The sequence below is a fragment of the Juglans regia genome, chromosome 5 (genome assembly GCF_001411555.2).
Source record: "Juglans regia cultivar Chandler chromosome 5, Walnut 2.0, whole genome shotgun sequence".
NCBI classification, from domain to species: domain Eukaryota; kingdom Viridiplantae; phylum Streptophyta; class Magnoliopsida; order Fagales; family Juglandaceae; genus Juglans; species Juglans regia.
In genome coordinates, this window is record NC_049905.1 from 13390067 (window position 1) to 13462155 (window position 72089).

A 72089-nucleotide genomic window follows, 5' to 3' on the forward strand; every position below is an offset into this window, starting at 1 on the left:
ATGTCATAAACGAAAATGAATTAAGAAGTATGGTTTGCACAGACCAAATTACTAGATTCCTCTACTTTATATTTAAAAGAGTAATGTAGATATAATTTTAAAGTGTTTAAGTCCTGCATACTCTTTAAAAAAAAATGGGATCCATTATTAAAAAACTATTTGTATGTATAACATCCCGGATGTATCCATTTCTTTCAAAAGTAGTACCATGCGGGACTTATACACCAGGCAGGACTACAAATATCATTAAATAGATGAAAAATAAGTAGTGTTACTCTCATCATGATGGTCGGACCTTAATCGAAGGTGCTAAATATCACGATAGTCTGATAAGAAGTGTCACTCTCAAATAAGCAGTGTTACTCTCATCATGATGGTCGGATCTTACTCTCATCGCGATAGTTTGAGAGTGTAATGTGTTGGTTTCAATAATTTGAAGTACATGAATTGTATAAAACCTCTTACACTTTGAGAATATAAAGTCTACTTATTCCTTAACGAAAAAAATTATCAAAAGCAAGAAAACTAAAGTGATTACAAATTAAGTTGCCTGAGTGATAAGAAAAAGAAGTGATCAAAGGTTGAAACATATATGAGATATTAGACTGGCCACAACAAACTCTAAAGAGACCAATTATATTTATTATTCAATGCATAAAGTCACACTTATAGCTGGCCTTCTCTTCAATCTTGCTAAAGATATTGGTAGAGTTACATAGACTCTATCTTTTAAGTCGTTAACAAATCGAAAATATGCAATTCTCCAATTAGGGCTAAAAGACAACGGGCCACAAACCTCCCAAAATCCAAGTAGTATATACCCCTCAATGGTTTGAGAGTTTTATATGGGGATGTGCTCCATATCTCAGGATGCATCCTTTCACACCAAGACAGTACGCGGTGTTCAGCTCGAGGTATTGGTAAATGTCATCGTCGAGCTTCTAGGGATCCGTCGCGTAGCTAAGATATCGACTACAAGAGATGCTCAGCCTAGGGATGGATCTCGAGTAGATGCATATGTAGGCACTTCTACATCATCTACTAGCCTAGTTGACCAGTCGGAGACTGAGGATACTGATGAAGATGATGACAACCGAGATGAGGATTTCTACATCATCACTGGGAGAGAGCGAGAGCAGATCGATAGGAAGAACTCCTTCAGCCAGGTACAACTCCTCCCTTTTTTCCACATGGTATCTTATTATTGCAACAAATGTGGATCATGTGGCACATAAGGTCACATTTAGCCGGACTCGCTCAGAGCTCCTTATACGAGTGGCATGTGGAGAGCCCATCAACTTGCCACATCATGTTTTTGAGAATATTCATTACGAGGCGAGTGTCGTCTCCAAAGTGTGACACCTCGGACGAAGGAGTGGCTGACAAAGCAGACTGGCCCCATCGATATGACCACACACCGTTAAAGCATTGGACAAGGGGGGGCATGCTCTACGTCAGCTTGTCCCTATACCAGATCTTGTTCCTCCGACTTAGTCTGGCCCCAGTGTTGCTCCTCATATTGGGAGAACCAGTCAGTCATCGACGGGTACATCAACGGGGAATGCCTGACCTGCTTGGCTCAATGTGCACCCTGCTTGAGTTGATGCGATTGTCTCAGATATCGACTGATAAATCGCGTCAGTAGAACAAAATGTCACAAAGGTTGGCCATCGGTTAGATATCCTAAACGAAAAGGTCAACATTGACTGATGAATTTAATACATTTGTAAACAGCTCGTTCTGAATATTTTCACTTTTATTGTGTTGTTTACATTAGTGTTGCAATTAATTTTTATTATATGTAATAAACAATCTTATATAATATATCTACTATTTTTGAATTTCAATTCTCAATTTTTTTTAATATTAACTTATCCAACTTTAATATTAAAATACTACACTTCAATTCTCCCTCTTTTTTAATTTGAAATATCCAACTTTAATATTAAACCATTTAACGTTTGAACGTGAATCACTAACGTTCAATGATTCACGTTCAAACGTTAGCGCCAAGAATTTACACGTTCACACTTAACTAGCAACAACATTCGAATGTCTAGGGAACTTTCGAACGTGAATATATATACGTTTTTCTCGACTACCTTTAGTGACGATTTCTACAAACCGTCAAAGAAAATACTTTTTGGTGATGGTTTGGAGACTATCACAAATTCTAAATAGCCACAAAAACTTATTTATGTTGTAGTGTACATAATATCAGAGCAGAAGTCTTGGTTGAAATCTTGACTTTACACTTTATCTCACAAAGGTGATAGCTTGTCAATAATGCCACAAACAATTAGATTGTTTCCAATCTTGATGTCTTCAGATCTAACTTCTGCTACAAGTATTTGAAAATCTTGTGCTTGCTTCAAGACGGATTTTGCATGTACCATTTGATATCAAAAGAAGCAACTTGCCACATATTTCTTTGATTTGTCTTCTTCCGTATCATATTTATTCTGTAAAGCTTTCCATAAAATTGATCCACAAGACAATTTAAAATATAACATCAACAGTTATACTCATCTTTAGTATATTTTGTAATATTTTATTCGTGAGCTTTCACTTATGCTTTAGTCATGTTCTCGGTAGTGATCTTGCTAGGATTCTTTGCAATGACATGAACATAAGAAACGTTTGAGAAGGCTTACATAGAAGAGCACATTGCACTTCCATCTCTTGAAATGAACTCCTTTAAAACGGAAGGGCTTGTTGAGATTTCCAATACTTTCCGTGGATTTTTCAGTTGTAGGCTTCATGTCTGAATCTCCTTAAAATTGTTGGGGAAGTACACAATAATATAATAAAAATTATAGCTAAATTAAAATTAAAACGAAGCCAGTTTAAACTGAGGCACGAAATCTTACTCTCTTTAAGGAGATTCAAACCCTTTGCGGTATACAAATTCTCAAATTAATCAGTACATCAGAACTCCTCTTGACTTGACTCATCTAGATCACAACAGCCCAACTGATTGTTGTATAGTCCGAACTAACGCTGTACAAGTGGTTGAGCCCAAAACTCCACTCAAAGAACAACTTTTTTTATCTGAAAACACTCTAAAAAAATATATTGACACTTCGTCTTTCTCTTTTATTCAAAGAAAACACACTACAACAAATTTGAGATTTTGGGACGAAATTATTTAGGGACGAAATTTTTTTCATCCCTAAAAGTCATTTATTGGGACAAAATTTAAATTTTGTCTCAAAAAATTGATGACTTTAGAAAATCGTTCGAACGTTAAAATAACCGTTCGAACAGTATTTTCTGTGACGAATTAAATCATCTCAAAAAATTTTTTCCGTTCGAACATAAAAAAATACGTTCGAACAGCAAAATTTGGCGGATAATTACTTTATTATGGAAGGGAAAGTTCAAAAACGTTCGAACGATAATTTGTTGTGTTCGAACGGAAAATATTTTGTGGCAAATCCTGGCGGGAAGGTTTCTAAACCGTTCGAAGGGAATATATTTAGTTAGAACATATTCAAGCACTACATTTATACATTCGAAGGTATAATATTAATCTCGGTACGAAACTCAAAATATAAAAAATATCTATCATATATACAAATTCATTAATTAATTTTATGTAATTAATTTTAAAATATTTTAATGATTTCTTTTACATTAAATAAGATTTTTAGTTAAATAAATATTATCACAACCAAATAAAGCAAATTATCAAAATGTCATATATATTGTTCATAATTATAACAAAAGAAAATATAAATAAAAGATAAAAACTACTGTGATGCGAGGTCTCAACACACATCCTCGACTGCAGCTAATTGTGTCTCTACCTGTGTTAGTCGAGTACTAAGTGTGACCTGAGTTGCATTATTGGCATTAATCGATGTACGTAACTCATTAACCTCTATACGTAACCCAGAGACGGTAGTCATAATCTATGTACGCAACTCAGACATGGCAGTATGCAATGCATCAATTACTGCTGATGTGTGTACGCCGATCTTAGCACGCAATATGTCAGCCATCTCCTCGAGAATATATGTGCGTGATGCCTCAGCCTGTGTAGATGTCTTACCAGCCGATACTCCAGTATCTCCTGGCTGCGCATCTCTCTGAATCTCAGCCCTGTCAAGAACAGCCCCAAGAAAACAAAATCTAGAGTGTCACGTGCTCCGTGATAGGGTGGTGCTGTTGATCGGTGCCATCGGAAATCGGGAACGCTCAGCAGGTTCGGACACAACCCCGGCATGTAGCAAAAATCGAGTGATGAGGATCCCAAACGGCAGTATATCTGTCATAATGAACCGTGCCTCTGATCGGATCCTCTCAAATATATAACCAACGAGGTCGATCGGGATGCCACGAGCCACCTGTATCATAAATCTCGCTAAATCCATGCCGACCTCGGTCTTGTACTGCCGTGGGTCAATATTGTTGGCAATGATCAAATTCATGATCTTGAAGAAAGAAGATAAATATGCCTGCCTAATACTCTTCATCCCATCGTACACTGGAGCATCTTGACCAACAATCAAGTCTCTGACCTCATGATCTGCAAGTGTATCGATCTCATCTGTGTAATCTGGTGCCTCGTCCTGAGACATAGCTGCATCACCTGAAGGATCAGACTCTCTAGGCGGCAGGTTTGGATAGGCATCAAGAAGCCTAGGAATACCCAGATATGCAGCGAGTCCGTCCGCTGAAAATATAACAGGAGCTCCTCGGACACAGATCTTATATGCCCCTCCATCGTCTGGGCTGGCAGCACCGAGCTCTTTATAGAACTCAGTAACGATCTCAATGAACGAAACGAGCTCCATTCCTTCTTCTCGCACTACAAGGTTCAACACTTTTACCAGCGATTATGTATCGTTGACTATACACAACAAATCGCTGGCATATATCTACCCCAGGGATTTTTAAATCGCTGGAAAATCGCCGGTATTAACACCCCACTTTAGATCTACTGCAACGGAAACCAAAACTCGCCGCCATATATTAATATCCCGGCGAATTTTTTTTCGCTACTGACTACAAATTAATCACCGCTAATTCAATATAGGATTCTGTCGTTAAACACTACGATAGATTATTCGCAGCGTTTACTTTTCGCCGCTAAAAATGAAAATATCGCTGCCAAATATATTTGCCAGCCACTCCACAAGATCGCCGCAATAAAAAAAATCGCCGTATAGTTGCATATGGCAGCGATTAATTATCGCCGATTTTTATTATTCATAGTATTTGGCAGCGATATAATATTCGCCGCTAAATACTATTATGCGGCGAGGTTTCACTCGCTACAAATTGGTTTTCAAATCGGTAATTATATGGCGGCGATTTAAAATATCGCGGCTATATAATTAGAGGCAGCGAGTTTCCAAGATCGCTGTAATGTACATTCTGCTATAAAAATTTATTTGCGGCGAATATTTAGTCGCCGGTATTGATATGTAATAGCAATTTGTACATCGCTGGTTTAGGAGAATTTAAGTGTTAGTTTATAGCGGCGAGTAAAAATTCGCCGGAAAATGCACTTAATTCGCCGCTAAACCTGAATTCGTGTTTAAATTTCCTGGGCTTTATTTTCTTTCTAGGCCTGGTTTTTAGTTGTTCCTAAATGCACCATTCATAATCCAAACTCATTCATTCAAGTTGCTAATCAATATAACATGCAAAATAAATACATAAAGTTCCATCCAAGCCCATCAACAAAATCCAAACTCATATGTATTACAATGGGGTGGTGTATTAATGTATTCTCATATACAAACTGAGCTTTTATCCTTAATAATAAATAAGCATCACAATCATCCAAAGGATTAGTACCAAATCATTGGTTGCAGGAAGAATTACACTTGATCAATCAGGCCGTTACAGGGGCACCAGACACAGCACAACAGTTCTCATAACCCGATGGATTCTCATAAGGCAATCCCATGTATTTCTCAGTGTAAAATGTATCGTACCCATCCCAGGCCGTTACAGGGGCACCAGACACAGCACAACAGAAGACATCAGGAAACCTGGCCAAGGTCATAGCTGAAAGATATCCACCATAACTCCACCCATACAACCCAATATGGCCAACTTTAGCAAGCCCTAGTTTAATAAGCCATTCGGCTCCAGTCAACTAATCATCAGCATCAATCTGGCCAGCCTTGTATTTTAAAGAGCCTTCAAACTTAAGCCCACGTCGAGCAGTTCCTCTATTGTCCATCTGTACAAATGGTAAGAATATATAAAAAATCATGAGCCTTACGCCTATCAATTTTTCAAAATAAGTAGTATGATGTTGGATAAGACCTGCTCGAGAAGCAGGCAGAAGATAGCTTTTATCAATATGTTCGACAAAATGAGTGGAGTATCCACTATCCACTCCAGACTTATGTTTGACACCTCAAAACATGTGGAGGATCAGGATTCCAGACTTGACCAAAAAAGGGGCTGGATTGGAGTATTTTTTTTATAAGTGGGTTAGATTTACAATATCTAAGCAACACATCCAGTTTTGGACAGGAAAAGAAACCAGGAACAAAAAAACCTAGTTAGATGAAAATTCATTCTTCTTAGTCTGCCTCTGCATTTTGTATGTAGATGTAGCTACCATGTCTAACAAGTTACCATGAACCCTAGTATGCAAATCTTGTGAGGAAATGAGGCTACCACATCAGTTTAGCACTGCCATGAATCCTGGTTACCAACTTGTAAGAAAAAATTAAGTAGCCGCAATTATATTGTCATTATGCCAATGGCATATGTGAAACTAGACAAGAAATGTTGCCAAGACGAAGTAAACACCTTGAGAATCTTTAGTTGAAGGAAAAGATACATGTGCAGACACCTACTTAAGCCTAAAAGTTCAAGTATATAGAAGGGACCTGATCATGTATCAACCCTTTTACTTTAAAATTGTGCAACTCAACACTCACATATGTACCATAACAAGGTCAATAGACCTGGAAAGAAAAACAACTTAAAACAGAAAATCTATGGAAAATCTAGCTAATACTACCACTCTTTATTATATGATAGATAAAGCCGAAGGAAACTTTTAGAATTGAGCATTACAACAAAAATCTTAAAATTGACTGAAAAAACTAAAATCAAATATCAATCGACAAAAGCTAAATTCATCACGTCGATTCAACATATTTTCTAATGGAACATCTGAATCAAATTCCGAATTCTTCCAATGAACTAAAAGTAAAAGTCACTTTTTTTTTCCCTGAAAACACCCATATATCTTCTAATATCACTCTCGCACAAAGCATATAGATATAGATTTACATTTCGTGCGAGACAGAGTTGCTGCCAAGACGATACAAGTTCAATTCTGCAGCAGCAAGACCAAATAGCTTATGTTTTTACTAAACCACTAGTGGCTGATCGTTTTTTCATTCTCAGATCGAGTCTAATGGGATCTTACTGTGCTTGACACCCCATTAGACTCGGGGTGTCGTATTAACCTATATCAAAATGATGCCCACTCAAAGAATAAGGAGCTGCAACAAATCCGCCTCAGTAGCTCTAGAAGTTTCAAGAGCTCTACTCTCTTACTCTCTTGTTTATGTTATAACAAACTTTTATTCCTTTTTAGTCATTACCTGCTATATCATATGCCTATAGAAGATTTCTAAGGCATTATGTAATCATTGCATTCAATGAAATGAATATTTGGAAAACATTGTATCCCTTTCTATTAGTACGTACGTAGCCTCACACATACACACACACTTATATATTAAGTACTATAGGGGTGTATATGGATATAGAAAAGACCATATTATAGACATGCATGTTCAAGTAAGATAAATATTGAAGTGGATCAAGAGATCAGAAGTACTACATACAATAATTTGGGAGGTGAATTGAGGGACTCCATATGGCTTAAGAATGTAATGGGAGGCATGCGTGATTGCAAAAATAATCATCATCTGCAGCTCAAGCTGTGGCAATGAAAACATATTCCCAGAACGAAGGTAGTTCCATAGGCCTGGCGAATGGACCCTATAGGGAAGATCAACACATTCGCTTATGGTGATGATGCTTGAATTATGAAATGAAGTTGCAAGATCTAGCGACAGTATCATGCTGGTGTCTTAGTCGTCTTTACTTTCTTCACACAGAGAAAATGGGGTAGAAAGAAAGAAATGTAAAAGGTGGATTGACAATTTACTTCAGGCCGATTCTTTTCTTGATTCTTTCTTTCTTTCTAATTTTTTTCCCAGAAAGTCTGTGTTTTCTAACGCACAAACTAAGAACAAACCAGATTCTAGCTATTGCCTATTTAGGGGAAAGTACTTGCAGTTATATATGAAACTAAATTCACATTCATCTCATGGCTTTGCATACGATTCACATTCACTATCCAGTAACAGAATTGTTCTTGTTGTACCAAATTCAGATGTTGTTTGGGGTAATCAAACGGTACGATACTCTCGAACCGCTAGCCATAAAAACGAGATGATCATATATAGGAAACGGAAATATTGATGATGTTCGTATATATAATTATCCTGAAATGGGTAGTTTTAGTTCTCAGCATGACACATACATGCATACATGAAGAAAAGATTTTAAAAACCTCCTAGTCCTAACCCCAAAATGCATCAATAAAATAACAGCATTATGGCATCTATCTATTTATGACACATTATTTATTTTCGTCATGTTAAATAACTATAAATTTTTTTATGGAAAGAAACGAAAGTTATCATGCATGCATGTACTCAATAAAAATTTCAAAAGTTTGGAACACTTCATGTATCTTGATCTATTGATCTCTATAATTCTTCGACATTCTTTATTTTAATAAGCGAAGAAGGACGTTATATAATATGTTAAGAAAATAAAACTATTACCTATTTAGGAGTTTATAAATTTTTACCTGCGCATGAATTGAATGGTGCCGCACGAAAATGGAAATCATTTGTTGCTAATTACCACGTGATACTAATTCCTCGAAAAACACTTCAAATCGTGATCTTCTGATCCTGCGTACAGAAAGCCATGCATGCATGCCTGTTATGAACTGATAGAACTGATCTCATTTGTCTCTTCTATGTCACTTCTATGTCAAACATTTGCAGTAGTTTTCCAGCCTAACTTTCTGCATCCGATGCTAAGCATGCAGAACACAATAATATATCACAACAAGAAAGGAAGTAGAACCCAACATACCTCATCAAATTCCATCTGAAAGAACAATCGTGCCCTGCTGCAGCAATGCCTCCAATCTTTCTTTTTTGAAATCTGAAAGTCCAGCTCCTATGCTGTTGCTAAATAAAGAACCAGAAGTATACTTCATAGGCTCAACTGATCCATTCCCTACGACCTCCTCACATTTTCTTCCAAAATAGTTGGATGTTTGGGAAGCAGAAGGGAGAAAATCATCATCAGACGATAAAAGCTCCATTACTTGTTGTGTATAGAAACCAAAGTAATCAGGTCCTGCATGGTGTTCAGCTCTAGCAACCATCCCCTTTGAAGCTTTTGACATAACAAGGAAAGCCACTGCTACACATGACAACTGATTATTAATGAGAAACTAGATGATAATTTGTCAAGGAAGAGGCCCAATGGCACCCCCTTCCTCTTAAAAATGAAAAATAGTAGAATATGCATTAATGTGAGAAATATTAAAGGGAAATTGCAACGCCTTACAAATTACGTCACAGTAACACTCCTACTTAGCAAACCATAACAAATTGTACATAAAATTATAGATTACCATGATAAGTATTCCAATCAATTTTATTATAATCCAATAATTCTCTATACACCCAAACCATAGCATCAATACACCACAATATGGTCCAACCCTCAAAGCCTTTTAAGCTATACAGATTCCATTATGTTATTACACAAATGGTCAGCTCAATGAGAGAGAGAGAGAGAGATCAGTGCAAAAGTAGTCATATTTACTAGAATTTCCAAAGCGACAAAGCTAGTTAAACTACATACATAACTGTAGAGGATCAATGTCATTTTACACGGGAAAAAAATAAAACACAAGTTGTAAGTAAACTTTTACAGAGCAGGGAAAAGGTGTCGGAACTTACTCTCTCTCTAGCCTTAAGCTTCTCTTCCAACACAAGTAATTCCTTCTCCTTCATCTCAAGGAAGCTTCTCAGAGAGTCAGCCTTCTGTGATTCAAATTAACAAAAAAAAAAAAAGGAATTATGTATAAAACCATCAATGAATTATTCATCGGGTTTGGGAAACCAAGTTGCTAGAAATATATTTAACACTTCACTTGTACAAGTACATTTTATGGTGGATAACTCCAAATGATACTAACCTCATTTGAGACCATGAGAGATCCAAGAGATCCCCGGTGTAGACATAGATCCAAGATTTATATAAATATATATAATACTATATATATATTTATATATATAGCCCAGTGTCGTATAGAGTAAGTACAAAAACCACCCAAAGGCACAACACGTCGACACCCTTGACTCCTCATGCCTCCCCGGTGTCACAAAAAACCACCCAAAAAATGTGCCCTTCTATGAGAAGCCCCTTATGGGCCGGGGAAATCGTTACACTGAGTCTGTCGAACTGACTCAGTGAACGACGGGAAAGCCCTAAAGAAAGACTACATCACTTTGTCATTTTGTATCTGATGCTCCCTCAGCTCCCGCATCTCTGTCCTCATTTCATCCAGCTGACTCTTGTAAGCTTCAGCATCCTTCTTATATTGCTCAGCATCCTTCTTATATTGTTCAGCATCTTTCTTGTGCTTTTCAGCCTCAGACATGTATTGTTGCATTTGAACTTTGTCACGTTGTCTACTAGACTCGGGGATGACCATTTCCCCAAGTCCCCGTGCATATCCAGGTCGATGCCCAAGAACCTCCCTAAAGACAGTCGCTGCTGCCTCATCACTACGTTGCTCTGGTCCTAGGCCATCCAACCTACCTTGCATCTCCTCCTGCACATTGAGAAAGCAACGATTATTAACAAATAATCAGCTAGTGCTATATTAATGATTTTACTACCGTATAGAAAGAAACATAGATCCCAACGCCTTACAAATTATTTAGGGACGAAATTTTTTTCATCCCTAAAAATCATTTCTTGGGACGAAATTTAAATTTCGTCCCAAAAAATTGATGACTTTAGAAAATCGTTCAAACGTTAAAATAACCGTTCGAACAGTATTTTCTGTGACGAATTAAATCGTCTCAAAAAAAATTTTCCATTCGAACATCAAAGAATACGTTCGAACAGCAAAATTTGGCGGATAATTATTTTATTATGGAGGGAAAAGTTCAAAACCGTTCGAACGATAATTTGTTGTGTTCGAACGGAAAATATTTTGTGGCAAATCCTGGCGGGAAGGTTTCTAAACCGTTCGAACGGAATATATTTAGTTAGAACATATTCAAGCACCACATTTATACATTCGAAGGTATAATATTAATCTCGGTACGAAACTCAAAATATAAAAAATATCTATCATATATACAAATTCATTAATTAATTTTATGTAATTAATTTTAAAATATTTTAATGATTTCTTTTACATTAAATAAGATTTTTAGTTAAATAAATATTATCACAACCAAATAAAGCAAATTATCAAAATGCCATATATATTGTTCATAATTATAACAAAAGAAAATATAAATAAAAGATAAAAATTACTGTGATGCGAGGTCTCTACACACATCCTCGACTGCAGCTAATTGTGTCTCTACATGTGTCAGTCGAGTACTAAGTGTGACCTGAGTTGCATTATTGGCATTAATAGATGTACGTAACTCATTAACCTCTTTACGTAACCTAGAGACGGTAGTCATAATCTATGTACGCAACTCAGACATGGCAGTATGCAATGCATCAATCACTGCTGATGTGTGTACGCCGATCTTAGCACGCAATATGTCAGCCATCTCCTTGCGAATATATGTGCGTGATGCCTCAGCCTGTGTAGATGTCTTACCAGCCGATACTCCAGTATCTCCCGGCTGCGCATCTCTCTGAATCTCAGCCCTGTCAGGAACAGCCCCACAAAAACAAAATCTAGAATGTCACGTGCTCCGTGATAGGGTGGTGCTGTTGATCGGTGCCATCGGAAATCGGGAACGCTCAGCAGGTTCGGACACAACCCCGGCATGTTGCAAAAATCGAGTGATGAGGATCCCAAACGGCAGTATATCTGTCGTAATGAACCGTGCCTCTGATCGGATCCTCTCAAATATATAACCAACGAGGTCGATCGGGATGCCACGAGCGACCCGTATCATAAATCTCGCTAAATCCATGCCGACCTCGGTCTTGTGCTGCCTTGGGTCAATATTGTTGGCAATGATCAAATTCATGATCTTGAAGAAAGAAGATAAATATGCCTGCCTAATACTCTTCATCCCATCGTACACTGGAGCATCTGGACCAACAATCAAGTCTCCGACCTCATGATCAGCAAGTGTATCGATCTCATCTGTGTAATCTGGTGCCTCGTCCTGAGACATAGCTGCATCACCTAAAGGATCAGACTCTCTAGGCGGCAGGTTTGGATAGGCATCAAGAAGCCTAGGAATACTCAGATATGCAGCGAGTCCGTCCGCTGAAAATATAACAGGAGCTCCTCGGACACAGATCCTATATGCCCCTTCATCGTCTGGGCTGGCAGCACCGAGCTCTTTATAAAACTCAGTAACGATCTCAATGAACGAAACGAGCTCCATTCCTTCTTCTCGATCGCTGATCTAAGAATGGTGCCCAACCACGATCATTGAATACTGATGGGAGGGAATGACCCTCCCATATAAGAGCTACAAAATCAGACAGTTTTACCTGTCGCTCAAGTAAAACGGTCCGCTCTCGAACTGTTTGGATGGAAGGTTCTCCTGATCTACCATGTTTACAGCCCCGATAAGACATTATTATGATCCTGAAATTTTAAAAATAAAATATACATTCAAGATTAGTGATAAAATCTAATTACGACTAAAAGATTTACAAAATGGTTTTCTAATAGCAATTTAATAAATTAATTGATAGAACATATAATCAATTAAACGATGAAAACAATTTAATAAGCTAATAAAATGTAAATGGATTGAATTTAATAATTAGCGTTCGAACGTATAAATATATGGTCGAACAGACAATTAGTAATGTTCGAACGTTTTAAACCTGTTCGAACATACAGGTTTACTCGTTCGAACGGACTGGTTAAATAGTTCGAACGGAAAACAGATCTAACTCGGCCATGGCTGAGTCAACTCAGCGGCCATGAAAACACCCAAAAAATAATCGATTCCGTGGTTTCTTCGACTAAAAACAAAGTACTCTTCATTTCTAAACATCTTATGATAGATTTATGATGTTCTACGATAATTATTGATGAAAAAATCTAATTTAAAAAAAAAAACAAATAAAACCATAAAATTATAAAATAAACGGTAAAATGAGTTAGAAAATACATACCTTTACTTGGGAGGAAAAGTGATTGACGTATGTGCTGATCACGACGGCAGACGGCGGTGAATGTAGTGCGTTCAAACGTTTTCTCGCTTTTTCAAACGGTGGGGACGGCGGCGTGAGAGAAATCGCTGCCCGCGATAACTTATACGTGCATAACCGTTCGAACGTTAATATTTAACGTTCGAACGTTAATATAAAAAAGTTCGACCGTTACTATTTGACTTTCGAACGGAAGTTTTGTAAGTTTATTAAAAATTATATTAAATGTATACTATATTTATATTCCTATAAATTATTATAATATATATACTATTATAGTAGATTATATATACTGTAATATATAATGTAATATTATAATATATTATAATATATATTATGATAGTAGAATACTTTAAATGAAAACATAATAACTTATATGTATTTTTTTATAGTATAATAGTAATATATCATAATACTTTACTATCAAAGTGTTATATATGAGATTGTAATATACATATAGTACCATATGATAGCATATGGTACTATATGGTATGAGTTTATACTTAACTAATATATGTCATATTATATATTCCATTATACTTTACCTACTAAAGTTATATATGATATTATACAGCATATATATATAGAGTATAGCTTACTAATATACTATCATCTTATAAATTTCTCTATACTTTATTATGTGACCTTAGTATATTTGAGGCTATATATATGTGAGTATATATTACTAATACATATGATCTTAATAATATATATGATAGTATAGGTCACTATATATATGATAATATATATTACTATATATACTATATATTTAGTATAGATTACTATATATATGATAGTATATATTACTATATATATGATAGTAGTACAAAACTAATACATATGATCTTATAGTACTTTTCATTTAATGATGAAAAAAATTATATTTAAACATAAAGGATATGTGTTCGAACGGTACTCGTAAACCGTTCGAACACATATGTTGCGTTTGAACGTATAAAAAACCATTCGAACGGATTATTGCAATGGCGGGAAAACATCCCGCCAATTAAAGACAGCTGGATTACCGTTTGAACATAATTTGTTATAGTTCGAACGGATTATTGCAGTGGTGGAAAAATATCCCGCCAATTAAATTATAGTATCATCTAATATGTCTATATATATTAATGTTGTTCTTTTATTCAAAGGTATAATGAAAAAAAAATACAAATAAACATTTACAACACCGTTTGAACAGTTAGAAATAAAAGTTCGAACGGTTAATTTTCGAGCGGGAATAAATCAATAACGTTCGAACATACTATTTATACGTTCGAACGTGAAAATTAGGAGGGAATTTTCTCCCGTTTAATATTTTCACGTTTGAACAGTTAGTAAATAACCGTTCGAACATGAAATGTTCTGCAAAAACACGACAGAACCTCACAATATTGTTTCTCTCCTCCCGTGCGCCGTCTCAGTGTCGTCGCCCGAAGTCCCGAAGTTTACCCCCTTCACATATCAGAGGTATTCTTTCTCAAACTAGCCCCTAAACTCAAAAACATTTTCATCTCACTCCATTATTCTCGGATTACTACTTGTAGGAAAGTTTGTGATTATTCTTGGATTATTCTCGGATTATTCCCTTTTCATCTTCAAAAATTCAGGTATTCCTTTTAAAATAGAAATGTATGGTTTCAACTTAATATTTTGCAATGGTAGAAAGTTGTATGCTTTGAGATTGTTGTTTGTGTTTGTTAGAGTTTGTTATTAATGGAGTTTTCGGCGTTGTTGAAGACGACTGGAATCTGGAATGAATACGTTCGAACGGATAATGACATTACATCAATAACGTATACAGAATACAAATAGTTTGGGATAGTTGTAAATTATATGTATTACTAAATCACAAATAATTAGGACCAACTACCATTTAAATAGTTAATTCTAAATAAATAAAATTAATATTCAAATTAAAATACTACTAAATCTTTAAATTAAAATATAAATAGTTAAGATTTAATAATACTTAAATACTTAATTATAAATAAATAAATTGAAGTTTGTAAATTAAAATACTACTAAATCTTTAAATTAAAATAGAAAAAGTTAAGATTTAATAATACTTAAATACTTAATTATAAGTTAATAAAATGAAGTTTGTAAATTAAAATACTTCTAAATCTTTAAATTAAAATAGAAATAGTTAAGATTTAATAATACTTAAATACTTAATTATAAATTAAAAAAACTAATATTTAAATTAAAATCTGGAATAAATCTTGAAATAATACCTACTAATTATGTTTTTGTTGTATTGTTGTATAAATAATATGTTTTATTGTTTGACATATATTAGCATATTTTACATTGTTTGTTCATCAAAATAAACCTTAGACCTGTTCGAGAGTTATCAATCCGGATGAATGCTTGATTGATAACTCTTGAATTGTCCAGAGTGGACAGTTTGGGATTGTAAGATCATTCTCGCAAACTATAGAATTATATCTGTTGTCGTCCAACATTATGATTTTGGTAGATTCATCCATTGTTCTCTGGATATGCAGTTTCGGTGATGGTGCAACGACGTGTTAATCGTCAGTGCACACAACCAAACGAGCATATTTGGAGAACTATGGGGAGATGCTGCAGAAATTTTGTTGGACGTGACAGATAATAGATCATAGGTTGGCGACTATGATCTTACAATCTCGAACGGGATAGGACCAACTACCTGGTGAAAGGTGGCATACTCATTAATTGATACATGCTACATGGTTGTTTGCTGATGCACACATGATTGTTTGTAATGAATATGGTCGGCATGGATAAGAGTTGGATGAGAGTTAGCGATCGATTGGATCAGAATTACAATGTATATGCTGAAGGTGTTAAGAAATTCTTGGAGTTTGCATTGGGTACATGTGATAGTGATGAGCGTATCAGATGCCCATGCAGAGAATACAGGAATTTGCGTTCTCATAAGATAGACTTGGTGAGAGAGCATCTGTTTGTCAAAGGTATTGATAAGGGTTATACTGATTGGGTCTTACACGGCGAACCATATCCAACTTCATTTGAGGCTCCACATGAAGAAGAAGAGATCGATGAAGATGTACAACTAGAGATTGTTGGAGATGATTACGATGAGGATATGGAGGAAATGTTAGGTGACATCGGTGCGGGAATGTTTATGGATGAAGGTGACACGGACACACCAAGCTCAAATGATGGGGGCCATAACACTTTTGCACGCTTGTGGAATGATTCACATCGTGAGCTATATCCAGGATGTAGAAGACACGGTAAGTTGTCGTTTACCGTAAGATTGCTTCACATAAAATCAATGTGTCGATTATCTATTAAGGCAGTCAATATGTTACTTGAGCTGTTTAAAAAGGCACTGCCGACAGACAATACTTTACCTCGTAACTTCTATGAAGCAAAAAAGTTGAAACGAGGACTCGAATTTGATTACAACGTAATACATGCATGTAAGAATGACTGCATATTATTTTGGCGAGAAAATGAGCAGTTGAACGAGTGTCCTATATGCCAAGAGTCAAGATGGACATCGGACAAGGCAAATGTTCCGCAAAAGGTCGTACGCCACTTTCCATTGATACCTAGATTACAACGATTATTTATGTCATGCGCAACGGCTGTAGATATGACATGGCACTCATCAGACAGAGTAAGGAACGATAATATTTTGTCACATCCTGCTGACTCCCAGGTGTGGAAGGAATTTGATCAGGAACACCCATGGTTTGCTGAAGAACCGCATAATGTAAGACTTGGGTTGGCAACAGATGGATTTAATCCTTTTGGGAACATGAGTACTAGTCATAGTACTTGCCCAGTTGTACTTATGCCGTATAATCTACCACCGTGGAAGTGTATGAAATATCCATATTTCATGATGAGTTTGCTCATCCCAGGTCCGAGATCACCGGGAAATAATATAGACATACACTTACAGCCATTGATTGCAGAATTGAAAGATTTGTGGGAGAATGGGGTTGTCACATTTGATTCGTCAACAGGCAAGTCGTTCAAGATGCATGCTGCGGTGTTGTGGACAATAAATGATTTTCTAGCTTATGGGAATTTGTCAGGTTGGAGTACTAAAGGGAAAATGGCATGTCCAACTTGTAACAAATATACTAAATCTGAATGGCTAACGTACGGGAGGAAATTATGTTTCATGGGTCATCGTCGATTTTTACCTGGTGACCATAGATGGCGTGGAAATTCTAGAATGTTTGGTGGAACTGTTGAATGGGGCCAACCTCCACCATATTTGTCTGGCGAAGATGTACTTGCACAATTTATAGATGTTGGTTGTAATGAATTTGGTAAAAAATAACGAAAGAGAAAACGAGCTACGAATGAGTTGAATTGGACAAAGAAGAGTATATTTTTCGAACTCCCGTACTAGTCGAAGTTAAGTTTGCGACATAGCCTTGATGTTATGCATATTGAAAAAAATATTTACGAATCCGTATTGGGAACATTGATGTCAGTTGAAGGAAAAACAAAGGATACAATAAACTCAAGGAAGGATTTGAAGCTGTTGGGAATAAGACGGGAAATGCAGTTGCAAGAAAATGGTTCATCTGTCTACATGCCGATTGGGTGGTATACATTGTCAAGGAATGAAAGGGTTACATTTTGTGAGTGGCTAATGAAGATCAAATTATCGGACGGTTATGCCTCGAATCTAACAAGGTGTGTGAGAACAAATGATTGGAAAATAACTGGATTAAAAAGTCATGATTGTCATGTTTTCTTACAGTCTATCTTGCCTATTGGTATCCGTGGGTACTTGACCAGAGATGTGCGCGTGGCTTTGACTGAGTTGGGTGCATTTTTTAAAGACTTATGTGCTAGGACGTTGAATGTAGAAGCTTTGGATCGAATGGAACGAGAAATTGTCATAATATTGTGTAAGCTAGAAAGTATTTACCCACCGTCATTCTTCAATGTCATGATTCACCTAGCCGTTCATTTGTCATGTGAGCCTCGGCTTGCAGGACCAGTTCAATATAGATGGATGTATCCCATTGAACGATTTCTTGGAAAGTTGAAACGTACAGTGGGTAACAAGGCCCGTCCAGAAGGATCAATTGCAGAAGCATATATTGACGTAAGTGGCATACCTTCTGTTCCAAATATTTCCACGGAGTTGACACTCGGTTTGATCGGCCAGAAAGAAACTTTGATGTTGACCGAGCAAGACAACGGAATATATTTTCTGTGTTTTTCCAACAAGTTTGTCCAATTGGTGCAGTGCGTGGTTATGACTTGTGTGGAAGAGAGTTCGAGAAAACTCAGTGGTACGTGCTGAACAATTGTCCTGAGATAAAGAACTACTTGAAGTAAGTTTTAACTTTTTCTTAATTTAAATTGCCTCATTACTTTTAAAAAAATATAAATATAAAATATTTGTGGTAATCATCAATTTCAGTGATCATATTAACGTGCTCAAGGAACTAGGAGAAAATGATATAAACCAAAAACATGAAGAGGAGTTCCTGAGATAGTTTGAAGAACGGGTAATGAAATTACATATGCATTACTCAATAACAAATGAAAAAATATTAATTTCAATTTTGATATAGTATATGCTTTACTCAATATGAAGGTTGTACAAATGCATGTGAATAATCCAAATGATATATTTGATGAACTGTATGCATTGGCGCGTGGCCCATCGCGACGCGCTGCTCGATATTCTGCATGTATTTCTCGGAGAAATAGGTATCACACACTGGATCGAGATTGTTATAGGAAAATCTAAAATAGTGGTGTCCTAGTCGAAGGAAGTCATGATGGAGAAAATATTGATTTATATGGGGTTATTGCCGATATAATTGGAATGAAATATTTGGGAGAGCTTGCGGTGTATCTGTTTAAGTGTGATTGGTGGGATTTAAGCAATCCTCGTACTGGAGTCCGTGATGATGAATATTTTTTGAGTGTTAATACATCAAAAAAATAGTATGAAGATGATCCTTTTATTTTGGCTTCTCAAGCATCTCAAGTGTTCTACTTAGATGATCCGAAGTTAGGAAATCAATGAAGAGTAGTACAAAAATATTCTCCAAGAAATATATATGATGTTATCCCTCAGGCGGAAGGATAAGATGAAGAAGAAGATGACTCTTCTACTCAATAAGCATACCAAGAGAGTCAACCCGCCTTAAATTTGTTTGTGGATTTAAGCCAGTATGAGATGATTCCATTAAATAGAGAAGATATTGAGGCTGAAATTGTTGATGCGACAGTTGAGGAAAATGTTGAATCATCTGAAGTATCTACAGATGATGAGAGCAAATTGTCAAATGAAACTGATACAGATTCTGATTGACCAATTATGTGTTAACATTACACTTGATGACAAATATTTTACTTATTGAATCATGTATCAGTAGTTTGAAATTATGCCGCCAAAGAGGAAGGAAGTTCGCAACCCATCTCCACCTGTTCCTAGCTCTCCTTCAGACTCACCATTGGAGATTGATTCTACAGAACAAGGTAAAAATCTAATACACATAAAAGTTATTAATTAAGGTCCTATAATAGACATATAAATGAAATTGATTACAATGTTATATTTTATAGAATCTACAGTACAATCTCATCAAGGTCGAGGCACCACTAGTGGGGTGACGTTGGAAAAATATCGGAAGGTGGGTAAGATCAAGGTTAACATTCCTGACGAACATACCGGGGGTGAAGGACAACCAGCAGCTTGGCTTGCATCGCATGTGGGTGCTCTTACACGAACTTACGCACCTTTGGCAACGACTTCATGGAAGAAAGTCTCCCAAGATGTTAAAGAGCTTATCAAGAAGCGTTGTTTGGTAATGTTTAAAACATTGATTTAGTAGAATAAATTTCTATATTTTACTTAAATTTAGAATATTATAAATGATAATGTGTTTATGACTATTTTTTTAAGGATGATTTCGAATTAAATTTTGGTCGGAGAGAGGAGCGTAAGACTGTGGAAGAGCTTATGGGAAATGCATTCCGCAAATATAAGGCGAGGTGTCATGAGCATTATAATAAGTTTGAGAAGAAGGAAGATGCATGCCAACATCCTTTCCAGGATGTCCGACCTTCTGAGTGGGAAAAACTTTGTGACATGTTTGAGGATCCATCATATCAGGTATAATGAAATTTAATTATTTTACTTGTCCTATATGTCATTTCGCTTCATAATATTTTCAATTTCTTTGCAGGAGCGAAGTTCTATAAACAAAACAAATAGATCAAAATTGAAGATTAATCATCATGCAAGCTCAAGATCTTTCCAACGCCTTTCTAAGAAATTGGTATTGCTATTTTTTTTATTGGATACAGTTAATTATTTGGATGAATCATAATGACTTTATATCTTAACACATTTATTGTAGCAAGATTCAGATACTAATTATGATCTGACAAAATTATGTGTTGCATCGCACACTGATCGTAATGGAGAGTGAACTCATCCTAATGCCCGTGAAAATTATGTAAGTATTATAGCCTGTTTTAATTAAATATATTAGAATATTTATGACGATATTAATTCTTTATCTTATATATGTCTAGGATAAAATGGTTGCCCTACGTGCTGAATCTGAGTCAGATCAAAATTCCTCAACAAGTGATATTGAGATTTTTACACAAGTCCTAGGTCAACGTTCAGGATATTTGAGGGGTTTGGGTCGTTGTGTAAAGCCTGGTCCCTCTTCCTCTTTTTCTGGGAATGCATCTATGACTTCTATAGCGCTAGAGAATGCGAATTCTAGAATCGAAGAATTGACTGCAAGGCAGCATGAGTTAGAGGCTCAATTGGTAAAACAAGCAGATATGGAGATGCGCCTCAAACAACATGAAGAACAACAAGAAGAATTCAGAAGACAGATGCAACTCCAAATGCAGCAGCTTATGCAACAGTACAGGCCTCCAAGCAACTGATGGCTTTTTACGTACAGATTTTGGGATTATCTATTAATTATGTACGAACAATGCCCGTCTCGACTGTTATTCATTTAGTTTGCGCTTATTATAACACTTTTATTAGTGTTAAACAGTTTCTAATGTATTTTTTCAAATAGTATGAATGTCTATTTAGTTTTCTATTATTGATTTAAATTAAAGAGATTTCGTTCGAACGAACATAAAACGTTCGAACTCTATGTAACGACAATAGCGTTCGAACGTAAGCATAATGTTCGAACGAAATTTATGTTCGTAGAGTTCGAACGATCACACAACGTTCGAACGTAAATAATTTCAGTCCTGTTCGAACATAGCCTATACCGTTCGAACCCATATACCGTTCGACCTGACCATTTAATGTTCGAACACAAAGACAATTCACAACGTTCGAAAGAATTCATGTTTGTTCGAACATATTTCGAAATCGTTCAAACACGTCATTACTGTTCGAACTTAAAATTTTTTCCGTTCGAACTATTTTCTGGGAAGAATTTTAACCCTGACAAAAAAAAATTTCGTTCGAACAGTTTCCGTCAATTTTGTCCCAAAAGAAATTTTTTGGGACGAAATGGTGATTGTCGTCCCAAAATACCTTTTGGCACAGTGATATTGGAACGACTTTGGGACGAATTTTTTTTGTCTCAAAAAATTTTTTGGGACGAAATTGGGATATTTTGGGATAAAAATTTTTGTCCCAAAATACCCTTTCTGTTGTAGTGACATAATGTTTCAGCCAATAAAGAAAAATAACATCACTCTGCAATCAACAACCCCTGTGTACGCCAACCTCAATTCAATTTAAAAAAGATGGTAGCCGTTAAACAAGAGATTCGGAACTGGGCAATCAAAAGAATAAAGACACCGAAATTAATATAAATAAAACGGCTTCCAAGAGCTATTAACACACGAGCCCAGAACTAGTAAGACATAAAGTGACAAAACTAATGATAAAAAACTTTCAACCCCACAATGGTCAAACATAATTTTTTCTTTAAAAATACGTAGCTAACTCTATAACGTACAGTAACTCTTGAACCATTAAAGCTATTAATGAATTAAGAATAAAACCACGTTAATGACCCTTCTCAATTCAAATGCCACCGTAATAGCACTAAAAAAAAGTTACAAAACAAACTCTATTTATTCAAAAAAGACCAACTGACAGTGAGCCGCGAGTTGGATTTGGAGGCTAGGCTTCGAGAGAACTGAAAAGGTAAGAACAAATCTATATTCGGTCGGTTTAACACCCGAAGAACAAACCCGATACTAGCCAGATTGAGGAACCGACTTTATAAGAATCAGACACATGCCGCTTCGGATCGATTACACTGGCTCACTCAAGGTCACAGAACATATCCACATAATGTTCCTCATCTTTTTTTTCCCGAAGAACATAGAATGTTACAATGCCTCCTTCTTTTTCATATAGCCGACAAATTGCCGATGGAAATCTGAATTAGAAGATCCCGAATGGCCAAAAGGAGTAATGCAATTAAAGAACTTTGAATTAGCATCATCTGGACATATTAAATGCAATCCGCATTCTTTCACTTCTACTTTTTCAAGACTCTTGGAAAAATACGGATGCCAGCCAGTTTCAAATGAAATCCTATTGACCTTCCGTATGTCCAATAACTGCAAAACCGCCGGTATATACACCCAGAATCCAACTCGCTTACCAAAAGAGACGTTCAAGGGAGGAGTTATTAATCTGCAATCCAAACAATCATATTCCTCACAATATTCTTCCGTCTCAAACTCTAATTTAAGCCTCACCTCTGACCTGCTTGTAATCCATCCCTTGTATAAAGAAGAAATTGAAGCATCTTCCCAATGAAGGGAAAAGAATTGATCAGAATCACAAACAATAAAAAAAGCACACCCCATCTTCGGATTCGTATTAGCATCCAAATCTATCTTTACAGATGAGCCATTACTTTTATGCTGGACCCACTCTGGAATATGGAATCCTAACGACCATCCTCTTATCATCTTCTGTAAAAACAACCCCAAAAAGAGATATAAATTGCAGCAAAAATAGAGCATTTCTCTATTTGTAAAATGAAATCCTTTTTTATTAAAGCCTTTTTCTGACGTATTTTATTTGTTTCTATAGAAAAGAACGAGAGAGACACACTGACTCACCAAATCGTCGTCTAAAGCCGAAACAACTCCACCTGCCATGTCTAAAATATTTTCTCCTTTGCTGTCAAAATCAATGTACGCTGCTTCTACGTAATCATATATTCCTTCCTTCTGATATTCTACAAGTGATCCGATATCAAAGATGGGATCTCTTGATTTAAGTCGCATCGACTTGCATCCTTGAAGATGGAACCTACGGATGCTCTTGGGCATTAGATTGACAGATGGTATTTGTGTTATAGCAGTTTCCTCTGCCCAAAGATCAGTCAGGCATTCCAAATTACTCAGGTCTGGTAACTTCTCAAGGCTTGTACATTTGTCAAGTTGCAATTCATTTAATTGTTTTAGACTTCCGATGGATGGGTGGACCTCACACAAGCTTCTACAACCTTCCAGGTATACTCTCTCAAGATTTGGGACTCCAGTCAAATCTGGTATTTCAATCAAGTTCTCAGAATAACTCAGATCAAATACCTTCAAATTGTCTAAAACCTGTTATAAACAAGTAGTTAATTGGATCAAAATATAAATATATTAATTTGTTTGGAAAATTAACGGGGGACTATTAAGAAGAAGACGTATTTATACGAGTGAGGAACTTACCATCGACCCCTTCCATAGTTGTTTGATACGGCTGCCAGGCATCCTTAGTACAGTAAGATTTTCAGGTTGGAAACTGCTTGGCAAGGATTTCGAATGATATCCAGGCCACTCTAGGTATCGCAACTCATTGGTTGGCATGTATTTTAAGGGTTTTCCATGCCATTTTAAAGTTCGAGATTGATGAAATTTAAAACATCTCAATTTTCTCATCTTTGACAATGCTTTGCCGTTGAGTCTCCGAAATTTCGTTTCAGGACAAAAATCCACGACTATGGCTTTAGTTGCATCAGTTCCCTGGTAACCAAGAACAACAGGTTAACAAGAATTAGGATGAAAATATACCTTTCTATATTAATATCTACACTAATCAACTTACAGTATCATTCTTCAGTACGTGATAGAGATCCTCTACACGAAACAGTCTACTACGTCGTCCAGGTTCTTCAGGGCATTCGCGGCGAACTATTTCCCTGCCCAGTTCTTTTAGCAAATCATGCATGATCAACGTTCCCTTATATGCTTTGCTTAGGAGGGACTTCTCGACGAGAACATCAAGGTCGATGCGATAATGACCAAATCTTTCTAATAACATCTCAGAAAATATGTGCTCATGTCCTCCGTAGAAACACGCCATATCCAAAAATAACTCTTTTTGCAAATCCTGCAGCCCATCAAAACTTATTTGAAGTACATCCATAATTTCTGGATTTGGAATTGCTTTTAGTTTATCTCTCTCACTTGTCCAGGCATCTATTGTTCTCCCAAATAAGAAGGAACCTAAAACTTTTAGAGCTAAAGGAAGGCCTTGAGCATAATTCACAAAGTCCATAGATAGATCCTTGTAATTGTCCCTTGGATGGGTTTGCTCGAAGGCTGACAAACTGAAGAGTTGCAAAGCTTCAGTAGTTTCAAGCTGCTCAACCTTATAGATATCATTCACTCCATGTGTTTTCAACAGATGACTATCTCTGCATGTTATAATCACCCTACTCCCTGGACCAAACCAATCATGACTCCATAGTGCCATTAATTGTTTTTCACTATCCACATCATCAAGGACGATAAAAACCTTCTTATTACGCAGCATGTTTCTTATCACCTTGATTCCCTGGTGATGATCCCATACATGTATTTTTTCTTGCATGATTGTAGAAAGGAGTTCTTTTTGTAAAGAAGCTAGATCACGAGCAGTAGTAGATTTTTCTCTAATACAAGAAATAAAGCTGCTTCCTTCAAATCGACAATTAGAATTAGAAACTCGATCATAAATTATTCGGGCCAGCGTTGTCTTACCAACACCACCCATCCCATGAATTCCTACAAAGCGAACATCGTTCGATTCCATATCCAATAACTTCATCATTTCTGTAACACCCCGTATTTTAGTATATTTTTTGTGTATTTTTAATTGAAAGATTTTTTTGTTATTAATTTAAAATTTATTTTCTTGTTTTAAAATTGTTAGATTTTTAGTTGTGTTATTTTTATGATTTTTTTTTTAGTTTACAAAAATTATTTTTGAAGTGCTTTCTCTAAATTAATTTTTTTCATGTTAATCACTGTGTTTGAAATATTTTATTTCACTAGCTGTTTTAAAATCGTTTCTGTTGGACCATTTTTGTGATCCAAGATATGAGGATTGGATCTCATTTCTTTCCCTACATTTTTCTCTTTCCTCTTTTCTTTTTCTTCCTTTTTCTTTTTTTTTCTTCTCCTGGCTGGTTCCCGCGCGCCGCAAACCCCCCTCCCTCTCTCCGTCTGATTCTTCCTTCGCCCCTAGCGCCGCCGTGCGCCGGCAGTGGTCGTCACCGCCAGGCTTCCCAGCACCCCCACCCACCGGCGACCTCCCCCTCCGATTTCCAGCCCCAGCCGCGCCACCGTTAGCCTCCACGCACCACACGAAGCCGCGGCATTCCTTGCGCCGCTGCGCCACCGTCGCGCCACCTCCGGCCACCATCTTCTCACCACATCATCCTCGACCTCCTAGCAACCCATTGGACCCAACCCCACCTCCGATCTGTCACCGGTGAAGCCCCACCATCAACATTTCCGTTTTGGGTGTTTTTGCACTTCAACTGCCTTTTTCGCCGCCACCCACGGCCAACCACCACCACCACTAGCCTCACCGCCATTCCTAAGCCCTACCCTATCAATCTCGGGTCTTCGTTTGCACCCGTTCAAAAGTGGGTTTTTGTGACCCACGGCCACAGTGCTTTTGGCACTGTTTTGTTGCTGCGTTGCCGCTTCTAGCACCTCCGTGATCTTTCAAAAATTATATTATAGCATTGTAAGTATTTTTTTCCAAAGAACTTTTGAGATTTAAATGTATTTATGCGCTAATTCATATTTACTGTGAAGTTGTTGGTTGTGCCGGACTGAGTCCGAGGAGTAAGGGGGGTCGATTGGATTGATGGTTGAGAGAATATTTAGAGGGGAATTAAATTTCTTTGTCGAGTGCAGTTTAATTTTTGGAGGTATTAGTTTATATTTTTCTGTTATGGAGTTGTGAATGGGAAGAAGTGTGCTTTGTTTAGTGTTGGTTAAATTGTTAGTAATTGTTTGGGACTGTGAACTGTTGGAATAAGTGTGAGTTATTGAAATTTGAATTGGCATTGGTCTTTATGCTTGTATTGGACAATACTGAGATTGGTATAGAATATTTTGGGTCAAAGTGAGGGCTGTCCGGATTGTTATTTGGCTGTTGGAGTTTGATTAAACTTGCTGAATTATGATCTAGAGTTTGGGTCTTGAGTTATCTAAGATCAATTTTGTGTTGTTGGACTTTAATATTTAGTTTATATTATTTTTATGAATAGGTAACGAGATGGATAGAGACTGTATTCAAGTTATAGATAATGCGCTGCAGGAGTCAGGTAAGCGGGGTTCCTATGCTGGGTTTTATACAAGCTAATAAGACTGAGGTTGATTTTATGAAAACTTGCATAATTTGTGTTGTGTTGGGAACTTATGAAAACAAAGATCAACCTCCGTCACTTATCTGCATTATTCATGAAATCTGTGTGAAAAAGGAAAATTATATTCTGACATGCATTGTGTAGACATGAGCTAAATTTTGTCATGTGGTTTCTGAAATATGGAAAAAGAGCGATATTGGGAATATGAAAAGTTGTGCATTTATTTGTTCTGGCTTTTGTGTTCAGCGTGTGTAAACTGTTTTGATTCTGTTTTGGTACTTTGTAAATTTTTGATATAATATCTGAAAACCTTTGGCATGGTGTACTGGTTTTCGTATCTGACTCTGTCTCTGCTTTGCTCTGCTCTGCTCTGTTATGCTCTGCTCTGTTTGGGTTGGTACCAACTTCTCTGTCTCTGAGTGCACCCACTTTGGAAACAAAGTGGTTTTATTGTGGTCTTTCCTGTGTGCACACTCGGGGCTCCGAGAAGAATAAAGGAAAGATTTCACCTCTGTCTCTGCCTGGTTTGGCCACCGGGGTTAGCACAACCCTACCACGGGGGTGAAACATGGTCTCTGCTCTGTTTGATGCTCTGTTTTGATCTGATGATGATACTCAGTTTATGTTATGCCAAAGTATTATGGGTTGTACGTGTCTTAAAACCATCGCTCTGTTACTTTTGAAAATATGTTCTGTTCTGCATGATAAGTCTGAAAAATATTTTGTTCTGCATGCTATACTTTGTAAATGCTCATGTTTGCACGCTAGCATATGATTTCTGCTTACTGAGTTGTTGATAACTCACCCCCTATCATTATAATATTTTTCAGATGATGTGGAGAGTCCAAATGAGGACCTGGATTAGATTGCTGTTGTGTTTAAGCTGAGGAGATGTTGGTAGAAGAAGGACTTCTGGTGTTCTTAGTTTTAATCTCTTTGAGTTTTAGTAATATCTTGGGTTTCAGTGAGATTTATGAAATTATTGGTTGGGTTGTTATGACTACCGGGAGGTTATAGACCCATTTGATTTATTATTATTGCATTAAAGATTGTGTGGAGTTTGTAATGAGATTATTGAGAAGATTTGAGATTGATTTCATTTATGAAGTTTTTGGAGATTATTCTTCGAATGTGTTGGGAGACATAATTATGAGTGACAAGTAGTAATTCTCCAAGCCAGCCGGGTTTGGGGCGTTACAATTTCATCTACATGGGAGTCTATTGCTACAAGTTTATCGTAATCATGACGTGAGAATCTAGAATTCAACTCATTAGATATACGTCCACAGACTTTTTGTATAATTGTTGATTCGCACCTGTAAATTGATAGAACAATTAATATGACTAGATCACACGATCAAAAAAAAAAAAAAAACGCTTTAGCTGATAATTAGCACTGTTTATTAGAGGAAGCGAAACACTTTAATTCGTACATCAATATTTTCCCTCTTGCAACACTCGAGCTGTCAGACAGACCCAGATCACAATTTAAACATTTTAAAAAATTATAAATGTCATAATTTAAGTAAATAGATAGATGTTAATTGCTTGCTATTTGTCAATGGAAGAAGAAAAGAGGAAATGTTACCTATCGTGTATGTGCTCTCCGGTAATATTACCCACTTTACTGAAAGCTTTTTTCCACATCTCAATCTCCGGTAATATTACCTTGGGAGCTTTTTCATGTGCGGCAAAAGCTTTTGCAAAAGTCCCACGTTGATTTCTTACGTCTGAAGGATCCACATGGTAGAAAATAGGAATAATTGTGATCAGCTTCGTCTTTTCCTCCCATTCAACGATCTCGGCAAGTTCCATGAGGCACCATTTGGAAGAAGCATAATTTGCAGAAAGAATGACGATGACGTATTGTGATTTTTGAATAGCTTTCTGAAGCGCTTCAGAAATGTATTCTCCTTGCTTGAGTGTTTCGTCATCCTTAAAGACGAGAATGCCTTTCCGTTTTAAAGCATCATGTAGATGACTCGTAAAACCCTTGCGAGTGTCTTTGCCATAGAAACTGAGGAAAACTTCATGTTTCCAATCAGGCGAAGATGAATGATCTCTTTTTCTTTTCTTACTAACTTTAGAAGTAGATGAAGAGGGTCTTTGAGTGGCCATGAATGCAATGCGAGAAATTTAGAAGCTTAATTGTGGAAGGGAATATTGGTAATTTGCGGGCTTAGACATTGAGAAGAACATTGAAGATATCATGAGGTAATCTGTATGGGAAGGCATACGAAGGTTCTGCGCAACTTCTCTCATCTTTTACTTAATAAGGTGATGGCAAAAATGTAAATTAGTTTGATAAAGCTGTTGGCTGACTCGGCAAAAATGTAAATTAATTAATTAATTTAATTAAGGATGAGTTTGGATTTTAAATTCATTTCAACTCATCTCAATTTATCATTATAATTTTTTTAAATCTCAATACAAAATATAATAAATAATTTAACTTTTTCAAATTCTAAAATAATAATAAATTAATAATATTAAAAAATAATATTCTAATAATATTTTATTATTTTAATTCAATTCAATTCAACTTACTTTAATATTTCAACATATTCTAATAATACAAAAAACTCTGCCTCGTAAATTGTGGAAGGAAATATTCGTAATGAATAATTTATAGTCAAAGGTCGACGTTGGTCAGCGTTCCTTTCGTAGTCATCAACATAAATAATACTACTCAATAATAATACAACTATTAATAATGCTTGCAAAAAGACAAAAATTTAAAATGCGTAGGGCCAATGAATTATTTGCATACCAAAGTTCTACGTAACTTCACTTCTCCTTGACCCAAAGGAGGATAATGATAGTCCAGGAGGCCATTTGGATTCGCAAAATGTTTATCGTATGTTATAATTTATTTTAAAGTTTTTATATAAAATATAATAAATAATTTAATTTTTTAAATTTTTAAATAAAAAAAATATTAAAAACTAATATTATAATAATATTATTTTTAATTTTAATCTTTCATCTAAAACCATCTTATCTCATTTTTTAATCCAATTAAGCTATTATTACTCTTTTACTATATTTTTACTATTATATAGTGCTGTATTTGAAAATTTAATTTTTTAATTATTTTTTTTAACATTTTAAGAAAAATTAAAAAAAATATATAACTCTATAACATGCATCAACTTTCGTTTTATTTTAACCCATCTGCACGGAAGGCATACGAAGGTTCTGCGCAACTTCTCCGATCTTGTACTTAATAGCGTGATGGCAAAAATGTAAATTAATTTTGTAAAGCTGTTGACTGACTTGGACAAAATGTAAATTAATTAATTAATTTAATTAAGAATACAAAAAAGTTTGCCTCGTAAAGCAAGAGTTCTATCATTGCTTGCTTAAAATTAACTATAAGAATTGAAATATCATGCATCGACATAGCGTGCGGTCTACCCAATAGTCGACGTGTACGTTGGTTAGCTTTCTCCTTTCGTAGTCATGACTCATCAACATTAATAATGCATGCAAAGAAAGATAATGTATTTACAATTTTTATTATTTTATAGTGTATTTAAATTTTTTTTTAATTTTTTAAATATTTTTAAACATTCTTAATTATTAAAAAAAAATTAAAAAAATATAAAATTTTGTTAATAAATAAATAAAAATTATAAGTAGTGATAGTACTGGTAACCTGAGATGGAAAGTTCATAATAGATGTAGCATCAACTATCCGTTGCAAGCGTGTATGTACATAATTTCTAGGGTGGTTTCCACCCACTTTAAAATTTTTTAACTAAAACACAAATAATCATGTACATTGATAGACCCGTCGAGCGTGTCTATATCCAAATAGAGCCTTAAACTCGTTTGGATAATGAGATGACATGATATGAGACGAGATGAGATAAGGTGAGATAATTTTAGATGAATTGAATAAACTATTATTTTTAATATTATTATTATTTTAATATTTGAAAAAATTAAATTGTTTATAATATTTTATATGAGAGTTTTAATAAATTATAATGATGAGATGAGATGAAATGAGAGTGTAACACCCCGTATTTTAGTATAATTTTACTGAAAAATTATTTTTATTAATTCAAAAATTTATTCTCTTATTTTAAAATTGTTGGATTTTTAGTGAGTTTATTTCTATGATTTTTAATTTTGTGAAAATTATTTTGAAGTACTTTCTTAATATTAATTATTGTTATGCATTTAAATTGCTTTTCATATTTAATTAACTTATTGTTGGATTTAATTATTTTAATTTCACTTTATCATTACGTTTACATTATTTTATTTAACTTGTTGTTTTGAAATCGTTTTCGTTTAATCATTTTTGTGACCCAAAATGTAAGGATTGGATCTCATTTATTTCCTTCAATTTTATTTCCTCTCCTTTTTCTTTTCTTCTTTCTCTTTTTTCTTTCTTTTCTTTCTCTTCCTCTGCTTCTCCGCGGGACGTTACCCCTCCCCCTCTCTCTCGCTCGCTTCTTCTTCTCCTCCTAGCCACCGCCGCACGCCACCGTGCGTGCCACCGCCCAGCCTACTGCCTCTCCCACCGGCCGGCGATGACCACCCTCTGATCTCAGCCCTAACTCGCTGCCGATAACCCCCACGCGCAACACCAAGCAGTGGCACCTCTTGTGCTTGCGCACCACCGTCGCACCACCACCGGTCACCACATCATCCTCAACCTCCTAGCAACCCAATAGACCCAACCCCAGCTTCGATCCGTCACCGGTGAAGCACATCCAACCTCATTTTCGATTTGGGTATTTTTGGTCTTCAACCACCCTTTGCGCCGCCACCCACGGCCAATCACCACCACCACTAACTTCAACGACATCCCTAAGCCCAACCCTATCAATCTCGGGTCTTCGTTTGTCCCCGTTTAAAAGTGAATTTTTGAGACTCACGGCCACAGTGCATTTTGCACTGTTACGTTGCTGAGCTGCCGCTTCTTGCACTTCCGTGATTCTCCGAAAATTATTATATAGCGCTGTAAGTATTTTTCTAAAGAACTGTCGTGATTTAAATATATTTTTGCAGTAACTCATTTCATTGTGATCTGGTTGATTTTGCCAGACTAAGTCCGAGGAGTATGGGGGTCGGATGGATTAGTGGAAGAAGTTTGTTTGTGTTATTTGGGCTGTGTTGAATTGTTGGTTGGGTTTTGTGTAGTACATGTACATTGCATAATTACACGCATGATTATGTTTGTAAAGAAAACTAGGTTTTCATGTACTGCATTCATGTTCATGTGTTTATTGAAAACTGGGTTTTCATGTGAAAAGATTTTTGGGTGCGTGTGTATTACAACCCCAAGTCGAGATAGGGCATTATCTCGGTAGAGCTCCTCTGGTCACTCAGAAACGGAATATACTGAGTGACATCCCCTGGATTGTGGTTGGGTGACAAAGGGATCGGACGAGATGGTCTCGTGCCGACTCCGTAACCCCTTAGCTGGCGGGGGCTAGAGGATGCTTGGCCATGAACGCACTGGGTATGGAACTGGGCATCGCTTGTTACGTAGTGGGTGCTTGGCCACGAACGCGCTGGGCGCGGAACTGGGCATCATTACGAAGTCAGGACGTGCGGATGGTCCCTATGGGATATTATGGTGCATATGGTAATAATGGATTAATGAACTATTTTCTGAGAAAATAACGTGTGTTGAATAAAAAGATTTTATGTGAATCATTTTCTGGAAAAATGTTTTACGGATATTTTGGGGCAAATGAGATTTTGGTGTGTGTTGAAAAATACTCATTTTCGGAGAAAATGATATTTTGAGAATAAAGTATATTTCATCATGTGGATGCTTGTTGGTTACATTAATGCATTTTTATTCCTGAAGGTTGTTTGGGTTATACTTACCTGCGGTACCGTTTTGTGATAACGCAGATTTTGATGCAGATAAAGATGAGGGTGAGCCTGAGGATTCGGCTCCACCCGAGGAGTGATTTGGTATCACTCATTTTATTGAGACTTGTAAATAATTATTTTGGATGACTGTATAATTTTTTTAACCTTTTTATAGATTGTTTAAATTGTGTTTAAACTCTGGTACTTAGTTGATTAAATTATCCGCTGTGTTTTTATTGTTCACTGTTGCATGTACACACACTTGGCACTATCGTTGGGATGCGTGACCGTGTTGTCATCATTCTAGCACCTCGATTCTCGTGTTTCCTTACATGGAGGTCGGGGGTGCCACTGATAGTACTTCTATATCCAAACCGAGCCTTCAAGTTAACATGAAGTCATTTGAGTGTTTTTTTTCTAAGTATTTTTTTAAAGTTTCTTAAATAATTATTATCATACACGTCTATCAATCTAACATAATATTAATATATGAGTAGTGTTACAATGCATTTCTCAATTTGTCCACATAGTGCCGCACCCTAAGTGCAAATTGTACTTTTTTTTATTTGCTCTTTATTTCAAATAATTTTAAAACATGTTTAAACATTTTTAAAAAAATAAAAAAATATTAATATAGTAATAGTCACTTTCGAAAAAATAAATCAATATATGGACAGTCAAAATGAAGGTACAAATCGAGGAGGCATAGTAACATTATTCTTAATATATATATATAGAGTGTGTCTATGTTCCAAGGAAATCATGGGGATAATCACGCCATTTCAGCTGCACATTCTAATTGATAAAATGGAGCCAGCCATTATCTTGATATAGAGAGGATGGCAGCTTCCCTCATTACTTATTGAAATGAAGTTGTGACATAGCAAGAATACCATATCATGATCTATATATGCCATGTTATTAAAAATTAGTTCTTACAGAAAATAATTTTACTAGTATGCAGTTTATGATAAGATGATAAGATCACATTATGCGTACTCTGGGATTATGTTACAAATAGTCTTTTCACCTACTTATTTCAAGATTACGACGAAATATATATTTTGTTTCAATTTTTGGTTTTTGTTATATTTTTGTTTTATGCTATATATATTAATATAATAGTTATACTTTCGTTGAAAAGCAATATCAATAGGAAGGCAAAATCTTCTAATTGGCGATTCCGACGATGCCCAAAAAATAGCCTATAATGAAATACTGTCACGTAGACCTCTTAGAGGACTTCTCTTGAACCGCAAAACATAGGATGCCCAAACCCTTTCTCTTCCAACCCCACGAACGCCCAAGCCATTTCTCTTCCCTCACCGAGACCCAGACCACCTCCCACAATTTGTGCAAACACATGTTCAGATTTTCCAAAATCAACAAACACGACGTGATATTTGAGAAACTTATCAAAATCTAGCCAGCCATGTCTCACAATTTGTGCAAATATATTGATTATTATACATTATCAGTATATGTTATTATATATTAGTATTAAATGTTATTATAAATTTATATATTTGTGTTTATACATAATACATTAATATTAAATGTTATTATACATTAGTTATTATATAATTAGTATTATATGTTATTATACATTAGTGTTACATGATAGTAATAGTTAATAGTATGGTGTTTACATATACTAAATAATTATTGGTGAATTTAATCTATTTATATTATAGTATAAACATATTATTTTATAATAATTTGTTCATACTAGTATATTATTGAATTTAATTAACTATATAAGTTATAGTTATATAAAAAATATATATATTTTTATAAAATATGTACAATATCAGAGTCAGAGTCGGTATATCTCATCAAGGACGATAAAATCCTTTTTATTATATACGCAGCATGCTCCTTATGATCACCTGATTCACCTTGATTCCCTCGCGGTGATCCCATATATGTATTTCTTCTTGCATGATCGTAGAAAGAAGTTTTTGTAAAGAAGCTAGACTACTAGCTTTAGATTATTCTCCAATACAATAAATAATACTGCTTCCTACAAACTGATAAGAAGCTCGATCATAAATTATTTCGGCCAGCATTAATGTCTTACCAGCGCCACCCATCCCATGATCAATTCCTACAAAGCGAACATCGTTCGATTCCATAGCCAATAAGTTCATCATTTCCTCTACACGGGGAGTTTATTGCAACAAGTTTCTAGTAATCATGACGCAGTGAGAATTTAAAATGGGAACTGCTATAGGTCCCGAATTCGGGACCCATTTTGTGTCCCGAATAGGCTTTTTATTTTTTTTCTTTTATTTTTTATGTATTTTTTTAATCATCACAATATTTTTTAAAAAAATAAAAAAATCACAATATTATTAAAAAATATTTTTTTAATCACTCAATAAAAAAAAAAAATTACATTCGGGACACAAATTCGGGACCCAAAGCATTTCCCATCTAAAATTCAACTCAATAGATACAATACCACTGATTTCTTCTATAATTGTTGCTTCGTACCTCTAAATTTATAGACCGATTAATATTGACGAGACTTGAATTGATAGAATATTTATCTTTGTTTATTAGAGAAATCTAAGCTCTTTAATTCATACTTTACTATTTTCCCTCTTAGCAACACTTGAGCTGTCGAACCAAAACCAAACAATGTAAACATTTTAAAAATTATAATTGTCATAAGTAGAATATATATAGATAGATAGATGTTAATAACAGCCCTAATGACAACAGTAGTGTTAAGTACTAGATTATTAAGGCTTCATTTGGATGTTAAGATGAGATATTGAAATGAGATGAGAAATTTGTAAATAATAATAAAATGATTTGAGTGATCGAAGATCGATGTTTTATACGATTTTGAGAAAAGAGATAAAAAAAACTTGAATTCAAATATTATAAAATCAAAATATTGTTAGATTATAATTTTTTAATATTATACACTACAAGAAAAATAGCATTTGTGATGGATTACTTACGATAAGAATGACTATTTGCAAAAAAACAAATTCATTTTTTGCAAGAAAAATTAAATAACTGACTAGAAATAAGTAATTTTGTTGTAGTGTTATTTTTAATATAAAGTTAAAATATTCTGAGAGAGAAAATAGCTTCCATTGCCAATTCACAACATAATCATAAGCGAACTACTAGAATTTTTATTTTTCTGATAACGAAGGCAGCGATTGCACAGAATAAAGAAGGTGAAGTACTTAAATCTTAGATAAATAAAGGCAAAAGTTTGTCATATAAAAATGATAGGCATGAGAATACAAAAACTTGCAGAGCTTTAATCATGTAGAATACTTGATAGGGCGTGAGCGCATGCAGCCACATAAAGCGAGAGATTTTTCCCTTCTATATATCAATATTGCTTGTTTAAAATCAGCAATATTGCTTTTGCACGGATTTCTTTTTCCTCTCGAGGGCTCCCTGAGTAGAGGCTTCCTACCTGCCCTGTGCAGGACTAACTTTTTTATTTTTTATTTTTTTTACCTATTTGTGTGGTAGTGTGTGTGGAAACTATGGAGAAAGATCTTGAGAAGATGTGTGGAAAACTATCCCTGACTGATCAGGAAGAGGAAGTCGTGGTAGTGGATGAAGAGTCTCTAGATGGTGTGCTAGGTAGAAGTGAAAAATGTCTGTTGTTTAAACTGTTCACTGATAAACAGTTTAATAAGGAGGCGTTTAAGAGTACTATGAAGCGTCTATGGCGCCCTGGTAAGTCTATCTCCATTCGAGATGTTAGTGCTAATCTATTTATTGCTAAATTTGAGGATCCATGGGATAAAGAATGCGTTTTTAGAGAGGGACCTTGGGCTTTTGATAAGCACTTGGTTCTCACAAATGAGGTGGATGGGTTGCAGCAGGTACATCAGGTTACTTTCCCTGAGGCGCTCTTCTGGGTTCGTATCCATGATCTCCCGATTATGGCTAGGAACTGGAAGATGGGACACATAGTAAGGAAGGAAGTTGGTAGTGTGGTGGAGGTCGATTTGGAGAAGGATGCACTGGCCTGGGGGGAGTACCTACGTATCAGGGTAAAGTTGGATGTTACTAAGCCCTTGTTACGTGGTAAGAAGGTTTGTGTGGGATCTTCAAATCCCTTCTGGGTTCGGTTCTCTTATGAACGACTTCCAAATTTTTGCTACATATGTGGTACACATGGTCATAATCATAAGGAGTGTAATCAGTGGAGGCCATTGATGGACAAGTTTTCAGTCTCTGAGTTTCCATATGGTCCCTGGTTGCATGCAGGGAACTTTGGCGAATATAGAGGACCTATACACAGGAGGCAGAGAAACCATGATGGTAGTAGTTCTCCGATGAAACATGGGCCAGACCAGTCTACTGGAGAATCTTCGAGTGATCGAAACGTAACTGCTTCCGAGGATAACGTGGGAGCGGCAGATATTGTGGAGGAAAGTTTGGATAACGGCCAAGCTGGTGATAATTGTCAGGTTCCGTTACTAGATATTCGCAAGGTGGCTTCTGTAACTGATGCGGATAAGGTGGCGAGTAGTTTGGCAACTGATCAAAGTCACGATAAGATGAAACTAGTAACTGATGAGGGTGTAATGGAGAGTTGCATGGCAACAGAGCAAAGTCAACAAAAGTTGAAATTTGTAACTGCTGTGAAAGTTAAGGGCCATGCAGTTGCATCTCGACAGAAGGGTATTTGTGACATTTCAACAGTGAAGGCTAACATTTCCCAGGATGCGGTGGTGGCTAGAACACAGCCCCACCGAGCTCAATGAAGATCCTTAGTTGGAATACACGAGGGCTTGGGAACCCTCATGGTATTCGTACTCTTGCTGATTTACTCAGAAGAGAAGATCCCGATGTTTTGTTTTTGCAAGAAACAAAACTGAATGCTGCAAAAATGGAATTCTATAGAGTTAGATTTAAGTTTAATTGCTGCTTAACTGTTGATGCGGCTGGTAGAAGTGGGGGCCTTGCTTTATTATGGAAGCAAGATGTGCCTCTGTCCATTTTGAGTTATTCAGCATCACATATTGATGCTATGGTAACTGACATGACACGAACCTGGTACATGATAGGTCTATATGGTCAACCTGATACTGCAAGACGGATGGAAACTTGGAATCTACTAAGAAGTTTGAGGAGGTATCCTGAGGAGGCTTGGCTTGTATTTGGAGACTTCAATGAAATTTTATCAGTACAGGAAAAATGGGGGGGAAGAGATCGACCACAACAGCAAATGGTTGATTTCCAACAAATGATTTTAGATTGTGAGTTAAGGGACCTTGGTTTCTGTGGTCCACAATATACTTGGTGCAATGGTAGACAAGATATGGCTCGTGTTTATGAGAGACTGGATAGATTCCTTGGAAATGTATCTTGGTGTAATCTGTTCACTAGAGCCTCAGTCACTCATGGTTCTATCTCTTATTCTGATCACCTCCCACTATGGATTGAGCTGGAGGGCCCCCAGTCAAGACGAGGAGGTGCTAAGCCTTTTAGGTTTGAGGCAATGTGGATTGGTGAAATTGAATGTTCAAGAATTATACAGCAGGAGTGGCTTGCTGCAGTTTCCTCAAATGGAATGCAGGGTGTTATGGACTTTATTTATAGTTGTAGCAGTAAGTTACAAAGGTGGAACAAATCAAAGTTTGGTAAGGTCCAGGTCAAGCTGAAAGAAGCAAAGCACAAACTCTTCATGGAACAAAGTAAGGATCCAACAGCATTAAATACAAAGGAGATTGATGAAGCTTTAGTTGAAGTTCAGAAATGGATGGAGAGGGAGGAGATAATGTGGAAACAGAGATCAAGAGCTCTATGGTTAGCAGAAGGGGATCAGAATACTAAGTTTTTCCATGCTAAAGCATCTCAAAGAAAGAGAAAGAATGGCTTATCAAAACTAATGGATGCCAGTGGCTGTTGGCAGGAGGGAGAACATTGTGACAGACTAATTGTTAATCACTTTTCTTCCTTGTTTACTTCTGCAGGATCTAGAGATCAGGAAGTGATTCTTGATAAAATGGAGAGGAAGGTCTCAAATGAGATGAATGTCGAACTTATTAAACCCTTCACAGCTGGTGAAGTTCTTCAAGCATTGAAAGAGATGCATCCCAACAAAGCACCAGGGCCTGATGGTATGCCACCTCTCTTTTTCCTGAAATTTTGGCCTGACATTGGTACATCCATTACAAATGCTGTTCTACAAGTTTTGAATCATGGAGAAATGCCTCAAGCTCTCAATCACACTTTCATCACTCTGGTCCCTAAGAAGAAGAGTCCTCAAACAGTAAATGACCTTAGACCAATTAGTTTATGTAATGTTACATATAAACTAATTTCTAAGGTCATTGCTAATAGAATCAAGCAAGTGTTACCTGTGATCATCTCAGATACTCAATCCTCTTTCATACTTGGCAGACTCATCACGGATAATGTACTAGTGGCCTATGAAGTTTTAGACTATTTGAAGAGAAAGAAGAAAGGAAAGAAAGGTTTTATGTCTATCAAGCTTGATATGAGCAAAGCTTATGATAGAGTCGAATGGAGTTTTATTGAATCTGTTATGAGCAAATTGGGATTCCATGAGAAGTTAATTCAGCTTGTGATGATGTGTGTGAGGACTCCTACTTTTTCAATCCTAATTAATGGCTCTCCTACTGGTCTTATTGTTCCTTCTAGAGGGTTGAGGCAAGGAGATCTTATTTCTCCTTATCTATTCCTCTTGTGTACTGAAGGTTTGATTAGCCTTTTGAGAGAGGCTGAAAGAACTAATGCTGTTACTGGATTACAGATTTGTCGTGGAGCTCCTAAACTGAATAATCTGCTTTTTGTAGATGATAGCTTGATTTTCTGTAATGCTGATGTGGAAACAAATGTAAGGTTGCAAACTCTTTTAGAGCAATATGAAGTTGCCTCAGGTCAGCAGTTGAATAGAGGGAAAACAACAATGGTTTTTAGTGCTAATGTGAATCAGCACAACAGGCATGCTATTATGAATTTGTGGTGCTCAACTCAATTGCAACACTATGACAAGTACCTTGGGCTACCAACTATGGTGGGCAGGTCCAAATTGAGGGCATTTGCAGGCATTAAGCACAAAGTTTGGCTCAAGTTGCAAGGTTGGAAGGGGAATATGTTCTCTCAAGGGGGTAAGGAGATCCTCGCAGTAGCTATGGAAATTCCATCTTATGCCATGAGTTGTTTTAAGCTTCCACCAAGGCTTTGCTCTGATATAGAGAGTGTGATGGCAAGGTATTGGTGGGGTCAGAAGCAGGAGGAGAGAAAGATCCATTGGCTAAGCTGGAAGAAGATGTGCAATTCGAAATTTGTGGGAGGCATGGGGTTCAAGGAGCTTGAGGTTTTCAATATGGCTTTGTTGGCAAAACAAGCTTGGAGATTATTGCAAAATAAGGATAGTTTATTCCATAAAATGTATGCAGCTCGATATTTTTCTGATGGGAATCTGTTGAAGCTTCTCTTGGAGGAAATCCTTCCTATGCTTGGAGGGGTATTTGGGAAGCAAAGAGGCTGCTAGTGCAAGGTGGCAGATGGAATGTGGGAAATGGAAGTTTAATCCATATTTTGAATGATGTTTGGCTACCTGGATTTAGAAATTTGAGACAAGCACTGGGATATGAACAGAGTACTGAACATAGTAGCCAGCTGGACAATAAAGTGTTCTCTCTTATTGATCAAAGTACTAAATGGTGGGATATTGCCAATGTTAGAGCTCTTTTCAATCCAAACATGGTGGAGGCTATACTTAGATTGCATCCAAGTCATACTGGTGCTGCTGATCATTGGCTGTGGGAACATGAGAAGTCAGGTTCTTTTTCTGTCAAAAGTGCTTACAGTTTCTTTAAAACTATCTTGCAATCAGAACATGGGGAATCCTCTAATGGGGCTGTGATGAAAAAATTCTGGACTGCTCTATGGAAGTTACAAGTTCCTCATAAAGTTAAGGTTTTTGCATGGAGGGCGTGTAAGGATTGTTTATCAACAAAGGCAAACCTAATCAAAAGAAAACTGGACATTGAAGGAAAATGTTGCTTTTGTCAACATCCATTAGAGGATTTGAGGCATGTGCTGATATTATGCCCTTCCACCTATGGTTTTTTAAGGAGTAGGTTTGTTGTTTTCCAAAATGGTGACCAAATCAGCTCTTTTCTCACTACTGCAATGGATATTTTATTCAAGGGCAATTCTGAGGATCTGTCGGATTTCTTCTTGATGGTTTGGGCTTTTTGGTTCAGAAGGAACAAAATGGTTCATGAACAGATTGCTTTACCACTTCAGCAGGTTATTGGATTTGCTTTTACAAAGAAATTGCATAGTATTGTGGTTAGACAGCAGTTGGGGAACCATATTTCTAAAAACATGGTGTATAGATGGTCACCCCCTCCAGAAGACTCTCTTAAGCTAAACATTGATGGGGCTCTCTTTTTTGATTTAAAAAAAGCTGGTATGGGCGCGATTTTGAGGAACCATATGAGTGAAATTCTTATGGCATGTAGTAGAGTGGAATCTGTTTCTCTGGAACCAGAACAAGTTGAAGCTGTGGCTTTATTGAGAGGCCTTCAATTGTGCATGAGCTTGCGTATACCAAAGCTGATAATTGAAAGTGACTGTTTGTTCCAAGTTGAAGAGGTTAATAGATCATTTGAGTCAAATGCAGCTATACGATCTGTGGTAGCAGAGGTAAAAGGATTAATGCAAACTTTTCCTCATTGCAGCTTTCAACATTGCAGTAGATTCACAAATGAGGCTGCCCATCGACTTGCAAGACATGCTTGGTCTATTGAAGATATGCTTATTTGGTGGAATAGTGTACCTCCTTTCATTGAGAATGTCATTTTCATTGATCAACACTATTGTAACCTATCTCAAGGTGTTATGCCTTTATGAAATGAATGTTCTTTTCTATCAAAAAAAAAAAAAAATCAGCAATTGGAATTGAAACATCATCCATCATTAAGATAGCGCACGGTCTACTCACAAGTCGTGCGTTGGTCGTTCTCCTTTCATAGTCATCATCGTTATTAATAATGAAGGAAGAAATTTATTCTTTTTAAGATTATTGATATTTTTTTTGTATATGTATAATATTAATCGAGTTACACGTGTTTTTATAACATTCATTCACCTCATTAGTGGCCTAGCAAACAGTGGGAGATTTATGTGACATTAATGACAGAGGATGTATCCATTTCTTTCAAAAGTAGTACTATGCGGGACTTATACACCAAGACTATAAATAGAATTAAATAGATGAAAAGTAAGCAGTGTTACTCTCATCACAATGGTCGGATCTTAATCAAAGGTGCTAAATCTTGATTGTTGAAATAATAACGATTCTTCAAATACCAGATTCTTCAACCAAAGAAGTTGTGGGCAATCTTTCAGATGGTTTTTTTTGAACACCTTATCTTAGACCTATAATGTTCTTTTGTCTTACAAGATACTCTAAGTTGTCAAGCACTTATTTTATCTTTAGTTCTATTTTCTTAACAAAGGGTACTTAAGAGAATTAGAGATGGCTTTTCGTACCTTGCTTGTAACCAACTCAACAGTCAACATAATGTGTTGGAGCAAAGGAATCAAACAAAAAGGGAAACAGTAACGCCCCGACCCCGAGGGTCCGGAGAGTTAACTATAATACATGACAATCAATTCCAACATTTCTAAAACTCTTCCAAAACCTTCAAATCAAATGTAAACACTTCAAATTTAGTTAACCAAATATACTCGTATATAAAATCCTCAATATAGAAACCCCAAAAATTACCAACTTATCTACATGTCACTTAAACTCACATTTCAATAATGTAATTATCAAAAATAACCAATACTCATCGAAAACTTTCTATTCTTAATCCACTATTCTTAACTCATCTCACCCAATCCTTCATAGTCTTGATCCTCAACTGAAATATCTAAAAATCATCTGAAAATATTGGAGATAAGAGGGGATGAGTTATCAACAACTCAGTAAACAGATAACATATACTAGTATGCAAACATGAGCATTTACTGATTTCAGAATGTAGAACAAAACACTTTATTTTCAGAATGCAGAGTCAGAACATGTTATCAAAAATATCAGAGTTCAAAGATATTCTTATTCAAATTCTTTTGGCATAGCATAACCGACCACCATCGTACCAGAGTATCATATTATATCAGAGGCCATGTTTAACTCCTGTGGTAGGGTTGTGCAAACCCCAATAGCTAACCGAGCAGAAACAGAATGTGAATCTTCTCCTTATTTATTCTCGGAGCCCCGAGTGTGCACACAGGAAAGGCCACCAGAAAACCACTTTGTTTGCAAAGTGGGTGCACCAGAAACAGAACAGTTGGTACCAACCCAAACAGAAGCCACTATTAGCACCCGTGGTAGGTCAAATAGGTCACCATCCACAAACCACATCCCGATTCAAACTGTCATTCCAAAAGTTTTCAGAAATTACATCATATCAAAGTACAGAATATCTTCAGAACAGAATAGAGTTTTCAGAAATCACATCATATCAGAGTACAAACTATCTTTAGAACATAACATAGTTTTCAGAAAGCACAAAACATAATTTTAGGCACAAACTTTCATATTCGCTCTCTTTTGCACAATTCAGAAGTAAAATGAAAAATAGCTCATATCTACACCAGTCATGCCAGAAAATATTTTATTCTTAAACAGAATCTCATGAGTAATGCAGAACAAATAATTGAGATAGTTCAAATCTCTTTTCATAACAAAACATGCATATTTTCAAAAATCAACATCAGTCTATTTTATTTTTATGCAAATCTAGCATAGGAACCCTGCTTACCTGGACAACTTAGCATTTCAAAATTTTCCTAAAAAATTCCGAGTCGACTATAAATCGTCACTTATAAAAATAATCACATAATTTCAGTAAGTTTTCAATCAATCACGGGTTTCGATATTTAAGCCTAAGCTTCTAAAATAACCTATTTTAATTCCTCAAAACTTAGAACCCTCATAATCCCAAAATATATCATCACTTCCTAAAATTACCAATATCCAACATAACCCACATCAAACACAAAACACAAATATTTAAATCCGAAACAGCCAACAAATCTCATAGCATATACCAATCACACAAACAACTCCATCATCAAATCCAACCGACCCCCATACTCCTCGGACTCAGTCCGGCAAAACCAACCAATTCACAGTAAATATGAGTTAGTGCAAAAATACGTTTAAATCTCAAAATTTCTTCGGAAAAATACTTACAATGCTATAATATAATTTTTTAAAGATCACGAAACTGCAAGAAGCGACAACGCAGCAACAAAACAGTGCCAAATGCATTGTGGCCGTGGGTCTTAAAAACTCACTTTTGAATGGGGACAAACGAAGACCCGAGATTGCTAGGGTAGGGCTTAGGGATGTTGGTGAAGCTAGTGATAGTGGTGGTTGGCCATGGGTGGCGGCGTAAAGGGTGGTTAAAGACCAAAAATACCCAAATCAGAAATGGGGTTGGGTCCATTGGGTTGCTAGGAGGTCGAGGATAAAGTGGTGAAGGAATGGTGGCCGGAGGTGGCGCGACGGCAGAGCGCGAACACAAGAGGTGCCGCAGCTTGGTGTTGCATGTGGGGGATAATGGCAACGCGGGAGGAGCTGAGATTGGAGGGGAGGGGTCGCCGGCAGGTGGGGAAGGAGGTGGGCTGGGCGGTGTCGTCGGACGGTGGCGCACGGCAGCCGGCTGGGGAGGAGACGCAACGCACGGGAAGAGAGGAAAAGAAGTCCTTTGCGCGTGGGAGAGAAGTAGAGGAGAAAAAGGAGAAAAGAAAATGAGGGGAAAAAGAAAAAGAGGAAGAAAAGAAAAAAGGAGGAAAATAAAAAGTGAGGAAAAGAAATGAGGTCCAATCCTCACATCTTGGGTCATAAAAATGTTCCAACGGAAATAATTTCAAAATAGCAAGTAAAATAAAATAATTCAAACGTAATGATTAAAATGAAAATAAATAATTAAATCCAACAACAAGTTAATTTAATATGAAAAGAAAATTAAATGCATAACAATAATTAATATTAAGGAAACATGTCAAATTTAATTTTCACAAATTAAAAATCATAAAAATAATCCCACTAAAATCTGAAAATTTAAAACAAGATAATCAATTTTTAAATTAAGAACGAATAATCCTTCAATTAAAAATACGGGGTGTTATATTCTCCCCCCTTAAAAAAATTTCGTTCTCGAAATTTGTAAAGTCAAACATCACGCTAAAGCAGGATACAAGATACAACCCAAAACACGCTCGAAAAGACCATACCATCAACAACTCCCAACAAGCATAAGTAATGTTCTCTCAAGTCTGTTTCCATAGATGATTGCATCATACTCGTATTAGTCCCTCAGTGGCACAACACGTCCAGTATTCCTAGGGTGGCTATGATATTTAAAATCTCATTTTTCCACAAGAGCCTTAATACAACATTCAAGGAATCCCAATGATTAATAGCTCTATTTGATAATCTATACCAACCTCAATTGACTCCTACGGTATAACTTCCAAATCTTCATTATATTCTACCTTTGGTAATCTAATGGTCACTGCCAAAGTTAACCATCAATAACATAATTGGTACAACTGAGTGATTGGTCTCCAACTACAAGTATCGCTTCAAAAATTCAAGTCACGACTAATTTCTCAAAATCAACACAAAATTTGAACTCCTAATTAAAACCAAAATATCACGCTCTTACTGCGTACTCTGATAATTCGCCACATGCATAAAATTTATGTCCTCATAAAAACAACACCATCGAGTACAAGGTGGCTCCAAACCTACTGACCAGAAAACTCTTATCACATTTTGGTAGAAAAATGCTTGATCTCCCAAAACCATAAATTATTTCACTTTTTCCTCAAAATCACCAAGAATGCCTTCTTGAATCTACACCAACTATCATCCTTAAATTGATATGGATCAAATCCCAAAACCTGCCATTATAACCCCGAACTAATAACAATCATTATCCAAACTAGATCAATACCTTCAATCTACAAAGAAATAATCTCCTTGAAAATCCCTATATCAATAACTCAACTCTAATCAACCTCATTTTAATGGTCACACACTAATCAGTCTCCAAAATAAAACAAGCTAGCACACCAAGCTTGTAGAATTAAAAACTTAAATCTTATTTCAATTCAGTCATTCGAATCTGTAATTCTAAAACCTTAAATTATACCAGAATCATTTTTCGAAATCTATCAGATCGATGAACTTATATCCAATAATAAAACAATCGACTCCCGAAACTTTCAAAATCTAAAATATTAAATGATAACAATCATTTCCTAAAGTCTGCAAAACTTTAAACTTTTGGTGAAATTCCCGTAAATCTGTCGTTAAAGTTTATTGGACTTACAACCTCCTATTCTAAAGCCTCGTGTCATACATCCACGAAATCGAAAACCTCAAATATCCTACTCCCCAAATAGATCACCCAGACCATGCCGTTCCTTTGAAACCTTGATATTATAAAAGCAAACCAAGTCGATAAAAGTTCAAGCCTACTACGCTAAATATAACAATAGTGTTCTCAGTCGTACCATCTTCCGGCCATAACTTAATCTTTAACCCACTTTTCAGTTTCGAACGAAACGAACAAAATAAAATAAACTTAATAAATAAAATAACATAATTTCAATTCAAATAAAATAAAATCAAACAAAACCAAATAAATTCAATTTAAATAAAAATAATAATTTCAAATTAAACCTTTAAACTTTTCTGGTACTGCACATATAGTTTTACCTATTCTTAGCCATATCTTTAACCAACTCATATAGTCATTCCTATCATCTCATATTGAAACCCAACATCGCTCTAAACTCCAGTACATCTTTAGAATCTAAACCACAAAAATCTAAACCTTAAATCTTAAAAAGATTATCTCTTATAGTCAACAAAGTAAGCTTGTCGGATCTAAAATCCCTAAACCTCAAAACCTCAAAACTCAATCATAAAGTCTGCAGTTCCATAAAATTAGCTCTTATTCTTTACAAATCCACACCTCAAATCTGAAGTTTCTTCCTAAACCCACGGACATCCAAAACTCAAATGTTTTTAGTCTGCAGAGCCTCAAACCTGGCTCTGATACCAACTGTAATGCCCCAACCCCGAGGGTTCAGAGAGTTAACCCATAATACATGACAATCAATTCCAACGTTTCTAAAACTCTTCCAAAACCTTCAAATCAAACGTAAACACTTCAAATTTAGTTAACCACACATACTCGTATATAAATCCTCAATACAGAAACCCCCAAAATTACCAACTTATCTACATGTCACTTAAACTCACATTTCAACAATGTAATTATCAAAAATCACCAATACTCATCGAAAACTTTCTATTCTTAATCCACTATTCTTAACTCATCTCACCCAATCCTTCATAGTCTTGATCCTCAACTGAAATATCTAAAAATCATCTGAAAATATTGGAGATAAGAGGGGATGAGTTATCAACAACTCAGTAAGCAGAGAACATATACTAGTATGCAAACATGAGCATTTACTGATTTCAGAATGCACAACAAAACACTTTATTTTCAGACTGCAGAGTCAGAACATGTTATCAAAAATATCAGAGCGAAAGTTCAAAAATATTCTTATTCAAATTCTTTTGGCATAGCATAACTGACCACCATCGTACCAGAGCATCATATTATATCAGAGGCCATGTTTAACCCCCCGTGGTAGGGTTGTGCAAACCCCGGTAGCTAACCGAGCAGAAACAAAATGTGAATATTCTCCTTATTTATTCTCGGAGCCCCGAGTGTGCACACAGGAAAGGCCACCAAAAAACCAATTTGTTTCCAAAGTGGGTGCACCAGAAACAGAACAGTTGGTACCAACCCAAATAGAAGCCACTATTAGCACCCGTGGTAGGTCAAATAGGTCACCATCCACAAACCACATCCCGATTCAGAATGTCATGCAAAATTTTTTCAGAAATTACATCATATCAGAGTACAGAATATCTTCAGAACAGAACAGAGTTTTCAGAAATCACATCATATCAGAGTACAGAATATTTTCAGAACAGAACAGAGTTTTCAGAAATCACAAAACATAATTTTATGCACAAACTTTCATATTAGCTCTCTTTTGCACAATTCAGAAGTAAAATGAAAAATAGCTCATGTCTACACTAGTCATGCCAGAAAATATTTTATTTTTAAACAGAATCTCATGAGTAATGCAGAACAAATAACTGAGGTAGTTCAAATCTCTTTTCATAACAAAACATGCATATTTTCAAAAATCAACATCAGTCTATTTTATTTTTATGCAAATCTAGCATAGGAACCCTGCTTACCTGGACAACTTAGCTTTTCAGAATTTTCTTCAAAAATGTCGAGTCGACTACAAATCGTCACCCATAAAAATAATCACATCATTTTCGTAAGTTTTCAATCAATCTTTCGATATTTAATCCTAAGCTTCTAAAATAACCTATTTTAATTCCTCAAAACTTAAAACCCTCATAATCCCAAAATATATCATCACTTCCTAAAATCACCAATATCCAACATAGCCCACATCAAACACAAAACACCAATATTTAAATTCGAAACAGCCAACAAATCTCATAGCATACACCAATCACACAAACAACTCCATCATCTAATCCAACCGACCCCCTTACTCCTCGGACTCAGTCCGGCATAGCTAACCAATTCATAGTATATATGAGTTAGCGCGAAATACGTTTAAATCTCAAAAGTTTTCAGAAAAATACTTACAATGCTATAATATAATTTTTGAAAGATCACGGAGCTGCAAGAAGCGACAAAGCAGCAACAAAATAGTGCCAAATGCACTGTGGCCGTGGGTCTCAAAACCCACTTTTGAATGGGGACAAACGAAGACCCGAGATTGCTAGGGTAGGGCTTAGGGATGTTGGTGAAGCTAGTGATAGTGGTGGTTGGCCGTGAGTGACGGCGTAAAGGGTGATTGAAAACCAAAAATACCCAAATTGGAAATGGGGTTGGATGTGCTCCACCGGTAACGGATCGGAGCTGGGGTTGAGTCCGTTGGGTTGCTAGGAGGTCGAGGACGAAATGGTGAAGGAATGGTGGCCGGAGGTGGAGCGACGGCGGCGCGCGAACACAAGAGGTGTCGCGGCTTGGTGTTGTGCGTGGGGGCTAATGGCGGCGCGGGAGGAGCTGAGATTGGAGGGGAGGGGTCGCCGGCAGGTGGGGAAGGAGGTGGGCTCGGCGGTGTCGCCGGACGGTGGCGCACGGCGGCGGGCTGGGGAGGAGACGCAACGTACGGGAAGAGAGGAAGAGAAGTCCTTCGTGCACGGGAGAGAAGTAGAGGAGAAAAAGGAGAAAAGAAAATGAGTAGAAAAAGAAAAAGTGGAAGAAAAGAAAAAATAGGAAAAGAAAAAGTGAGGGAAATAAATGAGGTTCAATTATCACATCTTGGGTCACAAAAATGATCTAACGGAAACGATTTCAAAACAACAAGTAAAATAAAATAATTCAAACATAATGATTAAAATGAAAATAATTAATTAAATCCAACAACAAGTTAATTTAATATAAAAAGAAAATTAAATGCATAACAATAATTAATATTAAGGAAATATGTCAAATTTAATTTTTACATATTAAAAATCATAAAATTAAACCCTCTAAAATATGAAAATTTAAAATAAGAGAATCAATTTTTAAATTAATAATAAATAATTTTTTAATTAAAAATACACTAAAAATACGAGATGTTACAAAAACCAACCAAGGAAAGACGACATGCAAACAGGTGGAACGATCGTTCAACATGCCATATACCATTTCATGCAATAATGTTGTCTGCTTTTTTAATGCATTCCAAGCTTGACTTCCCATCACGACTTGACGAATATTAAATTCACGTCTCTAAAGATTGGGGGTGTTAAGCTTTTTGGTTTGTTAGTTGGGCCTGCATTTTTGTTTTTTTTTTTAATAGGCCTACATTCTTGAAAGCAGCTACATGTGACGTCACATATATATTCATATTAAATGATAGAATACTATAAAGTACCGTATATATTTATTTTATATATATTATACTATACTAAAGTATAAAAGAAAATATAAAATCATATATATTAATAATATATACAATCATATATATAGTAATTTATTCTAAATACATATGTATAGTATCATATATATTATAGTACTAAAGTAAACTATAAAGGAAAATGTAAGATTATATATATTAGTATATATATTAGTAATCTATACTCACATATATATTCCCTCAAATATATATTATCACTACAAGAATTATGGCCTTTTGCCATGAGTTATTTTTCCATGACAGACGGTGGTGGCAAATAATCGCCTAATCACACGAAAACCATTCGTGGAAAATAAAACTAGCCTTTTCCCACAAAATTAACTCAGCAAGAAAAACTTTGTGGGGAAAAGAGGATTTTCCACTGAAACATTGTTTATTGTGGCGAAATTTGGTCGCCGCAAATAGTTTGGCCAGATATTTCATCCATTCGTGGTTTATTATGTTGTTACGACGAAGGAACTGACTTTTTGAGGCGACATCTTCTCGCCGCAAATAAACTTACTGGGTTATTTGGTTCTTGCGGCGTTATTTTCAACTATTGCGGCGATTAAAAGTCGCCGCAATAGATAATAAAATTAATTACCCCGTGTTTTCACTTTTTCCCATTTCCCTTTCTTCCCCCATTCCCCCCAACCCGCGCCGCTCTCGTCTCTCTCTCTCCCTGCGATTGCGAGCCGCGACCTCACGGCCTGCCTCTCGCTGCCAGTACGACCCGACCCTCTCCCCCCCGCCCCCAAACCTCACCCAGTCACCTAGAGCCAGTCCCCCCACCCATCGCAACCTCGCCCAGTCACCTCCGCCGGCCGGAGTCCAGTAGACACACTCCAGTTCCACACGGTGAGCCTCTCTCTCTTCTCCCTTCCTCTTCTCTCTGTGTAATCCTCGATGATATGATTGTACTGTGTAATTTGTGTAATTTGTGAATCTGTAAAATGTTAATCTGTGAAATTTGTGTTGATTCTATTGTGTCATGTGTATTCTCTGTAATTTGTGAATATGTGTATAGTGAATCTGTGTATATGATTGTGTAACATATTGTGTAATGTACCATCATATGGTTGTGTAATTTCTGCCTATGAAGAGGATGATATGCCTGGTTGTGTAAAACATATTTCCATAATTTTTCTCATAATGGAACCCTGCCTTTGTTTCTGATTGAAACAAAATATACTAGGGTGAGGACTGAGTCTCATATTATTGTTAGTTTTGGTCTGCTCTATTTCTACACGTTTCTCCTAAAGACAGATCCTTAAACCATTTCCCTTGTACCTGACCCTAAACCATTTTGCTGCATTTGCCCACATCCCTTCCAAGCTCTATAGCACAACTCTCATACTCTTTCTCCAATAGAATCATAGGGTACAATACAACAATTAGTTGGATGACTTCACATGTATCCTACCAAATCTCAAAACGGATTGGTATCATAATGCATGGTTTTCAATTTTAGTATACTCCATGTTAGATTGCTATGGGGGTTTATCTCTATACTTGGACTACCAACCAGATTATGTCTTAGTGTGTCTTAGGGACCAGTTAACTTACCTAGTTATCGAGTTTGAATGGAGAACAACCCACAGAGTCATGTGGACATTGTTCAACTCAAGTATAAATTATTTTCAAGCACATAAAGATGATGATGATATCTTTCATCACAACTATGAATCTCTCCCCATGCACTTCTCCCATACTTTTTTTGTGCTTGGCTTGGTAAGCTGCAGTGATATCGGTTGTTTGGTTTCCATGTCAACATCTTATAAATCACCAATATTAATGCCTCCTTTTGGAAAGTTGGGTAAATCTCACATATTTACCCGACTGTAGTGAGCTAGGGTGGCCCCATATATGTATGACAAACGTGCGATTTAATTAAGGTAACACCCATTAGATTATTAACAGGAGTTATTTGCCATGTCAAAGAATATAGAAACAAAAAAAATAATGTTGGAAGTACTAAGTTTGACTACATATATAGGCTTCACAATTTAGGGAACTTGTGGCCAATTAAAAGTTCCTATAAAAAAATAGTCATTTTCCAATGTCTGACTATTACATGATTAATGCAAGATGCCTAAAAGGCAGCGAAGAGATTCTGCACCCCAGTAATTAAGCCAAAACTGATAAATATAGCAAAACTGCTTCCACATCCATCAATTTCAGACTTTGATAAATTAACTCTTAACCCTCAAGCAGCTTCAAAATACAACAATAGTGCCCTCAACGCACGTAAATTATCATAATTAGTCAAACTAAAATTGTTACCCCACAACTATAAAATAGATTTTCAGCTATGTTGTAGTGGCACGTTTTCCTTGTAATTCCTGCTCGTCAAAAACAATGAGCATTGTCCAGTTTATCTATTCAGCTATTTCATGTCCCTTATTCTAATGTCGTTGAATTCCAAAGCTTGTCTCCAAGTATGGAGACTAATATTTACACTTTTAGTATTGCCTTGTCATTGCACTAAGTCTTCTTGGACCTAACAATCTCTCTTCTACTAGTTGGTCACCTGCATAAGATGGATAAGGCTTGGATGCGTATCGAAGATAGATTGCAATCCAATGAGTATGCTAAGGGTGTTAGACAATTCCTGGCTATGGCGCAAGCCAACACACCCGGATCTAATCACATTAGGTGTCCATGTAGGAGATGCAGGAATAGATCTTTCTACTCTATTCCCACCGTCGAAGATCATTTGTTCATCATAGGGATTGATCCTACTTATACGGAACGGATATTCCATGGAGAAGATGATCCTTTCCTAGATGCTACATTTTCTGACGAAGAAGCAGACGATGCATCTGCTTACAGTGACTACATTGATGATGTCGACAAGATGTTAGATGACATTCGTCATGGCTCATTTATGGATAATTCAGCTAGATATGAAGGAAATGCAAATCCAAATTATCAACCATCCACCTCGTATACTCCAATAAACCTTAATTTGGAGGAGTTGGTAGCTGATGCACGACATCCACTTTACCCTTCTTGTGATAAGATCTCAAAGCTATCATTCATCGTCAAGTTGCTTCAAATCAAGAGCATTGGTGGTTGGACCGTCAAGTCATTTGACATGGTGATAAAGCTCTTGCAAGCTGCATTTCCCAATGCTCTATTCCCTGACTCATATAACGATGCTCGCCGCTTGCAGCGTGGCTTGGGCTTTAGTTACAAAAAGATTCATGTGTGCCTAAATGATTGTGCCTTGGTTTGGAAGGAAAATGCATCGTTAAATGAGTGTCCTAAATGTAATGCATCTAGGTGGACTGTATGCACAAGTAAGCAACGAAGGATACTACAAAGAGTTCTCCGATATTTCCCCCTGAAGCCACACTTGCAAAGGCTATTTATGTCAAAGAAGACAGCCCAAGCCATGAGATGGCATCTAGAAGCTCGGGTTGACGATCCGACATGCATGCGACATCCAGCAGATTCTAGTGTATGGAAAGACTTTGATCACAAACATGAGAGGTTTTCTCAAGATCCTCGCAATGTTAGACTTGCTTTGGCGAGTGATAGGTTTAACCCATTCAATAACTTGAGCAAACCGTATAGCATATGGCCGGTGCTACTTGTTCCTTACAACCTGCCCCCTTGGTCATGCATGAAAGATCCATATACCATATTGTCTTTGTTAATCCCTGGCCCTAAGTCACCAGGGAATGATATTGATGTGTTCTTATGTCCTCTTGTTGATGAGTTGAAGGAGTTATGGGAAGCGGGTATTCATACCTATGATGCATATAGTGGGCAAATGTTTAGGTTGCATGCAGCGCTACTTTGGACTATCAACGACTTTACCGCATATGCCAATCTTTCCAGGTGGAGCACAAAAGGCAAGATGGCATGCTCTTCATATACAGTTGACACAAATTCACAATGGTTGGTACATGGGTGCAAACATTGCTATATGGGTCATCGACGATGGTTGCCACCAAATCACATTTGGAGATGGAAAAAGAATTCTTTTAATGGGTACGAAGAGCATCGACTCCAACCATCAAGGGTCGAGGGAGAGGAATTGCTAGAACAATTACGTGGGGTGTCACATGTCCAGCTTGGTAAATCTTCTTTGAAGAAGAAACGAACTCCCAATCAACTAAATTGGACAAAAAAGTCTATATTTTTTGAGCTTCCATACTGGTTAGACTTGGGGTTGAGACATAACTTGGACGTTATGCATATTGAGAAAAACATATGTGATAACTTGTTGGGAACTTTGCTCAATATTGATGGGAAAACCAAGGACTCCACCAATGCACTAGGGATTTGGCTAATCTTGGACTAAGAAAAGAATTGCATTTACAACATGATGGCGATCGTGTTTCTATGAGTCTTGGTTGCTACATGTTAAATTTAAATGAGCGAAGAAAATTTTGTGCATGGTTGTCAGAAGTTAAATTCCCAGATGGTTTTATCTCAAACATTGCACGGTGTGTTAGTGTTTGTGATGGAAAAATCAAAGGAATGAAGAGCCATGATTGTCATATCTTTATGCAAGCACTGTTGCCGGTTGTTATTGGTGGGATCTTACGGCCCGATGTGCGTCAAGCCTTAATAGACTTAAGCTCGTTCTTCAAAGAATTATGTTCACAAACTTTGCCCTTATCAGTGTTGCATCAGCTTCAAGTTAATATTCCTATTATCCTTTGTAAACTGGAAATGATATTCCCTCCCGCATTTTTTGATATCATGGGCACCTAGCCATTCATTTGCCAGAGGAGGCATTGCTAGCAGGACCCGTGCAATATAGATGGATGTACCCTTTTGAAAGGTATCTAGGGAAGTTCAAGCGGTACATTCGCAACAGAGCCCGTCCAGAAGGCTCAATTGCTGAGGTATATGTTCATCTCAAATGTCTTACATTTTGCTCTATGTATCTTCACGATATTGAGACTAGATATAACCGAGAGGAACGCAACAGTGACGTTGTTGGTGGTTCGAATGAGTCGAGAAACGAGCCTTGTTTATCTGTTTTCTCACAAAAGGTTCGACCCCTGGGGACAGGAAGCTCTAAGAAATTGTCTGACACATTAATGAGAAAGGCCCGATGGTATGTACTTAATAATTGCACGAAGGTTGAACGATACATAGAGTAAATACAACATACTTTTGCCGCTCCAGCATTAACTTCAACTTTATAGTACTTACTCTCCTAGTAACGTTTTGCTCACACATATGCAGGGAGCACTATAACATATTGAAAGAAGAGGACCCTCATAACATTGATCTTAGGCATCAAAGTCAATTCCCATCATGGTTCAAATCACGTGTAAGATACCAAACTACTTAGCATACACATGTTTCCCTTCTATATATAATGATGGAAAAATGATTGTTTTGTGTTTTCTTATGTCCTAGATTCAAAAGTGGAGTACAATTAGGCCAAGTGAGGTAACTGATGACATATATGCATTAGCATGTGGTCCAGATCCGTGGGTCGCATCATATGCCGGATGTATAATGAATGAAGTTCGCTTCCATACGAAAGAGCGTGAAAGGCATCGGCGCACCCAAAACAGCGGGGTGGTGGTTCATGGCGAGCACCATGGATCTCCTGTTGACTTCTATGAAGTGTTGCATGATATTATAGAATTACGCTATATGGGTTGGCGCAAGGTTTATCTGTTTAGTTGTGCTTGGTATGATGTTGGCGAACCGAGGAGGGGGATACGTGTGAGGGACCACTTGACAATAGTGAATACTGCTAGGCACATGTATAAAGATGAACATTTCGCCCTTGCAAGCCAAGCATTGCAAGTGTTTTATCTCAAGGACGTGACATTGGGCGGAAGTTGGCAGGTTGTACATAAGATTACAAATAGAAATGTTTACAACATTCGCTTGATGACTACTGTTGATGATGAGAATGGTGATGACGACTCGTCTGGGGGTGAAGCAGAAGATGATGTTTACACAGATCTCCATAACTATCCCCCTATTATCGAGAGTGAATCAGCCATGGGCAATCTATTGAATCGAGTTGATGAAGAGAATTTGCCCGTTGATCCAACAATGATATCACCTCGAGTCCCGTCCGAGTGTTTGGTCGATGATTCATTTATTGATGATGACCCACTAGACGCTGAGTTGGGGATGGATGACATAAATGACGATGATAACTCCAGTAGCAAGTCTGGGCAACATCTTCATGAGGAGACAGATGATGATGACGGTAATATTAATGATGTATTAAGTATGTTAATTTAAGTTCAAATTCATAAGGCAGGGATATTGAATTTAGAGCAACATGATATATAATCCAAATGTGTGATGAACAGTTGGGTTGCCTGCATCCACAGTCTCCCTTCATGCATGAATAAACCATGAGCACCAATTGTGGTACCATGCATTATTGTCATGATTTCCATTTCACAACCCATGATATCAGTAAAATGGTTACGTACAGGTTACTAATGTATTGATAACCTATTCTATTAGCTGACTACTATATACGTGGCTATCACAGACATCGCATGAGCTCAATAGTCGATATCGATGAAGGTGGGTGAGATGTAAGTGTAAGAACCAAGTTTTGTTGATAGCTCGGCAATACATCAGGTATTTTATAATTAACTACATGAGTACTAGTACTTGGACATTGTTGGTTCATCCTTGGGGGTAGGTTTTGCGTAAACATGTGCTTATCTATATATGAAGTTTGTGGATTCACATATATGTTTAGCCAATAGCCTCCCGGGGGAAACACGTGGGATTCGTTTATTATATATTGTATAAGTCTTGGTTGGGTATCATATGTCCAGACATGTAAGTTTAACAGCTGAGTTTAGATGAGTGTTTTAGCTCTAGGCTGTTGGTAGATATTAAATTTTACTAGGGGCTGTACAAAAGTGTTGTTTTACATTTAAGAAGAACTGTAACATGTGCCTATAACATGTTATGAGTGATGTGGATGAATGAAAGACAAATCTTGCATTGGGATTTTAAACTTAGGAAGCATATGAGGTTGTTAGCTACGTAAAGGAAGTAAAGAATGTCTCATGTGATTCTTAATTACATTGTGTGCAGATACAATGGTTACTTTACGCACAAGAGATGTTCTTGGTCCACCTACATCAAAGGACAAGGCACGAAAGTTGTTGCAGTAGGATGATGAACGATTTCTTTGATGTGCCAGCTAGGGGATATAGGAGATCCACGTGATTACCATTTGGCATTATTTCGTTAAATGGAGTAATATGGTCACAAAATGGGAATGATGTGTAAATGTATAAGTGAATAATATTCAAACTGCATGGCCATGACATAGTATCTAGATTGCATTCCAGATGGTTAACATTGATTGTCACAGGAGGTTGGAAAATTAGGGGAGACTTTTTGAAAAAAAGGTTGTGAATGCAAGTCAGGAAATGCTAACTCTGAAGGGAGCTATATGCAAAAACCCCAAAAGTATACATAAATATTTAGGTGTGGTTAAGCTGGGTGAACCAAGAATATAAACAAATCTCCTAAGCACACAATTTAAGAAGTAATATCAAAATGAAAGCAACTTAAACTTCATGCACAATAACATATTGTTACAAATGTAACATATGTTAATTTTTAATATATGTTAATAAAAATAAGAAAAGAGATGTCATATGAGGTTTTGATGGCTGAATCAGGTATTATGGACAAACCTATAAAAGTCAAAAATTAGTCATGTATTACAAATTAAATAAATTTAATATTCATGCACCTAAATCTTTTGGGACACTGTAGTATAATTTATGTACAAAGGTGTTGTGAAAATGTGTACTACGTTATATTATGTACAAATTTAATATTCATGTATTACGTTATATTATGTACAAAGGTGGTGTATAAATTATTAGGCTCAAAGGCAAAATTATATTACAAATTATTAGGCTCATAGGATAAATATTTTTTGGTAGTCAAAGTATAATTAATGCAAAGCAGTTTTTTATAAATTACAAATTAAGCCGTAATTGGATTGGTAAATATTGTAATGGAAGGTGCAAAATGAGAATTTTGAACCATAAGTGTGAATTCGTGCAAATGTGCAGAATGGAATAGATCAATTTAGGGGTTGTACAAAGAGGCGGGAGATATTTGTGTAAGGGCGGGATAGTAATTTTAAGTTGGGGGGGAAATGGCGCCAGGGGTCATATGAGCAGATGTGTTAGCTCTGTTTCCTGGACAGCTGGCAGTGGGTGATATTATAGATTTGGAGTTGCTTGTAATTTGCTTTTCCATGAAGACAAACGGAGGGAAGTCATTTTGGTAGTCAAAGAGAAGAAAGTCCAGTTTGCCTTCCTTCTTCTTCCAGCGAGAAAGCTCCCAGTTCCCTCCGTTTGTTAAAGCTTGAGCAAGTCTTCATTTCCACCAAGAAGAGTTGTTTCTCTCCAAGCTGTTTTGCACCAAGTCTTCAGGTACACGAAACCCAGACCCAAAACATTTGCATTAGCTGTTTTGCTTTTCTAATTTATTCCTTATCCTCCTTTTGCCCTCCTTGATAATTTATGCATTGTTATACTCTGTTTTACACAGTATAACAACAAAAAAGTCTGCTTCATTTTTGGGTGATATTTGTTTCCTGACTTTAGGATTATTTAGAATATCGGGCTGCAAATGCAAGTCTGCCAACACAGGCAATTGCATTTTCTGTTTTATTTTTTGCATTTCAAAAAGTAAAAGAACACAGATGTGGCATCACTTTTGGCATTTGGAATAGGTTGGACCAATACGGGTCTACACCTGACTTCAAATGGGCTGTGAAACCCATATGTGACTGCAAATTTCTTCTTAATAATTATTACATTATTAAGAAGAAAGTTGCTGTCAAATATTTTGTGACTAGTGCTTCTCTTGAAAGAATCCTATAGACCTGGAAGATCAGAACATGGCCTCAAAACTTTTTTCAGTTATTGTGTTTGGTCATGCAATTGTGACCAAAGTGAATACTATGTCGAGTGTTATGTATCTCTGGTTTCCCAACACATTCTAGTTTCTTCTAGATACATATATATGTGTAGCAGTAAACATATGGCTAATATAAATCTATTCATCTATAAAGGCATGCTCTCTAGTGGTCTATTATAATGATTTGTTCTAAATCCAGAGGCTATTTTCTTAGATGTTTCCCTTCCCAAGATGGGTGAGTACTAGTAGAGAATATAAAGTGTCATACACCTTTATTTAATACATTTGTGTAAAAGACATTGTTGATTGTTTTCACAAAAACAGAACTTCATGGATGTTTTGGGTTTGAAAATTTCATAAAGTGTAATGGTAATACACTTTATAAGAAGTTAGTAATGAAGTTAAAGTCTACTTATAAAAAATAAAAAAAAAAGAGTTAAAACCTAATAGACATTCTAAATGGACGGAAAAACCACAAGTACATAAAGTCATACATCAATTTCAGACTTAGTCATGTAGTAGATTAAGAGCTTCAGCCTTAAAAAATGTTCAATGAGCAAGAAAAAAAAAAATTAACAACTATATTTTTGAAGGTATAATAAAAGAGGCTGCATTTATGGAAGTTGCCTCTAACTTCCATAGAGTTGACAATAACTTGAAAAGCACTTCAGAATCCTACAAGGGGGCAACATTTGCATTACATTCCCGTTAATATTGATTTATCTATGAACCCCACAAAATATAATTACAACAGGAATTATATCCATCAAAGCTTCTTAGTTAAGCATGTATGATCTAAGGTGGGTGAATAAATGGTTGCAATATTAGTAATTAGCAGGGAATCTCAAGCTCAATTGCTAATATACTCAATTGCTGATATACTCCAGATGTTCATCTATAGTGGTCTATTTATAATGATTTTAACATCCTTAATCATTAAAAAAATATACAACTTTATTAATAATCATTTCTTTAATTATTAAATAAAAAAATAGAAAAGAATAAAAGTAGTACTAGTACTATTCAACCCGAGATAGAAATTTCAAAGTAGATGCAGCGTCAACTAGCTATCGGTTACGGAATGCATTGCTTTCAAGTGCGTATGTACATAATTTCCAAGGTGTCTTCCACCCACTTTAGAATTTTTTAACTAAAACACAAATAATCATGTACACTGTTAGACCCGTTGAGCGTACTGTTGGCCAATCAAATGACTTAGATGACTTAGAGCATTCATAATAGCTGATTTATCTTTATATATATATAATATCTCTTTAAATTGGTCTACATTCAATTATACATCTTTAAAATTTTGCATAGCTATGATTCACTCTTCAAACATTATTTTACTATTTTTTTTCTCTTACCCAGCCCATTAAAATCAACTTTGTAAAATTTGAATTTGTATTAAGATGACTTTGATATATGAAATTTGTATTAAGTTGATGATACAAAATGTTTTTTAGTACATATTAATATTTATTGATAAAATTAGTCATTTTGATATATAAAATTTGTAATATTTAGATATATAAAATTGGTATTTTTGAGCATATGGTACCAATTGTAAAATATATAAAAATAATAATTTAAAAAAATAAAAAATAATAATATTTTATTATTATTTGGTTCAAATATGCATAATTCATGTGAGACTTTTTCTTGATATGCAAAATCAATCTTCAAAATATGTGATTTTAAATATGCATATAGAGAAATTAATTATGCTAGTGCTCTAATTAGATGTACACTGTTAGACCCATCTAGGGTAGCTCATTTGGATAGTAAGATGAAATTAGGGGTGTAACCGGTCCTGTCCGGTTCGGTTTTAGACAAAATCTAGGACCGAACCAGTATGTACCGATTTTTTATTTTTCAAAACCGATTACGCCCCTATTATCCTCCTAAACCGGTACCTCTGGTTTTACCGGTTTCAAGTCCTGTCCGATTTTCTGATTTTTTTTTTTAAATGTAAAAAATATATAATAAAGTGTTACTTCTTATAATAAAATGTTATTAATAATTTAATATATATATATTATGTTTAAAGCATATGATCAATTAAATTTTCATCTTTAAGATTAAACTTTTATTTGATAAATTATAACAACATTATCTTATATATAATTATATTAATAACATATGATCAAACAAATTATAAATGTTCATATTTAAAATTAACATTTTATGTTATAATTTATAAATTATAATATGAAATTATTTCATATATGATATATAATTATATATAAAAATTTAATATATAATTATATATATAAATATTTTGTATAATATATAAAATTAATTTATATTTTTTTTTTCCAACTGGTCCGATCCGGTCCCGGAAACTACGGAACTGAAACCGGACCGGATCCGGCCGATTTTCATAAAATAGGAACCGGTTCCGGACCGGTTCAAAACCGGACCAACCGATCCGGTTTGGTCCGGTCCGGACCGATTTTTCGGTTTAAATTTACACTCCTAGTTGAGATGAGATGATGTAGTTTATATAAGTTAAATAAAATATTATTTATTTATTATTATTATTTAAAGATTTGAAAAAGTGAATTGTTTATTATATATTTATATGGGAGTTTAGAAAAATTATAAGAATGAAATGAGACAAATTGAGGGTGTTTCTATATCCAAATCGAGCCTTAAAGTTAACACAAAGTCATTTGAGTGTTTTCTTTCTAAATATATTTTTTAATTTTCTTAAATAATTATTATTATACACGTTTATCAATCTTATAGAATATTAATATATGAATTGTGTTACTATACCTCCTCAATTTGCCCACTTGGTGCGTCTCCAGTGTAAATTGATCTTCTTCTTTTTTTTACTTTTTATTTCAAACATCTTTTAAACATGTTTAAAAATTTTTAAAAAATAAAAAAATATCAACATACTAATAGTCACTTTCGAAAAAAATAAATGCATGATTAGCCGTCAAAATAAATAGACAAATTAAAGAGACATAGGAACATTATTCTTAATATATATACCGAGTGTGTCCGTCTTCCAAGGAAATCATACGGATAATCATGCCATTTCATTAACACATTCTAATTGATAAAATGAAGTCAACCATTACCAAATTTGCTGCTAATTTTGTCGGTTAATTCTGCCAAATTTGTCATACTAAGTACCCATCATATCTATATATTCCTAGTACTTAAAAAGCATGCATAACGTGAATAGTAATGAACAGTTCTAAACATTGAGCATTGTCCAGCGTCTTCTTTTTTATCTCTCGTTCCTTTGCATGATATTTTTTTCCTTTCAGTCACAATTTTACTTCTTCTTCGTTGAGTCTCAAATATCTGGTTAGCATTATTGTGTTGTGGTGTGACTGTCAAAAATATATGGCCTGATGATAGAAGGGATGGAATGCAAAGACGTCTTGTGGTTTTTCAGCATCTGCAGAGCTTTCAGACTCGGGTGGAGGAAAAAAAAAAATTCTTCCATGCTGTTTGAGGATTCTTCTTCTCGCCCCTGGTATGCAATATTCTTCTAATTTCACTTTTACATCTTATTTTTCTTTTTCTCGTTCTCGCATGTTTGTTTTCTTTTTACGGTATAGCAACAGAAATATATTCTTCTTCGTTTTCCTTTTTCCCCATACGGTTTCTTCTCCGTTTCAAATTTATTTTTATATCTTTGTTTTCTTTCTTCTTCGTTTCTTTTTGGTTTGAAGAGAGAGAGTTGCTGTGAGAAATGGGTTCGTGCGTGCGAATGCTAGTGTGCGACAGAGAGGGAAAGGGAGGTTCGTGGTGGCTGGGTCTGCTAGAGGTTGTCGCTGGTGTGAAGTGGTGGAGGTGCGGTGGCCTGGGTGGCCACGTACGGCTGCACAACTGGACACAAATGGGTGAAACCCATTTCGGTTGGGTTTTCGCGGGAGAGAGAGAAGGTTGCGCGTGGGGGACATCGGTGGTGGCTAGGTTGGTTGCTGGCGTGAGGGGGAGTCGTCGGTGTTGGTCGTGAGGCTAGGTGGCCGCGTACGGCGACGCAGGTTGAGAGAAATGGGAGAAATCCATTTTGGTTGGGTTACCACAGGGAAAAGAGAGGGTTGCGTGTGAGGATATCGGTGGTGGCTAGGTTGGTCGTCTGCGAGAGGGGGGACTCGCCGATGGTGGCAGTGAGACTGGTCGATGCACGGCGGCGCTGGGCTTGGCTGAAGGAGAACGGGCCGTGGGGATGAATCGGGCCAAAGGAGAGAGACAAAGGGAGGGAAAAAAAATAAAATCACTAAAAAAATATATATGTTGCTATATTTTACAATTTGCCTCTGAAAAAAGATCTAACTACTTATTAATAAATAATAATAAATTCCTTTTTTTGGGGGGTAAAACTAATAGAATAAAAAGTCAGAAAATATTATATAAAATCAAATTGAGAAAAATATATTTAATTATATATATATATATATACACACACCAATGCATGCAGTAATATCACCATTCACTAGGATTTTCTCTTCATTGCATTTGTGTGAAGGATCTTGCTTGGACCTTGACATGAACAAATTATAACAAACTTTGATTAATTTTGATGACACTGACCCTTTAATTTTTTTAAAAATTATTATTATTATTATTTTAAAAATTTTACTTTTATTTGATAAAATTATGACAATGACCTTAAAAGCTATCGAGTCTTAAATATTATATAGTCTTATTAATTAATCTAATAATCTAAAGGCATGCATGTTGAGTACGAGGCTAGCCTTCAATGATATAATTAATCTAACAAATCTAAAGGCATGCAAGGTTGTTGTTGTTTGCTCCCCCGCGGGGGCACCAAACCATTTTACCTGTCACTTTTTGCTTTTGCTTTCATGCACACCACCCTTATGAACCTAAACAAAAACCAAAAAAAATATATCCACCTTCGAAAAGCCCCCGCTGATGTTTCATGCACCAAGTTTTAGATAAAAAGAAGTGTGTTATTGATTTCAATTAGCATATCTTATTGCTTGACAATGCAAATAAGAAAGGAATTATTTTATTACATAATATAAAAGTAAAAAAAAAATTATTCATTTGATTCAAGTACTAAGAGATTGTGAGAATGAAAAAATGTAAATAAAACAACAATAAGCATACTGATTATACAATAAAAATCTATCTTTGCCATATTAAAATGTTAGGCTGTTGCCTAATAATGATCGTTGAGAGTGTCGGTTAATACAAATTTATATTTATATTTTTTTCTTCTTTTTTTTTTATATTTTTTTAATATATATTTAAATATTTTTAAAAAATAGAAAAAAAATTACATCAATATATTAAAAGCTACTTCCTCAATCATAATAATAAAAAAAAATTAAATATATAAGTAGTCAAAATTAACGAAGGGGCAAATTCAGACGATATAGTTGTATTTTTCATTAAAAATACATGTCGTGCACCATATAACTGTAGGTTGCAACTTAAATGAGCTATATTATTTTTATTTATCTGTGTTTTTTTCTTGTATACAATATGTTTATATTTTTAAATAATTTATTTTATAATAATACAGAATAAACGTGTCTAGTAAGTGTATATATATATGTATGTGTTTATTTAAATAGGTCCTGTTTATTTGATTTGAGTTGAGTTGGTAAAATATTATTTGAATATTATTGTTTATTATTATTATTATTTTAAAATTTAAAAAAGTTGAATTATTTATTATATTTTATATTAAAATTTGAATAAATTGTAATGATGAATTAAAATGAGTTTAATTTTCCAATAAATTCTAAAAATAGTAATTTTTAACAGTCTAATCACAAGTCGCACATTGATCATTCTCCAAGTCTAATCTCGTGCCATTCATTGTCCATACGGTCAATGTGTGGCGTCATGATCCAGAGGAAGATCATTAAAATGAAACGTGTAAAAGAAGTAATTTCTTTGAATGGCACGAGAAGGTTCTGTAACTCTCCATACATTTCATTAAAACCCATACTTTGGAGCTATGAATGCATACCAAGGTTTTGTGCAATTTCTCTTCAAGTCTTATGTTCAATAGGATGATGCCCAATAGAGCTGAATTACAAAGGTTCTGTGCAATTTCTCTTCATGTCTTGTGTTCAAGAAGATGATGCCAAATAAGGCTAAGTAACAACAATGTTGGAGTGGTAGTGTCCTGCCTTTGACCTTTTGACTCCAACTCTAATTCGTATAGGCTCTAATCTAATTTTAATTTCGATTTATTGGAGTGGAGTTGAATTTGAACTTTCTTATTGGATTTTTTTTTCTTAATCTATTTAAAATTTCAATTTGACAATCTTAGACTCTCACTAATCAGATTTAGGTTTCTAGATTTTAATTTTTTTAAAAATATTTTTTTTTAATTTCAATTTTATTAAAACATAACCAAAATTAAAAATAAATCATTGTACAAATTAATGTTATTATATATTAGTATTACATGTTATTATACACTGATTATTATACAATACTAATACATGTTATTATATTTTAGTTATTATATATTAGTGTTACATGTTATTATAAATTTATATATTTGTGTTTATACATAATACATTAGTATTAAATGTTATTATACATTAGCTATTATATAATTAGTATCATATGTTATATTGTACATTAGTGTTTATAGGTATCCTTAATAGTATGGTATTTACATATACTTACAATTATTAGTTAATTTAGTCTATTTGTATTATAATATAAGCATATTATTTTATAATAATTTGTCATACTAGTATATGATTGAATTTAATTAATTATATAAGTTGTAGTTATATTAAATATATATTTTTATAAAATATGTACAATATCAAAGTCGGAGTCAGAGTTATTACATCACTATCTCCGACTTGTTTAGTTAAAGAGACTCTAGAGTCGGTGCGAAATTAGAGACAGAATCAAATTTTCAAATTTTTACTGAATCCTAATTCTAATGCCAAACATTAAATTAATTTGCTAAAGCTGTTGGTTGACATGGCTACATTTTTTAGAAGAAGAGAAGAAAGTCATCTGATATAGTGATTGCAAATTAGTAGCTACTAGATTTTTTTCCAATCATGACTAGAACCAATGAATTTGTACAACAAGGTTCAACGTAGTTTCGCTTCTCTTTGACTGATAATGATAGTTTTATTATTGATATGTTATTATTATTTATTATTATTTTATAGTATATTTGAACTTTTTTTATTTTTTAAATATTTTTTTAACATCCTTAATTATTAAAAAGAATTAAAAATATATATAATTTTATTAATAGTTACTTCCTTAACCATTAAATAAATAAATAAATAAAAGTAGTACTTGTACTAGTCAGAGATGGAAAGTTCAAAATAAGAGCATTGGCATTAGATTGGCTATTTTACTCTTCAAATTTTGACTAATATGTAACTTTTTCACTTTTAGCTAATCATTCAAAACTTAAAGTGTACATTGGATTAGTCATCACACTCTCTATAATAATAAAATATTATTATTTTTTATTTTTATATTTTTATAATTATTTTTTATTTTTTAATTAATTTTATTTTCATAACCTCCTATAATCACCTATAATTTCTAACAATCATTTTTATTTTTATTTTCATAATCCAATAAACAAAATCGATATCAATATTTGTTACTTTTATCCCACCATATTATAATGTGAGGCAATACATCACAACTGCAGGAAAAGGGTCCCGGGAAAGAAGAAGGAAAAGAGCCACTGGAGATAGGAGCCAAAATATAATAAACAATAGGTTTAGACTTGCTACAGGACTTTTCATCTTTGGAAAGAAAAATGAAATTATTGTAGCTTATAGTTGAGATGAAAAGTCTTTGGCTAATTCAATGTGGGCCATTTATTGTTAAAATTAGTCAAATATAAAGATGAAAAGGCATTTGGCTAATCCAATACCAATGCTCTAAATGCAGCATCAATTATCGATTATGGATCGAATGCATTGCTTACAAGCGTGTATGAAAATAATTTCCAGGGTGAATTCAACCCACTTTAGAACTTTTTAACTAAAACACAAATAATCATGAATACTGTTATACCTATTGAATAAACAAATGACTTAAAACCTTGTTTGAATAGTAAAATGATATAAGATCATGATTTTAAATAAGTTAAATAAAATATTATTTTTAATATTATTATTGTTTTAAGATTTGAAAAACTTAAATTGTTTATGATATTTTATATAGGAGTTTAGATAAATTATAATGATAAGATTAGATGAATTGAGAGTGTTTCTATATCCAAACCAAGCCTTAAAGTTAACACGAAGTCATTAGAGTGTTTTTTTTTTCTAAGTATTTTTTTAATTTTCTTAAATAATTATTATCATACATGTTAATCAATCTTACCAATAAACTAATAGTTTTCAATATGTGAGTGGTTAAAATAAAGAAACAAATTGAAAAGACATAAAAACATTATTCTTATTATATATATATAGAGAGAGAGAGAGAGAGAGAGAGAGAGAGAGCGTTCGTCTTCCAAGGAGATCATAGCATAATCACGTCATTTCGTCTCATCTGCACATTCTAATTGACAAAATGGAGCCAGCCATTACCAAATTTCCTGCTAATTTTGTTTGTTACTTCTGTCAGATTTGTCATACTATGTACGTGACCTTCTATATATATGTTTATTTAAGCCTTGTTTATGGTAACCCATCACAGACCCTTATATGTTCATTCACTTGTCACGTGCTCAATGAGTACCTGCTATTTCGGAAGTACCATCTTTTAAGAAACAAAATCATATTGCATTGTTCTTGATTTATTTATTAAAAATGATGTTTTGATTGAGAAAGTTTTTAAACTTGTTTTTATCAATATTTGGAAAAGAATGAGACTTATTAAAACTTATTTTTAGGAAAAATATATATTTGTGGGACCAATATCTACTCATGTCTTGATAATTGAAATTGGATTTTTCACACATTAGTCCTTGGCCCGACCAGGAAAGCCTGAGCCCAAAAGAAGGGATCGGCTCAACTTTCACCAACTCCTTAGGGTATATTTAATGAAAAAAAAAAACCCATAAAGCTTGAATCCTTATAGAATCCATATGTACTGCCATAGACACAATATATACGTTTTGCCAAAAATCCATGTATAGATTGAACATGTCCGATATCCTGAAGAGCATTCTCTATAGATTATATAAAATTTATGTTTTTGTAAAATTGGAAGGAAATAGCTCAGTATATCCCATCTAATGAATTATATATTTTATAACTAATATCCAGTTTGTTACAATATTATCTCTACATCCATCGAATTTTTGCTCAGCCCTAATGCCAAACATTAAATTAATTTGGTAAACTTGTTGGTTGACTTGGCTATATTTTTTAGAAGAAGTGAATGATTTAACCTTATAAATATCATTCATTTCATTTCTCAATAGATGACTATCTCTGCAAGTTATGATATTCACCCTAATCCCTAGACCAAACCAATCAGGATTCCCTGATAGTGCCATTGGTTCTTTTGCACCATCTACATCAACAAGGACGATAAAATCCTTTTTATTATATACGCAGCATGCTCCTTATCGCCTTGACTGTGGCCGCGCCCAGTGGCGTTGAAGGAAGTTCAAAAACACTTATTTTGAAGCTAAATGTATTTGTAGTGTTTTGGAACTTAAGACCTCACACACAAGGATAATGAGCACAACCATTAGTCTGGAGCTTAAGTATGTATGGTGATTTTATTAGCATATAATTGTGGCGCAAAAAATATTTATTTGAAATATATATATATATATATATATATATATATTTTGCATGTGATTGTCATTATTGAACACATGTTTTGCCATGACATTATGAGATATTTTATCACATTTGTAGGCTTTTTATTTTATGTTATAAATTGCCTAGAATATTATGTTTTGTGAATAATAATTATTTGGATGAAATGTGATATTTTTTGTACATGTACTTTGATTACATGTAATTTTGTGCTTATTTTATAACTTTTATTGTTAGGCTAATTTTAGGAATCAATCATCAAATTGTTAGAATATGATAACATAGAGGATTAAGTAGCTTGAGTATGAATAGTTCATTCTTACAATTAATCCAAATGAATTTCTTTGATCTGAAAATAAATTGTTTTTTGCATGTGACTAACTCGATAGATTGCTTATCCTAGTGAGAGTATCATTGAAATTGATTTGGAATTAATCTCCTATATGATATGAATTTGCGCAAAAATTAAGTTAAAAATTAATAATTGGGCATTGTGGCACAAGAGATGAATAGGAAGCATAGCAAATTTTTGATTTTGCAATGAGTATTAATTATTGTTGTTCTTCTCAGATTAATGCGGCAAGTTTCTTAGATGTGTGTACAATTAGATGCATATAAGTTAGTAACTTTGAGATAATCGAGAAGAAAACCTGGAGATTGTGTATGGACTTAATTGTCTCATTAATCTCCTCCATAAGAAATAGTTGGAAACAAATGAAGATTATTATGAGTGCTAGATCATTTTAGACCATCATTATTGTAAAAACCTCTTAAAGGTCTAAAGTAAAATTGGGAAGTGCGATGGGATGCATGCATGACAATTTTTATAGAAGTTGAAGACATCAACTATCAGATAGAGCTAAACCACTATTTTGCATTTGAGAATTTTGTGGGTAATAACGAAAGTTGCGCATCATTTTTGTAACACAAAGATTAATTCCTCCTATATTTGAGGTTAAGCACTATAATCTTGAAGTAATTTAGATTAACTTACAGGTAAGTACATACTCTCTAAAACTTGCTAGTATGTTTGGCAAGTAAAGGCATTAAAATCTGAATGTGCAAGAGTGTTGAGGACATTCTTGATTGGCATATTCATTTTAAAGGTTTTATTAGTGTACCTCTCTATGGTATTAACATTGATAATCTTTGCTCTAGTTTTCTTTCTCTCTAGTGAGAACAAATAGGTTCTTGCAGATATATGAACTTAGGAGCACCTATTGAGAGTAGTAAAATGCTGCTTGTAACCGCTTTGGGGAACCGGTTGCGGAACCTGGTCCTACATGGTGATAAACGGCATCGTTTAGATTTAAAATGGGAATTCGTTTCCCCCCCTTAATTCGTTTCACATTGTACATTCACGATCACTCCCTCTCGATTTCCCCTCTCGTCCCCAATCCCATCGTTTTCCTCCGCACTGGTTCGGTCAGCGTCGAAACGAGTATGTAGCCATCAGTTCCACGAACCACTTCGTCTTCTCCACCACAGCCACGAAGCCGGTTCGTCTTCTCCACCATATCGGCAATCCGAAGTCTACAGAGCAGGTAGGCACTTCTACTCCTCTACTCCTCTTCTCCTCGAACCCAAGACCCACAAACCCTGCAACCACAGGCTCTTACCACATCACCGAACCAGCACCAACTTATTTGAACCCACGAAGCCCCGTCGTCTTCGAACACTAGAAGACGAAATGTGAACCCCTAACCCGTAACCTGTAACCCTAACCCTAACCCTAACCCTAACCCATAACACGAACCCTAACCCGTAGCCCGTACCCTAACCTCAAATAATTTGGCATAGTCATCAATCGGGCAGATTTTCAAAATCAGGTTAGTTATCTGATTGTTATATTTTATTTTCTATTTTTGAGGTCCGATTAAGAACTTCACTTTGAATCCCTGCGAATAATCATAAGAAAAATTAGAAATAGTGGACTGAATTTATATTTGATGAGCAATGGATTCTGAGGGATAAATATCATATTTTATTAGTTAGAAAATATTAACTGGATCAAGATAAATATTACTATGTGCTCGAGACTTCCATGTGGTTTCATTTGTATTTGTGTATCAATTTTTGCGTTACTTTATTGTTCACTCTGTTGCAAGTATTAATCTCATGGTGCTCGAGAGGCAAGTAATATTAGGAAGATGATAGAAAATATAATAATTTGTTTGGAATGATGCTTTCTAATTTATCATTATTAACTGTAACATGAGTCCTGATGAAATGCCTTATGAGTTAAATGGTATGATTTTCAGTTTTCTTTTTCATTTTTTTAAATAGATATCATTGTATGCACCATTGAAATTCTTTGAATTGTCTTTGAGAATGTGAATACATGCATTCATACATGTGTGTGTGTGTGTGTGTGTACTGGTGTAAGCTTCTATTTCCTAATTGATTTATGATCCTAACAGAAGTCGAGATCTGAAATTTAAGATTGATTTCCATATTCAGAACAAGAACTTGTTGCTGGAAAAGGGCGTCAACAGGCACTGCAAGAGCAGCTCTTGAAAGAGGTGAATGATTTTTAGGAGCAATTTAAAAAACAAATACAATCACACAGCAAACTTGAGGTATCCTTGTTCTCTTTTACTAGCCTAATTTCATGCGATGAATTGATTCATCCATTTGGTTTCATGTGATTTTATATTCTTGTCTCAAGGAATAAAAGTTCTAGTTTAATACCTTGGGTTGGGTATAGGAAGGTGTGAATGCCAAATGGGTTTCTGCATTCTTTATCGTGTCCAATGATGTGCAAGAGCAAACCCAATAGGTATATATATTCAAGAAGAGGTAGTAGTCATATATATACTTAATTTTTTTAAAATATATATATATATATATATATATATATATATGCAACTCTGTTTATTCACAAACGTTAAATACATTATTGTTGGGGAAATTTGTTGCATGAGTTAACACAATTTATAAAATAGTATTTTTGTTTTAATATCTTAATAACTTTATACAATGGGTGATCGCATCATCCATGATAATTGATGTCTTATCTAACAACTTATAAATAGTACTAGAATATGGGCATTTCACTCAAACTCTTCATCAGCATCTACCAATATTATTCTCTTTCTTTTTTTTTTTTGTTTTTTGATTCCATTAGGCTCAAACCCTCTTCAACTTTTTAATATCTTTACCTAGCTATCGTGTGACTTACTTCATGAAAAGGTTTTTGTTTTAATAAAACATCTTAATAACTTTATAGCTGTCGTGTACTGTATGGGTTTATCGAAATTGAATATCTAAAATTGAAAAATGTTTGTGTTTGAATGATATTTGGATATTGAGATGAGACAAAATGGGATGAGATGGTTTGAACGGTTTATGAAACTAAACCAGTCTTTAGAGGTTTTTAGTCTAGTTTTGCTTTGGTTTTTTTGGGGATTATAAATTTGACTAGGGGATTTCTGTTATGAATAGGAATTACTTTGTCATTTCTTTTAGGTTGGATTTCAAA

At 35.3% G+C, this 72089-nt stretch overlaps 2 protein-coding genes and 1 long non-coding RNA gene across 3 annotated transcripts; 2 read left to right on the forward strand and 1 right to left on the reverse strand.

Moving 5' to 3' along the window:
• Positions 1–22312: 22312 nt before the first annotated feature.
• Positions 22313–29268, reverse strand: LOC108998750 (disease resistance protein RUN1-like). The gene is made up of 7 exons (XM_018975449.2): positions 28648–29268; positions 28258–28375; positions 25885–25960; positions 24521–25509; positions 24145–24438; positions 23542–24033; positions 22313–23391 (listed from the first exon to the last, which is right to left on the reverse strand). The coding sequence occupies exons 1-7, from the start codon at positions 29175–29177 to the stop codon at positions 22798–22800; spliced, it is 3093 nt and encodes a 1030-aa protein (XP_018830994.2). The 5' UTR covers positions 29178–29268; the 3' UTR covers positions 22313–22797.
• LOC108998769 lies at positions 26398–27922 on the forward strand. The gene is made up of 3 exons (XR_001997384.1): positions 26398–26431; positions 26961–27017; positions 27890–27922. It is a non-coding gene; the product is annotated as an uncharacterized LOC108998769 (long non-coding RNA).
• A 23244-nt stretch (positions 29269–52512) lies between the features above and the next one.
• On the forward strand, positions 52513–54285 carry LOC118348434. Its single transcript, XM_035690058.1, has one exon. It carries the CDS (start codon positions 52513–52515, stop codon positions 54283–54285), a length of 1773 nt encoding a protein of 590 aa, XP_035545951.1.
• Positions 54286–72089: the final 17804 nt, after the last annotated feature.

What these genes read in the sequence shown, in the direction of transcription:
- LOC108998750 (XM_018975449.2), bottom strand. Translation starts at nt 29,177, where the DNA reads ATGGCCACTCAAAGACCCTCTTCATCTACTTCTAAAGTTAGTAAGAAA. An exon ending in GGAGAGCACATACACGATAG is followed by an intron (nt 28,376 to 28,647) that starts GTAACATTTCCT and finishes ATCAATTTACAG; the next exon opens with GTGCGAATCAACAATTATAC. An exon ending in CGGCTTTAGACGACGATTTG is followed by an intron (nt 23,392 to 23,541) that starts GTGAGTCAGTGT and finishes TTGTTTTTACAG; the next exon opens with AAGATGATAAGAGGATGGTC.
- LOC118348434 (XM_035690058.1), top strand. Translation starts at nt 52,513, where the DNA reads ATGGATAAGGCTTGGATGCGTATCGAAGATAGATTGCAATCCAATGAG.